General features: G+C 41.6%; 4 protein-coding genes across 9 annotated transcripts in view; 3 read left to right on the top strand and 1 right to left on the bottom strand.

Moving 5' to 3' along the window:
• Window positions 1-7,828, top strand: part of LOC111956754 (high affinity 3',5'-cyclic-AMP phosphodiesterase 7A) — a 78,897-nt gene extending 71,069 nt beyond the window's left edge. For all 6 annotated transcript variants that reach the window (XM_023977328.2, XM_023977329.2, XM_023977330.2 and 3 more), the window contains exons 10-13: window positions 6,169-6,313; window positions 6,545-6,641; window positions 6,771-6,851; window positions 7,164-7,828. In XM_023977328.2, the coding sequence (XP_023833096.1) occupies window positions 6,169-6,313; window positions 6,545-6,641; window positions 6,771-6,851; window positions 7,164-7,390 (550 nt within the window). In that variant the 3' untranslated portion in view covers window positions 7,391-7,828. The remainder of the gene's footprint in view (window positions 1-6,168; window positions 6,314-6,544; window positions 6,642-6,770; window positions 6,852-7,163) is intronic.
• Window positions 7,829-9,558: 1,730 nt separating this feature from the next.
• Window positions 9,559-13,824, top strand: LOC111956755 (armadillo repeat-containing protein 1). The gene is made up of 7 exons (XM_023977334.2): window positions 9,559-9,754; window positions 10,322-10,509; window positions 10,746-10,837; window positions 11,422-11,611; window positions 11,836-11,952; window positions 13,176-13,250; window positions 13,541-13,824. Exons 2-7 carry the CDS (start codon window positions 10,348-10,350, stop codon window positions 13,730-13,732), a joined length of 828 nt encoding a protein of 275 aa, XP_023833102.1. The 5' UTR covers window positions 9,559-9,754; window positions 10,322-10,347; the 3' UTR covers window positions 13,733-13,824.
• Window positions 13,825-30,811: 16,987 nt separating this feature from the next.
• Window positions 30,812-42,874, top strand: cyp7b1 (cytochrome P450, family 7, subfamily B, polypeptide 1). Its single transcript, XM_023977327.2, has 6 exons — window positions 30,812-31,030; window positions 37,105-37,241; window positions 37,463-38,062; window positions 40,042-40,248; window positions 41,306-41,484; window positions 42,121-42,874. The coding sequence occupies exons 1-6, from the start codon at window positions 30,954-30,956 to the stop codon at window positions 42,448-42,450; spliced, it is 1,530 nt and encodes a 509-aa protein (XP_023833095.1). The 5' UTR covers window positions 30,812-30,953; the 3' UTR covers window positions 42,451-42,874.
• Window positions 42,875-43,539: 665 nt separating this feature from the next.
• On the bottom strand, window positions 43,540-44,630 carry LOC111956985 (class E basic helix-loop-helix protein 22-like). Its single transcript, XM_024134777.2, has one exon. It carries the CDS (start codon window positions 44,532-44,534, stop codon window positions 43,896-43,898), a length of 639 nt encoding a protein of 212 aa, XP_023990545.2. The 5' UTR covers window positions 44,535-44,630; the 3' UTR covers window positions 43,540-43,895.
• Between the last annotated feature and the right edge of the window lie 22,801 nt (window positions 44,631-67,431).

A 67,431-nucleotide genomic window follows, 5' to 3' on the forward strand; every position in this document is an offset into this window, starting at 1 on the left:
ATTGATGAAAATACAGTTGAAGTCAAAAGTTTACATATACCTTAGCCAAATACATTTAAAAACTCAGTTTTTCACAATTCCTGATATTTAATCCAAGTAAAAAGTGTTTAGGATCACCACTTCATTTTAAGAATGTGAAATTTCAAAATAATAGTTTAGAGAATGATTTATTTCAGCTTTTATTTCTTCATCACATTCCCAGTGGGTCAGAAGTTTACATACACTCAATTAGTGATTTGGTAGCATTGCCTTTAAATTGTTTAACTTGGGTCAAACGTTTTGGGTAGCCTTCCACAAGCTTCCTACAATAAGTTGGGTGAATTTTGGCCCATTCCTCCTGACAGAGCTGGTGTAATGAGTCAGGTTTGTAGCCTCCTTGCTCGCACAAGCTTTTTTCAGTTCTGCCCACAAATTTTCTATAGGATTGAGTCAGGGCTTGTGATGGCCACTCCAATACCTTGACTTTGTTGTCCTTAAGCCATTTTGCCACAACTTGTGAAGTATGCTTGGGTCATTGTCCATTTGGAAGACCCATTGCGACCAAGCATTAACTTCCTGACTGATATCTTGAGATGTTGCTTTCAATATAATAATTTTGCATCCTCACGATACCATCTATTTTGTGTAGTGCACCAGACCCTCCTGCAGCAAAGCACCCCACAACATGATGCTGCACCCCCGTGCTTCACGGTTGGGATGGTGTTCTTCGACTTGCAAGCCGCCCCCTTTATCTCTCCAAACATAATGATGGTCACTATGGCCAAACAGCTCTATTTTTGTTTCATCACACCAGAGGACATTTCTCCAAAAAGTACAATCTTTGTCCCCATGGGCAGTGCAAACCGTAGTCTGGCTTTTATGGCAGTTTTGGAGCAGTGGCTTCTTCCTTGCTGAGCGGCCTCTCAGGTTATGTCGATATAGGACTCGTTTTACTGTGGATATAGATACTTTGTACCTGTTTCCTCCAGCATCTTCACAAGGTCCTTTGCTGTTGTTCTGGGATTGATTTGCACTTTTTCACCAAATACGTTCATCTCTAGGAGATAGAACGCATCTCCTTCCTTAGCGGAATGACGGCTGCATGGTCCCATGGTGTTTATACTTGCGTACTATTGTTCTTCACAGATGAACGTGGTACCTTCATGCATTTGGAAATTGCTCCCAAGGATGAACCAGACTGTGGAGGTCTTGGCTGATTTCCTTTAGATTTTTCCATGATGTCAAGCAAAGAGGCACTGACTTTGAAGGTAGGCCTTGAAATACATCCACAGGTACACCTCCAATTGACTCAAATTATGTCAATTAGCCTTATCAGAAGCTTCTACAGCCATGAAATGTTCTGGATTTTCCAAGCTGTTAAAAACACAGTCAACTTAGTGTATGTAAACTTCTGACCCACTGGAATTGTGATACAGTGAATTATAAGTGAAATAATCTGTCTGTAAAGAATTGCTGGAAAAATTACTTGTGTCATGCACAAAGTAGATGTCCTAACCGACTTGTCAAAACTATAGTTTGTTAACAAGACATTTGTGGAGTGGTTTTAACCTTTCTTGCGCAGGCGTTCCACAGCGACCCACCTCGACAACATCCGGTGAAATTGCAGAGCGCGAAATTCAAACTACAGAAATATAAATATTTAACATTCATGACAATACATGTCATACATGATGCATTGATACATTGATGTCATACATCAAATAAATCTTAACTTCTTGTTAATCCAGCGCTGTGTCAGATCTAAAAGGCTTTTCGGCGAAAGCACACCATGCGATTATCTGAGGACAGCGCCCGCATACAAAAGCATGAAAAACATTTTTCAACCAGGAAGGTGCCCACGAAAGTCAGAAATAGAGATATAATAAATGCCTTACCTTTGAAGATCTTCTTCTGTTGGCACTCCAAAAGGTCCCAGCTACATCACAAATGGTCCTTTTGTTCGATAAAGTTCTCTTTATATCCCAGAAACCCAGTTTAGCTCACGCGCTTCATTCAATAATCCACCAGTTTCCCTCCTTCAAAATGCATACAAAATGAATCCCAAACGACCAATAAACTTTCTCAAACAAGTCAAACAACGTTTATAATCAAACCTCAGTACCCTAAATGTAAATAAACGGTCCAATTAAGACGGAGAATCGTTAGTCTTTACCGGAGATAAACAACAAAGAACGCGCTTCATCCACGCGCATGAAAACACACAGCCAAAATGGAAGCCACTTAGAAAAACTAAAATTCTAGCTAATTTTTCCAAAAACAAGCCTGAAACTCTTTCTAAAGACTGTTGACATCTAGTGGGTACTCTAGGAACTGCAATCTGGGAGGATTTCGCCTCATAATAAACATGCCAGCCATTGGAAACAGTGGTAGGCTGATTATGTTTTTTGGATGTTTTTCCTCGGGATTTCGCCTGCCATATCAGTTCTGTTTTACTCACAGATATTATTTTAACAGTTTTAGAAACGTTAGAATGTTTTCTATCCAAATCTACCAATTATATGCATATCCTAGCTTCTGGGCCTGAGTAACAGGCAGTTTACTTTGGGCACGCTTTTCATCCGGACGTCAAAATACTGCCCCCTAGCCCAAAGAGTATTTATTAATGACTCCAACCTAAGTGTATGTAAACTTCCGACTTCAACTGTATTTACACCCAGTGTGTCGTCGTAATCTCTTTTGGAATCGTCAGTCCTTCTGTTGGAGAGTTCATCCGAGCGTCTCTCTCTCTGCTTCCCTGAAGTCTTCAGTACCATTCAGAAATGTTCTCATAGAATAGATGTTTCGGCGGTTGTCGGTCTTTGCATCCCAGGTTGACATCATTTCTAGCTGCAGAATAGTAATTAGTATCTAAGACAATTTATCACTGCTGAAGTGAAAGCCATCCTCTCTTGGGGAATGCTGCTTTTTAGTTAGCTTTGCGACAGTATCAAAAATACATTTAGGATTGTTCTTATTTTTCTCAATTAAGCTGGAAAAATAGGATGATCGAGCAGCAGTGAGGGCTCTTCGATACTGGACGGTACTGTCTTTCCAAGCTAGTYGGAAGACTTCCAGTTTGGTGTCGCTCCATTTCCGTTCCAATTTTCTGGAACCTTGCTTCAGGGCTCGGGTATTTTCTGTATACCATGGAGCTAGTTTCWTATGACAAATGTTTTTAGGGGTGAGACTGCATCTAGGGTATTATGCAAGGTTAAACGTCCTTGGGTAGGTGGAGGGAGTCTAGAAGGGGCATCTAGGAATCTTTTGGGTTGTCCGAGAATTTATAGCACGGCTTTTGATTGGTTGGGGTCTGAGCAGATTATTTGTTGCGATTGCAAACGTAATAAAATGGTGGTCCGATAGTCCAGGATTATGAGGAAAAACATTAAGATCCACAATATTTATTCAACGGGACAAAACTAGGTATGGCTGTGGCAGTGAGTAGGTTGGAGACATGTTGGACAAAACCCACTGAGTCGTTGATGGGTCTGTGGACTTTTCCATGTGAATATTAAAGTCAACATAAATGTGAATATTATCTGCCATGACTACAAGATCCGATAGGAATTCAGGGAACTCGGTGAGGAACGCTGTATACGACCCAGGAGGCCTGTAAACAGTAGCTATAAAAAGTGATTGAGTAGGCTGCATAGATTTCATGACTAGAAGTTCAAAAGACGAAAATGCAGTCGTTTTTTTTTGGTAAATTGAAATTTGCTATCGTAAATGTTAGCAACACCTCCGCCTTTGCGGGATGTAAGGGGGATATGGTCACTAGTATAACCAGGAGGAGAGGCCCCATTTAACACAGTAAACTCATCAGGCTTAAGCCATGTTTCAGTCAGGCCAATCACATCAAGATTATGATCAGTGATTAGTTCATTGACTATAACTGCCTTGGAAGTGAAGGATCTAACATTAAGTAGCCCTAATTTGAGATGTGAGATATCACAATCTCTTTCAATAATGACAGGAATGGAGGGGGTCTTTATTCCAGTGAGATTGCTAAGGCGAACACCACCATGTTTAGTTTTGCCCCACCTAAATAGAGGCACAGCCACGGTCTCAATGGGGATAGCTGAGCTGACTACACTGACTGTGCYAGTGGCAGACTCCACTAAGCTGACAGGCTGGCTAACAGCCTGCTGCCTGGCATGCACCCTATCTCATTAATTCAAGTAAMAGACACATCTCAACATCAACTGTTCAGMGGAGGCCGCTTGAATCAGGCCTTCATGGTCGAMTTTCTGCAAAGAAACCACTACTAAAGGACACCAATAAAAAGACTTGCTTGTGCCAAGAAACACGAGCAATGGACATTGAACCTGTCATCCAGGCAAAGGGAGGCTACTTTGAAGAGTTTAAAATATAAAATATATTTTTATTTGTTGAATAATTTTTGTGTTATTTCATAGTTTTGATGTCTTCACTATTATTCTACAATGTAGAAAACAGTAAAAATAAAGAAAAATCATTGAATGAGTAGGTGTGTCCAAACTTTTGACTGGTACTGTATGTGTACGTGACCAATAAAATTGCATTTGATTTATTTGGGAATTTGTCCCATTCTTCTCTGGAGATCCTCTCAATGTTTGTCAGGTTAAATGGGGAACGTTGCTCCACAGCWATTTYCAGGTCTCTCCAGAGATGTTCGGTCGTGTTCAAGTCCGGGCTCTGGCTGGGCAACTCAAGGACATTCCGAGACTTGTCCCGAAGCCACTCCTGCAATGTCTTGGCTGTGTGCTTAGGGTTGTTGTCCTGTTGGAAGGTGGACCTTTGCTCCAATCTGAGGACCTGAGCTCTTTGGAGCAGGTTTTCATCAATGATCTCTCTGTACTTTGCTCCGTTCATCTTTCCCTCGATCCTGACTAGTCTCCCAGTCCCTGCYGCTGAAAAACATCCCCACAGCATGATGCTGACACCACCATGCTTCACCATAGGGATGGTGCCAGGTTTCCTCCAGACGTGACGCTTGGTAATTCAAGCCAAAGAGCTCAATCTTGGTTTCATCAGACCAGAGAATATTGTTTATCATGGTCTGAGAGTCTTTAGGTGCCTTTTGGCAAACTCCAAGCGGGCTGTCATGTGCTTTTTACTGAGGAGTGGCTTCCATCTGGTCACTCTACCATAAAGGCCTGATTGGTGGAGTGCTGCAGAGATGGTTGTCCTTCTGGAAGATTCTCCCATCTCCACAGAGGAACTCTAGAGCTCTGTCAGAGTGACCATCAGGTTCTTGGTCACCTCCCTGACCAAGGCCCTTCTCCCCCGATTGCTCAGTTTGGCTGTGCGGCCAGCTCTAGGAAGRGTCTTGGTGTTTCYGAACTTCTTCCATTTAAGAAKGATGGAAGCCACTTCGTTCTTGGGGACCCACAGTCCTGTATCTGAGGTCTACGGACAATTCTTTCGACCTCATGGCTTGGTTTTTCCTCTGACATGCACTGTCAACTGTGGGACCTTATCTAGACAGCTGTGTGCCTTYCCAAAGTATTTATAATCRAATGAATTAACCACAGGTGGACTCCAATCAAGTTGTAGAAACATCTCAAGGATGATCATTGGAAACAGGATAYATCTGAGCTCAATTTTGAGTGTCATAGCAAAGGGTCTCAATACTTATRTAAAAGGTATTTCTGTTTTTATTTTTAATACATTTGGAAATATTTCTAAAAATCTGTTTTCGCTTTGTCATTATGGGGTATTGTKTGTAGGTTTCTGAGGATTYTTATTTCATTTAATACATTTTAGAATAAGGCTGTAACGTAACAAAATGTGTAAAAAGTCCAATGGCGTCTGAATAACTTTTCTGCAAAAGCACTGTATATATTGTTTTTCATAATGTTTTCTTTAACTTGATTAAATGTATTTTATCTAGTGAGCTATATTAGTGAAGAGCTAGGGTTCTTTCCAAAGTATAATTTTATCCATTCATTAGGCATAACCCTTGTTGGCAGTCAGATCTAGTCTATATTTAACTACATCTACATCCACTAAGACATTTAGTTTATGAAATACTAACTGTGGAGTCCCCCGATTTAGCTAATTTAAATGTATCTTCAGACTTCAGTGTAATCACCCATTGCCATTGGAAAATTGCAGTAAAAAAAAAGGCTTTACCTTTATGTTTATGAAAATGACTCTGCTTCATTAGTATGTGCTAATGAATATTGATTGGATGCTGTTGTCATTTAGATTGAACATGGAGGAGCGGCTTGGATCCCTGATTCTGGCCACGGACATCAGCAGGCAGAATAACTATCTGTCAGAGTTCAGGACACACTTGGACAAGAGAGATCTCTGCCTCACTAATGGAGGACATCGGCACTTTATCCTTCAGGTGAGCAATGTGTACCAAATAACAAAAAGAGCATTAATAACTGTATTATCCATCGCCCTTTTCCACTGTTGTGGCATTAAGAGATCATCTCAGAGGCRATGAAGTGTTGCTAAAAGTGAATCGTCCATGCGGTTGAGGCTGATGGAGGAAAGGGAGAGAGCGAGACAGACTGAGCGATATGTTGTCCTTTTCCTGAGTCTCCGCTCTGTTTTCCCCATTGACCCTGTAAAGATAGCTCTGAAGTGTGCGGACATCTGCAACCCCTGCCGACCGTGGAAACTCAGCAAACTGTGGAGCGAGAAAGTGACAGAGGAGTTCTTCCACCAAGGTACTATATCATGAAACCCTGTACTGGGCTAATCCCCTTTAATATTAATCCAGGTGTTTATTAAGATTGCACCCATGTGTGACAGTATGGTTTATATAATGAGTATTAACCAATCCTTCTTTTCATCAGGTGACATTGAGAGGAAACATCATCTTGAAGTAACCCCACTCTGTGACAGGCAATCCAACTCAGTTGCCAATATACAGATTGGTAAAGTTACCCCTCTTAATCTAAGTCCGCTATAAGCATATGATTAATTTAGATTTTATTGTGATTTGGTGTCCTGTCCAGGGTGTGTACGTCAAGCTGCCTCACGCTACAGAAACAATAGATCCTCCTGCCCTCTGGGCCATTCTGGCTCGGACAAGGCTATTTACTGTACTTGTAATGATTTAAAATGTGTCCTACTTAATATTTGTACATTTGCTTGTGGTTGGGGTTTTCTTATCCTGACTTTAGMAGCATTGTGTGATTTATTAGTCAGAACTTGCTCTGAATGAGAGATGTCTCCTTCCCCTGCAGGTTTTATGACGTACGTGGTGGAGCCTCTGTTTGTGGAATGGTCACGCTTCTCCGACACACGGCTGTCCCAGACCATGATGGGCCACCTGAGCCTGAACAAGCAAGGCTGGAAGGAGGGTAGGGACAAGCAGGAGGCTAGCACTAGTAGGGCCTCAGAGGAACAGAGKACTTCTGCTGTCAAGGACTCAAACTCCAAAGAATTACCTCAGGGAAGTAAACGGTCATGACTCGCCAAGAGAGTGAAGTGTCAGGAAGCGAAGAGAATCTCCTCACCGGACAAAAACTACATTACCCATCACTCCCTGCACCACAGCACCTCAGCCACATGCTCCCCATCTAGGTTAACCACTGTTTTTGTTTTTCACATAATTTAACTTAATTTATTGCATTTTGACCCTTTACTTTAACAACATAGAGCAATACATAGATACCTCATGTTGCTTCTGCTGTATTTCGTTTTTTATTTCATATTTTATTTATTTTTACTGTAGTTCTGCTCTGACATCACTAATTTGACATGCCACCCTTTGAATAGAGACCTGAAGGGAATTATTTTAAAAAGACCCTTCTGATTAAAGTGCCATCTGCAAACAATTTGTTTTAATGTTTTTAAAGTGAGGAAACCTTGTATTCAGAGAGAGGTTCATGTTGAGTGATTGAGACAAGCTTCTGTGGGTTTCTCTATTTCAGACTTAGTAATACTTCCTCGTACAATAAATAAKGTGAAGAGCCCACTTCACTGCTGCCTCTTTACAAGCATCTACTTTGTGTTGTATTTTACAAATTAAACATTGGTTCTGTAAAAAAAATAGTACATACTGTATGTGAATAACCACTCACATGAAATAGTTGTCCTGTACATACTGAACAAACATCTGATTGCAGATCAACACACCAAATGCCCTGAAACGACTGTTTTGGTCCGTTTGTTGCTACTTGCACTGTGAACTATAACATGTCTTATGACCCAAGACTCAGTCAGCTCAGAAACTAATTGTGTGAAAAAAAGTATATTGGATGTGGTATGAAATCAATTTCTTTACCTGTATGGTGTTGGGGATTTAACCATAGTCTGATGTTTTGTTAGGGGGGAAAGGGGGCATACGTGTGGCCTTAACCATAGAAATAGAATATAGATTCTATTTCTATGACCTTAACATTCTTTCAACACTTGAATAACCACTCTTCCATATTAGTAACGGATGACCAGAGTTAAGTGTGTTGAAGGTATAAACAGCATGACTACTTATTAAGAGAAATTGGGAGGTCTGCCTCTGGTAGAGCTGCGCCATGACATACAATGTTATTTTAGAGAGTTGAAGCCCTTTCTAGAATGCAAACAGGCAACATTTAAGACTGGCAACGGATGCCTTTAAGCTATGCACAAAACTAAGTGACCAAACCAGTTGTTTTTTAATAAGGTGGATCATGTATTCTCAATGCATTGTTCGACTGTTTGCCTCTGATGTGGAAGGAAATTACTAGGCATTAGTAGATTGGTCAGTGACTCAGTCAACATAAAACATTCCATATTTWATTTATTTTTGGTATTGTTTTTTGATTCTATACACAAGGCACGATCGTGTCTCTGGTTGGACGTTCAGTACATTGAATAAAAACCGGTGCTTTTCATTATGGCAAAACAAATGTATTTTCTGGTAACTGAAAGACTGTTTGATATAACTGTTTACCATTTTAATGTAAGTCGTTTTTGGCTAGAAACTTGCGTGGCAAACTATTTTGTGAAAAGCTTTGCCAAATTGATATTTTGATACTTGCCAGTTGCAGTTACATTTTCATTAAAACAACTTGTCACACGTGCTTGCTTTCTTTTCCTCTCTTTTAAGCAGTCTGTCGTTCTTTACAGTTCTACAAATAATGTTCTATTCTCTGTGGTGTTTTGCAAATTCGAGAAAATATTTATTTAATGTTTTATTAAAGATGCTGGGGCGTATTCATTAGGCCAATTATGTTACAAAACGTTTCTTAAACTAAATCAAACGAAACGAAACGGAGGGACCAAGACAGAATTAAATGTTAGTAATTTAACAGGATATCTATGGGACCTACCTGARTTTGTCCAAAAAGAAACTCGTTATAGTTGAGAACGTTTTGCAACTATTTGGACTAATGATTACATCACAGATAACTAAGCTTTCTCTTTGATCTGTGTTTTGTTTAAAAATATTACTTTGTAGAGGTCTGACATTAATACAGATCTAGGATCAGTGCATTGAGGATCCGTGTTAMAATATAAACCGTAAAACTGATCTTAAATCAGCATGCCGGGGCATCATCTGACATCACGCACCAATATATGGTGCGTGAAGAACAATGCAGCTGAATGGCTTGTGAAGTGGGCATGTCGCCCCCAACGTCCAATCGGAGACGTTTATATTGCAGAGTGGCCGCTTGGAACAGTCCTGTCCAGTTTGTCGGTAACTGAATACCACATTTTGTAATGTAATAATAACAGAAAATAAAAGCGTCTGGCTACATTTGTGTTATTTTACCCGTTGGATTTTGTYCATGCTGTCTTTCTTGGACGCTGTGTGCACATTGTGCAGGTCCGAAGAGGCATTTATTTGAAGGTAAACGGCTGTGTTGCTAGCTTATGTCAGTTAACTAGCATACGCTAACTAGCGAGGTTGTGTCAAATGTGTCATGAGTTGAGCCATTGTTTTGCTAAATACTTTTGTATTTGCCCGCCAAACATAATTGTGTATCTATATTTCAAGCTTTGCAGCTAACATAAAAAGTATTCAGTTAGCAACATTAACTAGAGCGAACACATTCACCCAATCCCACCAGTATAGAGTTTGCTTATTTACTACGTTAGCTAGTTAACTATCATCCACCTTGGCTCGAGTATAAAAACGAACTCACATATTCTCCTACTGACAAACACGTCAGCTAGCTAKCTAGATAGGTAACTAAGTAAAAACCTAGTTATCTATATCTACTAAACACATGTTATATTGGAGCACAGAATGTTGCCCTGCGGGATGTAATTTAACTATCTAACGTTAGCTACATACTGTGTTTACAGTATAATATTGAACTTACTATTGAGCTAGCTAATACATTTAATAGCAAAAGTTTATGACTTGTTTCTGAATGTCAGCCCCTCCATATCTTCTCTCTCTTTGTCGATTCAGACTTGTATGGGTCTGTAAGAGGCATCATGAGTAGGGAGCCAGACGCTTTGGCTGTGGTGAACCAGTTGAGGGATCTTGCTGCAGATCCTATGAACAGAAGAGCTATTGTTCAAGACCAAGGTTGCTTACCCGGACTCATCCTTTTTCTGGACCATCCCAATCCCCAGGTTGTCTACTCAGCACTCCTGGTAAGCCCCCCTGTAGTGGATGCATTGCATTCTAAAAGTCAATGCACCTGGTTACTGAAGTGACTGGGCTGCTTTGAAGTCTGTGTACTAGCTACTTACACCCAACAACAAATAAATGGTTGTTGGGTGTCTAATTGTAATCTTAATTCAAATACCATGCTCCTTAACCTTGTAAGTGGGAATGTCATTTTGCTGTGGGTGAATGTATTCTCTTGTGTTTCTTGTGTCCCCTTCAGGCTGTGCGCTACCTCGCAGAATGTCGTCAAAACAGGGAGAAAATGAAGGGAGAGCTGGGGATGATGTTAAGTCTTCAGAATGTCATGCAAAAGTGAGTATTTCAACCTTGCGAAAGCCCAGATCATGATTGTGTAGTCTCACGCATCTTGTCTGTTGATATCTTTGTCAAATAGAAAATATTTGGTATTCTTTGCAACTGTTCTTTTTCCCTGTGAGACCCAAGGTTGCAAAAATCCAACTAGTCCTAAACTCATGTCAAACACTACATAGCTCATCTTCTTAGACCCAGTTGGGTTGCTACCATGCTGTGTTGTCATGTGTTGCTGCCACGCTATGTTGTCATCTTAGGTCTCYCTTTATGTAGTGTTGTGGTGTCACTCTTGTCGTGATGTGTTTTGTCCTATATATATWTTTTTAATCCCGACCCCGCAGGAGGCCTTTTGCTTTTTGGTAGGCYGTCATTATAAATAAGAATTTGTTCTTAACTGAATTGCCTAGTTAAATAAAGGTTAAATAAATMATAATTAGAGAAACAAACATTCTGAGCCACAGCTAGAAGTGCTRCAAAACTGTATTTGTAATTTTACTTGGGTCTCACAATTCAGAGCCTGTACATTAATACTGTTGAAACTAAAGATTTTAGTCATCTAAAATCTATCTTTTTCCCCCCCTTAGGACAACCACCCCAGGAGAGACTAAGCTGCTGGCCTCAGAAATCTATGAACTCCTCCAGGCTTCTAACGGTGAGGATGCAGACAAGCCTGAGGAGGGCCCCTCTTGCAGACGTAAGGCCCAGTTCTTCCTGGGCTCCACCAACAAGCGGGCCAAAACAGTGGTCCTCCACATACATGGCTTGGATGACTCTGTGAGTGCCCCCATACTGACCAATAAGTGTATCAATAAGGACACTGTCATGTTAGCTCCAGTAACATCTTTACTAAGATAAAACCGGATATGTTACACAGAGCATTATGGGTTCTGTAATACATCATGCGTCAATAAATAGCTATTAGCTCAGGTGACAGTTCTTGTAGTCCACTATAAGAGGTAAAGTGAGTTTATACAGTTATTCCCATTAATCTCCTCCAGAGCCGGAGGAGCCTTTGTGAAGAGTCCTTGTTGAAGATCCGAGGCGTCATCAGCTTTACATTCCAGATGGGCGTTAAGAGGTGCATCGTCAGAATCCGCTCAGACCTGAAGGCAGAGGTGAGTCGCATCCTGTCTGTCCTATTAGCCAACAGCATGTTCTAGGGAGGCAATGGAGGCCAGAGGCGAGTCTGTCTAATCTCGGCAACCCAGAACCAAAATCTCGCAGCTACTCTATTAGGTTCTGGGGGGAGAGGTACGAAGGCACATCACTGCATTCTGTATCAGAAAGTAGGCTCACCCTCCTTGAAGTCACGTAGATCGATGCATTGTACTCTTTTTGTTTATAAAGCCCTTCGGCATRAACTTCCGCCGTACCTTACTTCATTGTTAACTTATAGACGTACGAGATACCAGAACCAGTCTCAGGGATGGCTAACTCTGGAGATCCCTTCGAACTCCACTGAGTTAGGTAAATCTGCTTTTAGATTTTTTGCACCTTACTTATGGAAAAATCTTTAAGGCTCTCTAAAATTGGATGAGTTGGTGCTTCTAGKGCAATTCAACAAGACTGATGGAGGACCTTTTTACTGAAGAATGTTTGTTTTCTATGATTGTGTTTTGCTTTTAGTCTATTAATGTATATATTGATGTGCACAGGGTATATAGATGTTTTGATGTGTATACAGAGCTCATCTGAGAAAGAGACCTTGGTCTCAGCATGACTCCCTGTCGAAATAAATGTTCAATAAAAAATACATAAACCTAGAGTGAGTGGCAGAACCAGAATGGATCCCCTTTGGTAGGTCAACCCAACTCTCTCTGCAAGTCTTGAGCAGGTGTCTGGGCCAAAAGTCCCCTTCTGGAAGATGCCAGGTGTAGGTTCACACCCGCAAAGTCTTGATTTGTCCAAATTATATATCCAGCAGTTGCTCCTCGTAAAACGCCTGTCCACGAGCACCCTCAGCGTGCTCGGAAACCTGACACATCCGGTTTTCAGGGGAAATGAAAGAGAGCCTGTGATGTGYCTTCTGCTTTTGGACATTAACCAGTATTTCTGCGTTAATAAGGCGACACTYCATCTTAACTCCTCCACATTTACTGGATTGTTGAACAGTGCAGAAGAGAACCTCCCCCGACAGTTATTTTTCTCTCGCCAGGACCAGTAATAAGTCAACTTTGCTGATGCGTTTCTTTTACGCCTGCTTCGTTAGATTAGTCCACGAGAGATTAAGGTGGCAGACAACCTGCTGTCCTGGTAGAACATTCTGGAGAGGGGATGGAGGAGGGAATAATGGCTGATGTGTTGTTGGTATTCATTTAAACCTCTGCKTCCTCTGTAGGTTCTGGGTTCTGCCATCGCCTCAACTGAAGTAATGAAAGCTCAACAGGTGGTCAGGGGAGAGGATGGAGAAGAGGTTTGTGTTTATGAATGAACTCCCAGTGTTTTGTTTYTGTTGTCTTAACAACAGCCTTGGTTGAATCAATGTTTTATATACTTTCTGTTGCAATTGATTTCCCCGAGATGTCTATTTTGGTCTACAAATATTATCAAGGAATTATCTTATCTCAAGGATAAAGCTGACAGAACGGAGTTGGGTATCTAATTCGAATCTAAATTCAAATACAATGCTMCTTGACCTTGTATGCAGGAATGTCATCTACCTTATGCTGCACATTGAATTTAACACTTCCTTTTGCTGTTCAGGTAATCATCCCATTCCCGGAGGATGGTTCGGTAGCGKTGGAGCAGAATGTGGCTCTTCCAGACTACCTTCCAGAGGAGGAGAGCCCGTCCCAGGAGCCAGACAAGGCTGTGACCTGCGTGGGCACAGGGCAGGATGGAGCAGGCTGGCTAGGCACTGCAGCTAACTTCCTGTCCCGCTCGTTCTACTGGTGACACTCCCAGACCACCCACACCTYTTCAGATACTACAGATACAGAATCAGGCTCCCAGCTGCCAAAGAGCTGGACTGCCAAAGGCAATGTGTAACAACAAACTATTCCAATGCGTACAGTACACACATGCACCCACAATCTCACACCCACCTTGCACCATACAGAATCACCAAGCCATTAAGGGARAGGACTGGCTTCCGGAATTGATTCTTATTTCTTATCTTTAGGGTTCTGATTGAGAGCTAGACTATTCTTTCTGCACATGTAAATGTTTTGAAAACCAAATTGTCTTGTTGTGAGGAGCATTATTGTGGCAGCATTAGGACTTGATCCATCAGAAAGGGTCGAAACTTTACCACAAAATTAATTTCCTGTAGTTAGAGCACTTTTTTTTAAGCATCTGAAAGCGTGTTTGCATTAAGGGTCTTTTTCTCCCTACCTTTTTATCTGACTTTTTAGACCAAGAACTGACCCATCCTCCTCTTTTTTTGGCAATGGGTGTTCCAGAATATGCAGTAATCAAAATGTGTTTAGTTATCGTGTCTTTCATTTCATTCTGTTTTCATGGAGACCCTTGTGACTGACTGTCAGCTTTAGTTCTGAAATGTATTCTGCCTGTAAGGCTCTCCTTTGATATATTCCAAAGGTTACTGATGTAGACACTGGATAAACTCCAATCTAGTTACTCTTCAATTCCAATACCTACTGAAATCATTAATGGAATCCGTCGTGAGTTATGAGAAATGTTTACAGGACTGGGTGGCTGGTTGAGACTGTTTTCTCTCCAGAAACAGCATGGAGATTTTACAGTCTGACCACTGGTATTCTCTAACAACGTGGTGTCATGCATTATTAGCTTGTTTTATGTTAAGTATTACTCATTCGAAGGACGATATTAGAATATCTTTCCTAAGGAAGAGCATTGTTCCTCTTTCAGGGACAGCCTCTGCCATTTCCCCAATGTCTTGCATGATTTAACACCGTTAAAAATAATACAAGGTAAACGTAAATCTCTCGTGGACAGACTACATAAACATAAATGGTTAAGCATCTGACCAAATTACGTGAGATTTGAGTTCTGGTTTAACCAAGATTAGGCTAAGCCTAACATGAATAATCTCTGAATATATGTTGATGGAAACAAACATTGTTAGATTTCATTGGAGATGGATTGGCCAGCCGTGTCCTTAACCTGTGGTTAAAGGGAGCTCAAGTGGGTGCTGCCTTAGTTTCGGGTTATCTGTAAGTATAGAATTCTGAATATTTTGTCTGGTTCAGTCAATATAGTGGATCAATTGCCCAGCCTCTGAAATAGCTATGCTATCAGTGCATGTTAGTGTATGAATGGGAAATGTTTGTGCTGAGTTTATTACTGTTCAAAGTAAATCTCAGCATAAGAAGTATTCAGTTTGTACCACCTATTTTACAGGTAACAACCTCTGTGGGAGAACTTTCAAAAGAGGTTATCTTTTGAAAGTGTGTCTTGAAAGTCAATATCTGTCTGGAGGGGGAAAAATCCTTGTATAGAATTGTCAAGCAATGTCCTGTTGTCCACTCATGTATTTGTTTTTCATCCTGTAAAGACTCCCATCTCGTACAATCACACCTGACTAGATTGTGTTTATCATGCCAGGGCAGCATGCATCTTATTTGCGAATACTGTATAGTTCACACTCATCAATACTGTGCATTGGTTGCCAATGAAGTCATTCACAAAGAAATATGTAAATATCTTTGTCTTGTCATTGACATGCTTTTTGTTCAGAAACCATTATTAGGTCAACTATCATGATTTAAGTCAGCCTTTTGTTTGTCATCTTTATTTGACTCAGGTGACATTTCTATCACATAATCCACATACAAATCACTCATGTATTTTAAATTAACCCCCAAACATTAAATATTTCCTTTCCCTCCTGACTATTAAGGKGCAATTCCACTACTTTTCAACCYCATTTTCAYTATCTCCAGCACAATACCAGTGTCTACCGGCAATAAAATACCCTCMCTCTGGCTAGAAACTCATTGCAGATTTTGAAAATCACTTTTTTTTGTTACTTTTTACCCTACACTGTGATGTCACAAAGAAGCATTTTAAAGGACCTTATCTTTTTAACCATAGATAATAGAAACACTGTTTTCAGATATGTAGACACTGGTTTGGTGCTGGAGATAATGAATGAGGTTGAAAAGTGAATTGCTCTTTTAACATTACAACCTATTTATGCTTGAGTTGTGTTTCTTTCCACCAATACAGAATGAACACCTATCGCACAGGAATGTTATGTACAGTATAGTATGTATGTGCATCACAGRTATATTTGCTGCCTGTCAGTTTGTCTGTAGTGTTGTGGGCCATTGTGTTTTTGATGTGAGTTATGATTCCTAAGAGTTACATAAAATAATATTAAAAGCCAATGTTATTCTATGAAATATGAAATTGTTCATTTTATTGACACTGATGGGATAGGGTACTGCCTSAAATGGAGGACATGACAGTTTATTCAACATAATAAACGATGAAAGATGTTGACCATGTTTGGTTTCAATGAATGAAATGTCCCTTTTACTGACAACTGGTGTCCTTCTCTGAGAGGTGTCTATCACTTTCATTTAGTTTCAATGTTCTGTATAGTAGATAACTAATGCCCTTATCAGTATCGAAAGAGAGTCAAACCAACTGACTTGGCTTCCCTCTAATGTASTGTACAGTATAATTCACTTGTGATTGCATTCCCATAAAAGTGGGGMGAAACAGAATGTTGGTCCCCTGGGACATTACAAAAGGGCCTTGTCTTAGAGCTCCTTCCCATAATGCATGTTCTTCTTGCTATTACTTTGGACCCAATAGGCTTGGCAAATGTCCAACCTCCCACATCTGAAACTAGTGGGGCCCTGGAGAGGAGAACAGAACTGAGGATTATGCTATTGTCTATCTTAGCCAAGGGCCTCATTTATAGGTTTAGACTACAGCTCTCGCCACTGACTTGCTGCAACAGCGCTCATGGAAGCTGCTCAACTGCMACCTGCTCAACTGGAAGACAAACGTGTTTCAACTTGCACTTTCAGACAGCTATGTCCACACAACAAGTTTAGATTTTGTTGGGTTGGTAGTTAATTGAAGTAGATGTGAAACAGTTGCAAGACAGACAGAAAAGAGCAATGCCATCGTCGTCTTGGCAGACTGTAACTGACTGACAATCCCAATGAAAATGCAGAGGAAGCAAAGCCCCATGTGACATCATCAATGGGATTCCCTTTGGGAATCTGCCTGCTGTCGTCCCCATAGCGACCCTTTTATTCACATTGCAACAATGGGCAAACTATTCAGCAGCACACTCCATGCATACTGTAAGAACAATCAAAAAGGAAGCCTCTGCTTTTTACCCTTGTATTCAGGACCTTACCTCTTCGTCTGAAATACAATGAAGTAGACATAAGGTGTCAGTGTTGCATCACCACTGCAGTTTGCCACCAAGCCGCTTGAGGTGATGAACTGAGAAATGCTTGATCATATAGACTGTGCCTATATATATTCTCTTCTTTTGTAATGTTAATTGGTTTTGTTTTAAAAGTCATACAAAAKTATCAATCAATTACAGTAGAATATAATACTTCAGTTAATATTGTGATATTACAGTAAAAATTGCAGAAAGAAACATGCAGAGCCATGATATGTTAAAAAAGGTGGTAATKTACCCCCTGACAATAGCTATTMCCATACAATACAATATGTTGTGTGCATGAATGCTGTTATGTATTAGGCTTCCTCTTAGTACCCTCTATTCGTAGTTACTAGAGGAGAAGACTTTTGTCGTCAGAGGGGTATAAGAGACCTGTGCCAAGACCTACTGAAAGCTGTTACCTAGCAACACAGAAACTACGACAGGGGGGTTTTAGGGACAAGAGGGAGGTGGCATGAGAGAGGCCACAGGACGTTGATATAGCTATGCTAAATAGAATAGTACTTACCGTGCATGCAACATTATTTTGAATGAGAACCACTAACACCATTATTGGTATTAACTCTCAGAGCCTGTCTGAACTTGCTGTGGGTGGAACAAGCAAATGATAATGGCCATACTGAAATCTCAATAGAGGTTGTAGATGATTTGTTGCTGTCACAGCAAGTGTGTCCTTCAAGAGGGGCTAGAGTATGGGGAGCACATAGCTCAGAGTATTTAAATAATATATCACCATGCAAATATGAGAGGGGGTGGAGTAGCCTAAAATTTGAAATATTTATGTTTTAACAATGCTATGAATGCCATCATAGCCCTGACCTGCACTTYCTTAAATTACCTTGTTTATCCCCTTTCCCTGTTTGGTGGTATGCAATCAATCAAGATCAATTAACCAAAATGTTGAATCATTAAAGTCATTATCATTAGTTGAGGTAATTAGGTAATTATCGCTATTTGGAAAATGAATGGCTCATTAGCTTTGCTGTATATTTAATGTCCTGCGCTCCAGATTTGTTGTGATAAACCGTTTTTCAGAGTATTACATCTTTCCCCCTGAAGTTGATTTTTTACATCAACCATTTAGATCTGAGTGATAAGATCAACATGTGATCCTGTATCTGAACGTCAAGAGAGACAAAATGTCCAAATACTGAACACCGGCCTCTATTATGTTGGTCAAATTAATCCAAATTTACATACATGTCTTTTTTTGTAGCTTGTCTGTTGGACGCTAATGTTGTAAACTGAGGATCATGACACATTGAAGGTCATTCATGCCTGGTTTCATCTTGAGGGGAGTCTATGTAGAAGAAGCAGAGAGAACAGACCAATGAAGTCCCAACCCATATGGCACTCCTCCCACAACCAGCTGGGCTCGCCATGTGTGGCGGCAACACACTGCAACATGCATGGAACACACACACACACACACACACACACACACACACACACACACACACACACACACACACACACACACACACACACACACACACCACACACACACACACACACACACACACACACACACACACACACACACACACACACACACGATTACCATTCAGGTCTTGCAGAGTGTGTTTATTTAGTCATTACTGTGTCTGAACCAAAGACAGTCAATAGGCTGTAGAGAGAGTGTGGACTCTGCTGAGGTGACTACAGTAAGTGTGTGTTAATGGACTATAGTACCATGCCATCATCCAGGTAGTTCATAGTTAACAGATTGGTATTGGCTTACTTAGAATAGCCTTAGTGAAGCTGATGCTTCATTTCCCCCAGAGTGCAATGGAATGCAAATATTTGCAGATGGTACTGTAAAACTGTGCATTACATTGTATCACTTGAATAAATTTACATTTTGTTCCAAGAGCTAGCCACCCCCCATGGCCATTTTACTAGAGGCCAGAATCTTTATACCTCTCAACCTCATCAATTTGGCCATAAGTGTCATTGGACCTGAGCCAAGCCAAGATGTAGTTTTGGGTGGGAGTCATTCGAAAGCAGGTTATTGTCAGTGATGACCAGCTGTTTTCTAACAGCCCGTGACTGACTAATAGAGGTGTAAAGGGATTTTTGACACTTTTCCAGGGTTTTTGTATCTTTCCTTGGCCATTGTCAACATGATTCACATTCCAGAAAATAACTTTTATTTATACAGGGTGGGTCACCATTGAGACCATGGTCTAACTTACAACATTACACAATAACATGTAATACAACAAAATGTAAAACAACAATATCAATACAACAAGATGAATCAAAACAAACACAACTCTCACATATCAACTCCCTTAAAAGCTAAACTGTCCAATATGGTTTGTATTTGTATTTATTAAGGATCCCTATTATGTGTATTTATTATTTACTTTTATTTAWCTAGGCAAGTCAGTTAAGAACCAATTCTTATTTACATTGACAGGCAGCAGCTACTCTTCCTGGGGTACAGCAACATTAAGGTAGTTGACTGACTTAACTCATAAAATCTCAAATTAATTAAGAACCAAAAATTCTAATCACACAAAAAGGCTAGGACTGTAATAAAAAAGGCGGACGTTAAATATGAATATCTTGGTCTTTTCACTCCCGAACACATTCCAACAGTGTAGGACATGATGAGCGGAGCGTTCTCCTATTGTGAAGGTATACACTGAGTGTACAAAACATTAAGAACACCTTCCTAACATCAAGAACACCTTCCTTCAAAATGTTAAGAACACCCTCCCTCCACAGGGATGCTGGCCCATGTTGACTCCAATGCTTCCCACAGTTGTGTCAAGTTGGCTGGATGTCCTTTGGGTGGTGGGCCATTCTTGATACACAAGGGAAACTGTTGAGTGTGAAAAACCCAGCAGTGTTGCAGTTCTTGACACAAACCTACTACCATACCCCGTTCAAAGGCACTTAAATCTTTTGTCTTGCACATTCACCCTCTGAATGGCACACATGCACAATCCATGTATCAAATGTCTCAAGGCTTAAAAATTAATCTTTAACCCRTCTCCTCCCCTTCATCTACACTGATTGAAGTGGATTTAACAAGGGATCAATAAGGGATCATAGCTTTCACCTGGATTCACCTGGTCAGTCTATGTCATGGAAAGAGTAGGTGTTCATAATGTTTTGTACACTCAGTGTACATCTGTAGGTAGTAGTAAACAAGTCACAATCATTTACAATTATTTGAAACTCACATTAAATAAACAACAGATTAAATATTCAGTACATCCAGGCCTTGGGAGAAATGCAAAGCAAACAACAACGTTGATTATAGAGATGTGTGAATCATCTTTCATGGCAGAACCCATGCCAGCTAGGAGGCCTGTCTGTCTGTGTATGTAGGAGGAGGAACAGCTTGGGTGTACGGAGGAGTGAGGCTCCTACGGGGTATGGTTGTACACTCTAAAGAYTCAAAATAAGCGAGTGTGTGTGCGTGTGTGTGCCCACCACCATCTGGCTCCGTGCATGTGGTCCGACTGGAGGCCAGAGCCCAATCTGTACCATCATGACTCTCCAGAGATGCCGGCTGCCATGCAATTATGGTGACAGATGGCAACGCTACTGCTTGCGGCCTCACCAAGGAGACCAAATTCACCTTCATTAAACTCTGACTGGCATCATGGGTCCTTGGCCCCCTWCAAAAGATGACTTTTTTTCTTCTTGTAGAAAATCGTGGGTGAGATGTGTGATCTACGGAAGCCCGTTCCTGCCAACCCCCCCCCCCAAAATAAAAATCTGAAAACGAGTTATGAGTACGGTGGTGTATTGCTTCCACTCAGATTATTATTTTATTACAAGATAAGATCACATTATTACAAAACAATTCATTAACTTGGTATAACAAAATAATCCATTACCTCGTTATTATGAGAAAGATCACGTTCATAACGAGAAAGTTATTATTATTACTAAATAATCCGTTATGATGAGAAATATCCTTTATTATGATGAAACGTTAGCAAAGGCTGCTTGGCTTCCTCTCATGCACAGGTTGACATTATGGCCAGTSTGCTTGAGTTGATCAAATTTAATTTTCTCCTCGGTTTAATAAGGCATTGGGAGATATTAGTGTCATTGAGCAATATAAATGGTGTTGTCATTAGTTTACATACATTGCAGAGAATTCTGTGTTCTTCAAGGCTCTACGAATCAGACCTCCTTGACATAGTGTTATTCCTTATTGATCAATTGGGCTGACATGGGAAGCTTCATGGATACAAACTAATGCATCTTAAATGCATCCAAGCAGGATTTTTGGTGACCCATAATACAGTCAGGCGTTTACTTCATAAAATTCTAGACCCCCATGGAGTGGGATCGAGATTAGCTAGCTAGCTACCTTACCTTCACAACCAATAGGACTTGTAATTTTGACTTGTAATTTCACCTTTGGAAGGTCCATTGAAACAATTAACTAGCATGGTTATACAATTTCTTTTTTTGTCCTTTTACCCCTTTTTCTTGGTATCCAATTGGTAGTCACAGTCTTGTCCCATGGCTGCAACTCCCCTATGGACTCGGGAGAGGCGAAGGTCGAGAGCCACGCGTCCTCCGAAACACAACCCTGCCAAGCCGCACTGCTTCTTGACACACTGCTCGCTTAACCCAGAAGTCAGCCGCACCAATGTGTCGGAGGAAACACCGTCCAGCTGGCGACCGGCCAATTTTCACCGCTTGGTGGGGGGGGGGGACCCCTCCTCCTCCTCCAACCAAATCTCGCTTTGGGTCCCCAAAAAGCTAGAGCTGGCCCTTTGTATGTGTCTGTCTGCCAGCCTGTCTTTCTTGGAGTTCCAGATGTGGCTGGAGGAATAGTGGTGGCCACTGGATGGCAACTTTAATACTGGAGCGCATGTAGGAGCTCATGGTCATGACATGAATCTATAACAGTTAATACAAGTATCCTATATTAGGTACTACTACAATGCTAGCTAGCTAGTACATGTACATATGGATTTACAGTACTAATAATATTTTATTAATATACAGGGTCCACTTTGACCCAAGAGAACAATCCAGACTAAGAATTTGCAAAAGGTAAAAGGTATTCATAATGAATACTACAATACTATTATATAGACATAGTGGACCTGATCCTAGATCAGCACTCCTACTCTGATGGCAAATTATCTCTCCCCCTCATCCTTTCTATAACTTCAGATTGACCCACTGGTCTATGATTAGTAGATGTGGGTGATTGGACATACATATTTGGGACTAGCCTAGCAACATAAGCTCTTCTCAACTATTGGCAAGGATTTATTTGACATCCAATCACCATGAAAGATGCTTTATTCTGTATTCAACACTTCTATTGTAGGATGGGTGAGCACCTATCAGATCCCTCTGCTCTCCTTCACCTCTTGGGGCAACCATTGCTGAGGCCAGAAAGAAGTCTGCCAGCCAAAGTAGAAGCCAAGTTAATCGCAATGCAATGCTCGACTGACCAAGGTAGACTATGCTTTAAAGGGATACTTTAAACTACGTTAACTACTTCCCCAGAGTCAGATGAAGTTGTGGATGCATTTTTATGTCTCAGTGWTAAGTATGAAGAAAGTTAGAGGTAGTTTCGCTAGCCAATGCTAACTAACGTTAGCTTCCAGTCATTGCGCTAACKTTAGTTAGCAATTGCACTAGCTAGCAACTTCCTTCAAACTGCAGGCAAAGACATAAAAGTGGTATCCATGAGTTCATCTGACTCTGGGGAAGTTGATAAAGGGCCCCATTGCCAAAATCCCAAAGTATCCCTTTAAGTAGCAACTGGGTGCAACGTGGTCTCCCATCTCCTTCATTGTAAAACTGTGCATTACATTGCATCACAGTGGCCTCAGCTGGACCCCATCGCATAACCTCTTGGTCTAGCCAGGTGAATCAAGAGCTTCACCAGAGACGGAAGATGAAGCGAGACATACCACTCCCTCATTTTGTCTGTTTCAGTGGATGTCAATGAACTAAGTAGACCAGACCCAGCTGATATCACATTGGATGTCTATGGGAGATCCACCCTCTTAAGTAGACAATGGTAAACGGCCTGAGTGAACTATCCTTGTCTTCACCTCGACCTAGTCGGAGACTCTGAAATTCCACCCTCAGTGTTTCMCTTAAAGATGGAGGAAGCTCACCTGCTTGCTCTACCCATCCAGTACTGTTACATCATATTTGCTTGAGTCAATACTTTTAAAGATACATCTTACTACACAATRGTGAAAATCCTACATTCAATGCATATGAAATGTTTGTGTGAAGTATAATGTAAATAGGTTATTGATTTGTCATGCCCAATCTGAACATTTAAACCATCACAAGTTATGTTGACAAGTTATGTTGATGGAGATATTGTCCTAAAGGTTACAGTAATTATTGTCCTAGAAAAAGCACCTGTGGTCAAGAAACAGGTTATAATTTGTATGTTTCATAAAATATATACCCTGAGAACACATTTCTAATATTGAGTTGCAACCCACCGTTKTGCTTTCAGAACAACATCAATTCCTCTTTGCATGGACACTACATGGGACGCTGGCTCATGTAGACACCAATGCCTCCCGTAGTTGTGTCAAGTTGGCTGGATATCCTTTGGGTGGTGGACCATTCTTGATACACACGGGAAACTGTTGAGCATGAAAAACAGTACACAATCAGTACACAATCCAAGAAATTGTCTCAAGGCTTAAAAATCCTTCTTTAACCTGTGTCCTCCCCTTCATCTACACTGATTGAAGTGGATTTAACAAGTGACATCAATAAGTGATSACAGCTTTCACCTGGATTCACCTGGTCAGTCTATGTCATGGAAAGAGCAGGTGTCCTTAATGTTTTGTATACTCAGTGTAAGTTTCTCTTTAGGATACAAGATTAAAATCACTGTCACTTTGTGTTTGTTTGTGAGCCAGTACCAAGAGTTATCAATCAATAATACATACCCGGATGGTAGTCTCTAGAACAGCGAACCAAACTTAATCCCGGGGACTCCAATGAGTGCACATTTAGTTTTTTGCTACAGCACTACACAGCTGATTCAAATGATCAACTCATCATTAAGCTTSAATTAATTGAATCAGCTGTGTAGTGCTAGGGCAAAAACTAAAACAAGCACCTTCTGGGATCCCCAGGACCGACTTTGGGAAAGGCTGCTCTAGACAGACAGGTTGCCTCCCACAATGTAYCAATATTTCGGCTTACATGTCTGAACGTAAAGAACGTCAGTTTGGGACATCCGACCTTCCTACGTCACTGCCTTATCCAATTGTCCTAGCAAAGCGTTTCCCAACTCCAATCCTCGATTACCCCCAACAGTACACTTTTGAATTGTAGCCCAAACTGATTCCACTTGTAAACTAATCATCAAGCCCTTGATTGAATGAGTTGAATGAGGTGTGTTTGTCCAGGGCTACAACGTACATTAGTATGGTTGGGGGTACTGGAGGACCGGAGTTTAGAAACACTCTCCCAGCACAATGAGGGAGTACTATTAACCTGAGCTGCGGTGCCCGGGTCTATGGCCCGTGACGTTAACAGGCAAACATGGTGAGGGAGGAGTGCCCTTCTCAGATCAAACAATAATCTGCGCTGCTCTGTCATGTTGTCAACAAGGCAGCATGGTGCATCATCCAGAAACATACATATAGTACCGGTCAAAAGTTTGGACACACCTACTCATTCAACGTTTTTTCTTAATTTGTACACTTTTCTACATTGTAGAATAATAGTGAAGACATCAAAACTATGAAATAACACATGGAATCATGTAGTAACCAAAAAAGTGTTAAACAAATACAAATATATTGTATATATTTAGAGTGTGCCAAGCTGTCATCAAGGCAAAGGGTGGCTACTTTGAAGAATCTCAAATATAAAATAAATTAAAAAAAATTGGTTACTACATGATTTCATATATGTCATTTCATAGTTTTGATGTCTTCAATATTATTCTACAATGTAGTAAAACTAAAGAAAAACCCTTGAATGAGTAGGTGTGTCCAAACTTTTGACTGGTGCTGTATATTAAATAACATATATGTTCAAATGTTCMAACTAATACTCATTGGGAAGGCAGCTAAAGCGTTTTTATCTAAAGCAATCACTTTAGCATGTGAAAACACAGAATCCTACTCAATACTCCACATGCTTAATTTAGCCTAGGCTAAGTCACTTGTGTTTTGAGCCAACTTTGCAATGGGCTTTGAATGGGGCACCTGGCTCACGTCCAAGAGCCAATTCCAAAAGAAATGCAATCACTTTTCACCCGGTGCAAACTCTCCCCATCGGGGTAACCCGGGCCAGATAATCAAATCCCCTCAATTCCTGACTGCATTTTAAGCCCCGCCCACCCAAACATGTGATTTGTTAGGAGAGTTGTCTGTCTGAGGAGGACCCTCCCCGGAACAATTTTTTGAAGTTACCAAAAGAGTCCGTCATTAATTCCAAACCTAATCACTGCTGTTGCCTTGGTCTGGTTTTCTAAGACTACCCAGATGGTGGCTTGCGCTCCACTCAATCAATACTTTAAATAGCTTAGACTACAAAGCATTAAGTAGTTTTTTTCAACTCTTCTATTGAATCTGACAATTAATCTTGATGGTTGTAAAGTCGTCTCAAATAAAACTGTGAAGGACCTCGGCGTTACTCTGGACCCTGATCTCTCTTTTGACGAACATATCAAGACTGTTTCAAGGACAGCTTTTTTCCATCTACACAACTCCCACTACTGCTGCACGTAAACACATAATTCTGTGAGCCTTTTAAATTATATATATATTTTTATTAACAACAAATCAATATAGGAAGTACATGTGGGAACACAAGTATATATAAATAATATACAAAAGACAATTGAGCTAGGGGGTACAATATCACATTACACAAGGACCTTAAGGTACACTTATTATACACTTATTATTCTAACAGCTTTTTTGTTAGTAGAGTATTTAATTGTCTTAAAATACAGTTCAATTTCCCTTTGTAAGGTAAGAAAATGTGGTGTTTGTAAATTTACATTTGTGAATATGAAATTTGGCCAAAAGAATAATGAAATKAATTACATAAAAATGTTTCAGCTTATTTCTATCGTAGGTAAAGAATCCAAGCAGTACATCTCTCCACAATAGTGTAAGATCTTCATAAATGTGTTCAATTATAAATCTACTGATGTCTTGCCACAGTTTTCTTACATGAATACAATGCCAAAAAAGATGCAACACTGTTTCTGGGTGGTCATTACAAAAGGAGCAATTAGAGTTGATGTTTTCCTTAAACTTCTTTATATAGTGGTTGGCGGGATAATATTTATGAATAATTTTAAAGGAAACTTCCTTAATTTTGTTAACAAGTAGGTATGTGTGTGGCAACATCAAAACTTTTTTCCAACAGATATTATCAATAAATCCAATCCAATAAGGCATGACATAGATACAACATCCTGCTGAAACAAGGTTCGTATCGCTCTGTTGTTGAATGGACCAAAAGAGAAACAAATCTTTCCCTGATGAGTCAGCAGGGTCAACGGAAGGTAGGCTCTGAGGGTCAGGTCTTGACCCGTTCCTGAATAATAAAGCAACACCYGAGGGAATTGCATCTAAAACAATTGCAAAATCTTTCGGTGTTACAGGGACCTTGTAAAGTGATAAGAATTCCTGAGTATATAACTGAGTAAAAGACCCTCTGCATTTACCAGTTGGCTCACCAATAGGATATTATTTCGGAACCAATATTCTAAAAACAAAGAAGTATTTTTATACAATATATCCCGATTATTCCATATATAATATCTGTGTGGAGAAAAAWTATTCTTATAAATTAAGGACCATGATAAGAAAACCTGCCAATGAAAAGCAGAAAGTTTCACTGGATCTTTGTCAATATTATAATTGCAAACAAACATGACGTTAAGGCCACCAAAAGTAGAGAAGACATGATGAGGAATAAAATTCCACATAGAAGTGGGTCTTCTTAGGAATTGTTTTATCCAATTGATCTTAAAAGTATTATTTAAGGTAGTAAAGTCCAGAAAATGTAGCCCACCATTCTCATAAGTGTTCATTACAACAGTTTTCCTAATGTAATGGGTACGGTTTCTCCACAGAAAGTTGAAAAGCATCTGGTATATCTCCTTGCTTATTTTACTGTCAAGATATAAAGATAGAGCGCCACATGTTAGTCTAGAGATACCTTCAGCCTTGGTTATTAGGACTCTTCCTTTTAAAGATAAGTCCCTCTGTAGCCATTGATTTAGCTTCTTCTGGGATTTTGTAAATAAGAGGGTTAAAATTTAGTAAGCCTCTAGATTTCTGATCCTTTGTAATGGTTATGCCTAAATATGCAAGTTCTTCTTTTACTGGAATACCATAATATGAAGGTGTCACACAATCTTTGACAGCCATGAGTTCACATTTATTAATGTTAAGATATAGACCAGATGCTTTGGAAAAGGATTGTATCACATTTATCGATATGGGAATTTGGTTAGCATCTTTCAGAAAAAGTGTAGTATCGTCAGCCAGCTGACTTATAATAATTTCTTTACCAGCTATGGAAATACCTTGTACTATTATTTATTTAAAGAATTTATCTATTATTTAAAGAATTTGTAAGAAGTTGGGTGATTAATAAAAACAGGTACGGAGAGATAGGACAACCTTGCCTAATTCCTCTCTTTAACTCAAATCTTGGTGAGGTGCCATATTTCAATTTGATAGAGCTGTTACCATTTGTATAGAGAGTCTTAATAGCCTTACAGAAAAAATCCCCAAAGCCAAGTCTCTCGAGGGAGTGGAAGAGGAACTGATGCTCTACTGTGTCAAATGCTTTATAAAAATCTAAAAATAATATGAAGTTATCCTCGGTTATTAGGTAGTCAAGTATGTCTAATACTAGTCTGATATTGTTAGAAATATGTTTGTTCCTCATAAAGCCAGACTGTGTTTCATCAATGATTGCATCCAGGACTTCTTTAATTATTATCTTATAATAATTAAATKATCTTATAGTCATTATTAAGAAGAAAAATTGGATGCCAGTTATCGATAAGCAGCACTTCTTTTTTAGGCTTAGGTATCAGTGTGTTATTAACACCTGACTCATTTTAGGAGGGAGAACATTGTGTTTAATACTATCTAAAAAGACTTCAAATTCTATGTGAGCCTTGACAGACTGGGACATACTCTTTTCACGCCAMTTCGATACARCTACGTCCGGAAGTGATTTTCGTAGCAGATTTGGAGAGCATTTTCGCTAACCCTAATAACACCGTACCCAAACCGGYYGCACGCGTGCGCCATCGTGCGCAAATAGATTTTGTCCCCCAACACCAAACTCGATCATGACACGCAGGTTGAAATATCAAAACAAACTCTGAACCAATTATATTAATTTGGGGACAGGTCAAAAAGCATTAAACATTTATGGCAATTTAGCTAGCTTGCTTGCAGTTGSTAGCTAATTTGTCTTGGGATATAAACGTTGAGTTGTTATTTTACCAGAAACGCACAAGGTCCTCTACTTGACAATTAATCCACACATAAAACGGTCAACCGAATCGTTTCTAGTCATCTCTCCTCCTTCCAGGCTTTTTCTTCTTTGGACTTTATATGGTGATTGGCATCTAACTTTCATAGTTACCATGACAAGTGACCRAACTCAGTTCATCTTTCAATCACCCACGTGGGTATAACCAATGAGGAGATGGCACGTGGGTATCTGCTTCTATAAACCAATGAGGAGATGGGAGAGGCAGGACTTGCACCGCATTCAGTGTCACAAATAGAACTGACTTCTATTTTAGCGCTTGGCAACGCAAAGCTCGTTGGCACGACGCGAGCAGTGTGGTCAGCATGTTAACTCTTTTCCTAACCTTAACCTAATTCTCCTAACCTGCCATGATAAAGTAACTTTGTCATAGCAGTATTGAAGTTGTGTRAAAATAGTGTTTTTCTTGACGGATTCTTGCCATTTCACTGGCAACGAGAATTTGTTCACGAGACGAGAGATTACTACTCACTAACAACATGAACAGTGTTTGAATGTGTTCTGATTTGTCATGTTGTTTGCCAGGACATGTTCCCTGCTATTCTTGTATTAACTTAATCTACTGTACAAATGGCAAACAGAGAGAGATATCAATTGAATCTGCACAATTTTGTACGTTTTTACAGGACTATTATTGGAGAATTTATATTTAGAGAGACGAGATCACTGCAGATTGTAATGAGGAGAAATGTATTCTTATAAGAAATAAACCATCAACACTGCTCCTCACCACTCTCAGCACAGAGGACACTTTCCTGGAAACTAGAAACAGCATGATAAGAGGGACACAAAGTGCAGAGCCCTAGTCAAAAGTAGTGAACTACAAAGGGAATAGGTTGCCATTTGGGACACAAGCARTGTTAACTCTAATAAGACTATATAAATGCACATGGTCTGAAATCGATGCTCTTCATTATAATGCTAATAGAGAGCCTGTAGGGCAGACTGGGTATCTGGATTAGGGTTGCAATTTGTTTTTCAATAAATTCCCTGGATTTCCAGAATTAGGACGGAATAAACTGGAAATCCTGAATCTTTCAACCATGATTTCTTGGAAACCAGTGAATTTCTTTATTGCAAAATATTTKCAACCTTAATCTGAATTATATTAATCATATGAGGTGTGCTGATGACATACTTCCTGCCCTGATTAGTTGCAGTAGTTAGTAGGCCATATTAGTAGGCCTAATAATCCTAATAATCTGTATCTAGGTGTTTGTTTGAGACAATGGAGAACAGGCTCTTTTGATATGTGTACATTTCCGGCACTGAAAGCATTCTTTCTCAGGTTTTCAAGGATGTTTGTCTAGACATGGTGTTACAGAGAAGCATTTCAGGAAGGTGTGGACTTTGTTAAAATTAACAGTATATGCCCTTACAGTTTACCATGGCCTTTAGTCAGTTGGAGCTTCATCATACATTGAACTGTATGATGTTGGCATCACTTCTGTATTCTCTGTAATTCTTTCTTCATAGAGAAATGGATATTACAATTTTACATGCAGCACAACACAACATACTTAGACATCAATGATGAGATACTGCACAGTATGTGGTGAATCAATGGTAGTTGTTGAAGGGTTGAAGCCTGTATAATCTCTTGTGGACAGATCTGACCAAACTAGGCAATATTTTAGTTCTGGGTTAATCGAGAGTAAAGCCTATATAAAGTTAAGATTCATCTGAGTCAAACGGAAGGGACATTTTCATCAGATAGCAAGCCTCCAGTAACTGTGCATTGATGGTGACATGTCTATTATGTCTCATTTTTGTATTTGTTTACATTAGTAGGCAAGGCAGGTAGGCTAGGGGCCCTAAGCAACAATTATTTAGACATTGTTTGAGCATATGCAGCAACAAGATAGAAGGGTGTGTGTGCATGGAATGAATGCTACCATTTAGAGACTGCAAAAAACTATCCATCTGGAACATGTCTTGAACTGCGCTTTGAATGCCACGTTTGATTTATTTTCTCACACTGTTGCTCAACAGCATTGCTTCATTACTCAACTCTTTGAACGATTGTACTTCCTGTAATAAAAGCTACATCGTCCGGCATAACACAGGTCTGGTTAGCAATAGATAGTGGTCATGTCATAAACAGCGCGCCCACGTGACCATACCCGAACTGTGGCAATATGAAGGAGAGCAGTTAACTTCGACTATCGATTACAACTATTGATTTACAACTTTCCGAAGTTTTCCCTATTGTGGAACGTCTTATCATCTCCCAAGGAAATGTTAGAGTTTGTTTTACCTTTGTTGTTTGGCTTTTTGGCACTCTACTTAATCAGCGTGCGGTTCAGCAGAACAAGGCAAGTGGTGGATGAATTCCGAGTTTATTTGAAGTTTGTGGTGTTCGCGTTAYTGTTTAGGAATATAACTTTCGCCTAAACACTTTGAGCTGATAGTTGTTCAAGGTCCTTAAAACCACAACAATTATTTGTATAGCGTTCATGCAGGAGATTATTTGCACAAAGGTTACCAAACTGTTGTGTAAGAACATGAAGAAGATTGCCTCAATTAAATAGATACGACTGTCTTTCGTACAGCTTATCCTAGATGGTTGTTTCTTGAGTTTTAGCTACATTGTTACAACTTTTTTTTATATAACTAAYAACTAGTGTAACTATAGCCAACAATTTATAACGTGCAACTTCATGTGAAAAGTTGTGACAATGTTGTAACAATGTAGCAACCATAAATGTGACGTGTACAAATTTGCTGAAATGAAATGCGTTATTTTAGGAATTATAAAACCTGCATTGGCCAACGGCCAGATAGGTGAGAGATGTTTTCCCAATTAGACCGAAGATTTACATTGTTAAAAATACTATGACAGTGTAGCCTATGTATGCCACTGAGTGTAGCTATATCCAAACAAACAGTCCTTTACCTTTTCTTCAGTGTTGTTTGCTCTTAGAACATAGTTTTCATAATCTTAAATACCTTTATTACTTCCCCTTGATAAGATAGTAGGATGCAGTTAATGAATGTCTTGTTAAGTTCCATTTGCTGCTGTTACTGCGAGTTCATGGGACTGCAAACCCTGTGTTCGTCCCAAATGGCACCCTAGCCCCTATAGTGCACTATTTTTGACCAGAGCCGTGCAATAGCCGTGTCAAAAGTATTGCACTATAAACGGAATAGGGTGCCATTTTGGGCTGCAAACCTACTGTGTTCTCTGTGAGAAGTAGGTCAGCCACAAACACAGTCTCTAAAGGAATTTCCTTCAGCATTGTTTGCAATGGCTGGTGAACTCCCAGAGAGGCAGTCACTGAGGTTCAGACCTGGTGGGTTCAAATACTATTTGAAATCTTTTGAATTCTTTGAGCTTTTGCTCTAGAGTCTAGACTGCCTGTAGTGCCAGATGGTGGGGTTTACMGTTTTGGAACTATTCTATTGGTTAAATTGTGCCAGACAAGCTCAATCAAGCGCAGATAAAGTATTTMAAATTATTTCAAATAGTATTTGAACCCAGGTCTGCTGAGTATAGTCATCATCCCCAGTGTTCCCCACCCCACCACGCTCTTCTTATCTATGCAAAAGGGAAGTACCTTGCTGTTGATGATCTTGTGTAAGAGGAACATTGTCACGTTCCTGACCTTATTTYCTYTGTTCAGTATTGTTTAGTTGGTCAGGACGTGAGCTGGGTGGGCATTCTATGTTATGTGTTTCTATGTTGGGTTCATTTGTTTGGCCTAATATGGTTCTCAATCAGGGGCAGGTGTTTGTCATTGTCTCTGATTGGGAACCATATTAAGGTTGACTGTTTTCACTGTTTGTTTGTGGGTGATTGTTGCCGTGTCTGTGTTTGTTCGCCACACGGTACTGTTTCGTTCGTTTGTTCCTGTTCGTGCGTTCATGTTTTATGTGTTCTCAAGTTCAGGTCTGTTCACGTCGTTTTGGTTGTTTTGTATTTTGTCAGTGTTCTGTTTTGTTGGATCATCATTAAAATTCAGCATCATGAACATTTACCACGCTGCGCCTTGGTCCTCCTCTCTTCCACCTAACGACGAGCGTTACAAACATGTTATGGATTGCATTTTGTTGCCCCTGCAAGCTGATTGCAACATTACTTAGTAACGGGTTGCAACTTCCTAGCAAATGGGGCCTCAACAGTAAAGGTAAATGGGATTCCATATTCTACATACAGTATCATCTTATTTTGTTTAATGTGAAGTATAACAAATGACAGGTCTAATTGATAAACACTCATTGCTGCAGTGTGGGCATCTGTTGTTATATTGTTACTGACGCATGGGGCCCTTATTCTGATGCTGTCCTCTCCAAATGTGCTCACTGCTGGCAGACACTATCAGCCTCCCTGATTGCTTCTGACAAGTGGCTGGCAGGCAGGCGGCAGTGTGGACTAGGTGGGGGCACAAGCACAACAACAAGCAAGCCTGGGCTGAGACTTGTCAGTTTGAGGCCTCACAAATAGCAGATAGTCTCTCATGACCAGCTCTCTCCACACACTAGCAGGAGAAATGGAATATTATCCCTTGGATGGATAAGCACACACATGAGTTAGTTTAGCACTGACATTGCACAGATTAGTATTGTTTTGTTGATTCTCATGCATTATTTTGTGACACAGGACACTGTGCTCTGTGCTGCACCACGTCAGCTCTAGATACAGTATTTTCCTGCATAAGACGTTATGTGTTTTGTGTTTCCAAAAACAAATACAGGACAGGAATGATGTTGAAATCTATGGTAACAGTTAGCCTATGTATTCGTTTTCAATGACACAATACTTTGTAGTATACTGCACCATACAGTGCTGCCTCTATTTTATCAGTATAATGACCCACTGACATTGTGTGTCTATAGGGCAAATATGGGAGAAGATGAGGGGTAACATTGTGCCCCTAACTCAGCTACTGTATGCTAAAAGTCTTGTGTACACACCCTGTGGCTTTAGACTATAGAAGCAAATGTCTCGCCAGCTCAACCTCGAACTGGTCAAATAAACCCTGATTGGTAACCATATCCTTAAGCTTCAAAAATCATTGAACAAATATTTGATAATAGCTTTCTGAATCTGCTCAGTTTGTATTACAGTTTTCTGTCCACTACTGCAAGATTATCCACAAAAAAGGAGAGAGGATGTTCTTTGCTTAGCGTTTGAGTGGRGTTAATATAATTTAAGGGGTGTCCAGTGTGTGTCTGTCATGTAATGTAACGCACATACACACCAACACACACTCACAGCCCACTCTGCTGTCCCATGTTGTAAAGGCATTGAACCACTGGTCACTTCCCATTTCACACTGTGTATTGTTGTGGAAATTCAGTACTGAGAGAGACTTGGTCATTTCTTCAAACAATCATTTTTATTTAATATCGATTTATTATTGCAATAATGAAACCGTCGACCCCACACTCTGAAGTGCGTTGCCGAGTGCTTAACTGATAAGGAAAAAGCAGATGTTATATAGGACCTAAACATGCTTAGTCAGACTGGTTTCAACTCCCATAAGCCACCTTGGTTATCTATACAGGATGGTGTTTTACCCACAACCYGGCTTAGTTTGTCTATGGAWTGCCAGCTTTTAGGTTTTTATCAATCAAGTCATTGTCAGGTCATGCTATCTCTAGCAAAACCCATTTTCCTTGACTCTACGCCCAGACTAACTGCAGGAAGCTAGAGTGGAAACCATCTCTTTAACAGTTGCCAGATCAAGCTTCAAAAGACTCCTCTCAGTTAACTCAGAAAGGGAGCGAGAGAGTCCTAAGAACCTTATTCTATTTCATAAAACAACCATTTGGTGCCCTTTCCCACCTGAACAAAAGGACCACCTATGTGAGAATACTATTCATTGATAGCATTCAACACCATAGTGCCCTCAAAGCYCATCAATAAGCTAAGGACCCTGKGACTAAAYACCTCCCTCTGCAACTGGATCCTGGACTGATCCTGATGGGCTGCCCCCAGGTGGTAAGGGTAGTTAACAACACATCCGCCACGCTGATCCTCAACACAGGGCCCCTCATGATTGTGGACTACAGGAAAAGGAGGACCGAGCACGCCCCCATTCTCATCGACAGGGCTGTAGTGGAGCAGGTTGAAAGCTTCAAGTTCCTTGGTGTCCACATCACCAACAAACTACCATGGTCCAAGCAAGAGGGCACGGTAAAACCTATTCCCCCTCAGGAGACTGAAAAGATTTGGCATGGGTCYTCAGATCCTCAAAAGGTTCTACAGCTGCACCATCGAGAGCATCCTGACTGGTTGTATSACTGCCTGTTACGGCAACTGCTCGGTCTCTGACCGCAAGGCACTACAAAGGGTAGTGCRTAYGGCCCAGTACATCACTGGGGCCAAGCTTCCTGTCATCCAGGACCTCTATACCAGGCGGTGTCAGAGGAAGGCCCTAAAAATTGTCAAAGACTCCAGCCACCCTAGTCATAGACTTTCTCTCTTCTACTGCATGGCAAGCAGTACCGGAGCACTAAGTCTAGGTCCAAGAGGCTTCTAAACAGCTTCTACCCCCAAGCCACAAGACTCCTGAACATCTAATCAAATGGCTACCCAGACTATTTGCACCCCCCCCCCCCTTTTTTTTTGAATGCCGCTGCTACTCTCTGTTATTATCTATGCATAGTCACTTTAATAACTCTACCTAGATGTACATATTACCTCAATTACATTGACTCTGTACCGGTACCCCTTGTATATAGTCTCGTTATTGTTATTTTGTTGCTCTTTAACTACTTGTTACTTTTATTTCTTATTCATATTTTTTAAACTGCATTGTTGGTTAGGGGCTTGTAAGYAAGCATTTCACTGTAAGGTCTACTGCTGTTGTATTCGGCACATGTGACTAATACAATTTGATTTGATAAATATAACATAATCTTGTAATCCTGCTACACAGTATTTAAATACTCTATCCCTGACATAGCTTATTCTAATATATCTACTACTGTACATTKTATTTTAKTTACACTGTTTATTCACACTTCATATTTATTTATATACTGGATTCTTGACATAGCTCAAACTAATATATGTACTGCTGTACATGTCATTCTTAGTTCATCTTGTGTAAATTCCCCCGGTGTACATATGTATAGATTGCATTTTGATACTGCTAGAGTGCTATTGGGGTTGTTCATTGGATTTGCCCGCCGTTCTTGATTTCTTGCCATTTTTTCTGTGTGTTTTTTTGTACATTTGACATTTGACATTTGACTGCATTGTTAGGAGCTAGTAACATAAACATTGCCCTGCACCGCTATAACACCTGCTAACTGTGTATGTGACCAATTAAACTTTGATTTGATGTGTTCTGAAGGACCTGTGTGTTGTGTGATAGTGTGTGGTGTGGTGTGTGTGTGTGGTGTGTGTGTGTGTGTGTGTGTGTGTGTGTGTGTGTGTGTGTGTGTGTGTGTGTGTGTGTGTGTGTTGTGTGTGTGGTGTGTTGTGAGAACAGAGCAGTAGTTATGTACAGTGTTACATTTCCCTGGGAAAATAACAAGTCCTACTCTTCCTGTAATCACTAAGCGATTATATTGCTATGCAGGACTCCCATGTTGCCTTCTTTGTAATTGTCTTCCATCTGTATTCACTTAAGGGTTAGGGTTGCAAAATTGCGGGAACCTTAAAAAAAATCACTGGTTTTCCCGAAATCCCAGTTGGAGGTTTCCTGGAATCAGGGGGGAATAAGCAGGRAATCTGGCATCATCCAACCAGGATTTYTGGAAAACCACAGAATTTGTAATAATTTCGCAACCCTACAGCTATTTATAGCTGTTTGAGTTGGATACAATTTGTAAGGGAGTGATTCATGCTCTGTCATCAAATTTTGTCTGAGATGATGCTCTGTGTTATAATCTCAACTCGGCACAGCCAGAAGAGGACTGGCCACCCCTCAGAGCCTGGTTCCTCTCTAGGTTTCTTCCTAGGTTCCTGCCTTTCTAGGGAGTTTTTCCTAGCCACCGTGCTTCTACATCTGTATTGCTTGCTGTTTGTTGTTTTAGGCTGGGTTTCTGTATAGCACTTTGTGACATCGGCTGATGTAAAAAGGGCTTTATAAATACATTTGATTGATTGTGTCGTGTCTTTGTGCTCAATTCTCGGTCTTTAAATTCTTCCTTTAAGCCTTGCCACCCAGCATCTGCTGTATTTGTCTGTTACACTGTATATGTGTTAAAAGAGAATAGATGTTGGGGATAGCTGATACGAGTCCAGCTTGAAGGTTTGGGAGACGCTCAATCACATGCCTACGCCTTGTTTCTGTTGCCAGTTCCTTTGTCCATAAGATCTCATTTATATTGTATCTGAAACCAATAGATCAATGCTTTATCTCTTATTTCGCCTGAAAGATTTTGGATGCATATATTTGTTGATGATATGACATGTTGTTTATATCTTTTATAGGAGAGATGGGGAGCCTCCACTTGTAAATGGTTGGATTCCATTCCTTGGGAAGGCTTTGGAGTTTCGAAAGAATGCACATGGATTTCTTGCAGAACATAAGGAGCAACATGGAGATGTATTTACTGTGCTGATTGCTGGTGAGGGATACTAATGAYTTATTATAGATTTTAAAATATTGTAGTTCTAAAAAAAAGCAAATTTATGTTACTGAAATGGTTGACAAAATCTATCTTTTCTATTGCGCTTATTACTAATGCTTATTACTTATGGCATAATGCTCTTTTAAAACAGTAAAGTTTTACACAGTACACGTGTTTCTTGTCTATTGAAATACAATCCTGTCCTCGTATTTCCACAGGTAAATACATGACGTTTATAATGAACCCGTTGCTGTATCCGTATGTCATCAAACATGGCAAACAGCTGGACTTCCATGAGTTTTCTGACCAAGTGGCCCCCGTGACGTTCGGCTACCCCCCTGTCAGGAGCGGCAAGTTCCCCGGAATGGACGAGCACATCCAGAGGTCCTTCCGCCTTCTGCAGGGCGACAACCTCGATAACCTGACAGAGAGCATGATGGGAAATCTCATGCTTGTGTTCCATAAAGACTACCTGGATGGGGAGAGCGAGTGGAGGACTGAAAGTATGTACCAGTTCTGCAATTCGGTCATGTTTGAGGCTACATTCCTGACCATGTATGGCAAGCCTGCCCACACCAAYAGACACAGCGGAATGGTGACGCTCCGACAGGACTTTGTCAAGTTCGACAACATGTTCCCCCTCCTCATCGCCAGGATCCCCATCTCTTTGCTGGGAGGAACCAAGACCATCCGGGATAAACTCATCAACTACTTCCACCCTCAGAGGATGTCTACATGGTCCAACACGTCTGGGTTCATAAAGGAAAGAGCAGCACTGTTTGAACAGTATGACTGCATGGGAGACGTAGATAAAGCAGGTATACACAGCCRATATACTGTAGTACCTAGGCTTATTTATATGTTTCTGTGATGTACTTTACCTTACTTCCTACATTTGAATATGTTAATCCATCTCGGTAATATGCCTTGCCACCGTGATATATAGGCCTAAGGCCGAGACAATAAGAAGACATAATGGCAGAACAAATTTAACCACAACTTTGTTTCATCACAAAACCGGAGAGCAACATCTATCCGGTGAAGTCCACAAAACATATTACATGTAACAAACAGTTACATGACCTACAGCATRGTCCAGCAAGTTAATGTTTCCGACATTTTCAGACTACTAAACAACTATTGATTTAGAACCAGGGAGAGTTACCGCAAGTTTCAAAGAAACAGGCGCTGTCTTCACTATTCCAGAAGCATTTCGACTACAACATTTCAACATCATCTATTCACGTATAATTAGTCTAATACAGTGACTACTAAAAGTTGGTAAAAAAAAATGTTTTAGTCCAATCGACGTAAGCTTAATATCATATGGCTGTCCGTGGCACTAATTTCGGATGTGGCTGTCCCATGGCACTGATTTCTCTGTGTGTGTGTGTGTGTGTGTGTTCAGTTATCCCCCTTTCCCTTTCCCTTTCAAGTAGAAAAAACATGTTGACTTACCCTACTGGTAGAAAAACGCCAATACCATCCTCGTCTTTCATGTTGTTTAAACGGTCTATGACTCGTACAGTATACGCTCTTAGTTTTTGTTGTACTAGGCTGCCTGGCTAAAATGCTTGTTCGCTAGCCTAACATCMTTTCATAGGCAACGAGGCGCCAGGCCAGCTTGTTAACATTAAGCTACTATATCTAGCTACATGTTGAACTTCCATCCTCTCAGACCAGGGGCACAATGTATGAATTTACTGTTGGTTCAGAATCGCCGTTATAATCATTGGCCAGTACGGAGAATTAAGTAAAACCACAAGTCCAAATTCCTATCTATATCCATGGCTAATTTAGGGAAGGGACAATGACATTTTTCTTTTGATGTGATGTGATTGGTGTGAAGAGAAATCCAAACTGGCTTCCCTTTACACTTTTTTTTTGGTACATCAGGACCATTCACAGTTGAGCTCACTCAGTTTACCTCAACGCTGATTGGCTATAATTGTTTTCTTTTTTTATCAAAGGAGGCCAAATGCTTGTTGGCTTCCCTTGCATTCAATGCTAYGGGCGGCAACAATGTCATACTCTTTTTGACCAGAAMGCATCAGATAGATGAGCTACGCATACTGAGACAGAGGGGTGCTGTTTTGATGTTAATTCCAGTGAGATACATTCAGCCTCTTGGGAATTGAAGTAAATTTATGAAACACAGAGAGATGAAAGATACATGATTTTGTATGTTTCTTTGTTTGTTTTTTTGGTAAATGTTTTGGTGAAGCCTGGCATCCCTTGTCATCCATGAATACACAACACTGGTTAAGCTACACTAAAGCTACCCTTAAGAAACATATATTTTACTTAACTGAAATTACTTTGAAAAAGTAGTTCACTTACATCCAAACTTCTTTGTGAAAAATTATCATATGTAAATCTGAAATGTCGTAGACCGCAAATTGCAAGACAGAGCACTTTGGTGGTCATATGTTAACAGAATGTGTAGTTTAGCCTATTAAACACAAAAAAGATGTTCAAGTATGAATTAGGCAGGTCTGCCCAAAATAAAGGAAATTATTGCTGACGTACTGATCCTAGCCCAAGTTCATAGGATTTCACCCCGATCATGAAAATATGTCTGGGAYGGAAAGATCGTGGCGAAATTGTGTAGTGTATACCCGACATTACCCTTAACTTTACCATATACACTTATACCTACACAGTAATAACTGTAGGAACAATATGGTATTACCATGTAGCGGCATCTCTATACACCTACAACATAACGTGCTACTTTGACTTCAACCAGAACCTCCCAAACCTAACTAATAGACTCTCTTCTCTGTACCTGCCACAGCTCATCATTTTGCCATTCTATGGGCATCGGTGGGAAACACAGTTCCAGCCACCTTCTGGGCCATGTATTACCTGTTGACACACCCAGAGGCCCTTGCAGTAGTGCGTGAGGAGATCCATTGTGTCCTGAAGGTCTCAGGACTAGAAGCAGACCACAACCGAGACATCACCTTCACCCGAGAACAGCTGGACAGCCTACTGTATCTTGGTAAGGTTTCATTGTATTCTGCTATATCTGGCTTATCATTCTTGCCTACTTTATCTGGGTAGGTTATAATTGTGGTGTATCGTTGTTAGGTCTGTCTGCGTAGTGTCCAATTTGTCCTCAGCATTTTATGACTGATAGAATGTATAATTGTATTCCTCCTTGATTTGAATAAGTGGTCTTTTTGGCTCAGCCCCAACTAGTACAGACAGATTTCAGTTGTCTATGGTAGAGGCCCTCCAATCCTCTGTATAGCTGACTATGCATACATATATACCCATAGGTCTTCTTATCACACTGCTACTGTATAGTGGCAGGTGTTCTATGTGTGGCTCTGTGTACAATTTAGGGCAAATCGTCCTGTCCCACCCCCAACAAACCAGTGTCTGTGATTGTAGTAATGAAGCCAGTTCAAAAGGATCCCTCCAGACTTTGTACCTGTCACATTAGATCACACTGCTGCACCCACCATGCTGACTGTAGCCTCATCTCTTCTGACAACTGCATGCTCAGGGACAAATGCCACTAGTCTAGGCTGGCTGTGGCTCTCTCTCTCTCTCGCTCTCTCTCTCACACACGCACACACTACTGACAATTTCATCTCCTCAGGGGAAGACAGTCAAATATCCGTTTCACATCTGTTTGTTCTTATAAGTGATAGGGGGTTGGATGAGTCCTTAGTTACATTTTGGAATCTTCTCTCTTTTTTGACCTATATGTCTTGTCTCGGTTAAGATTGTAATGGTTTTAATGAAACACTGCTAGTCAGGATTCCTTGATGGATACATGTGGAAACAAAGCTATGTATGACTTGGTTACTCAGCTTGTGCTTTAGCCATTTTGCTAGAGCAGTTCATATTGCTAACTAATAGCCTTCAAGTCTCCAAGCTTTCTCTTCTGTGTGAGTACATGTATGTAGTGAGTCAGTACTATTGTGGCCACTCAAGGTAAAAAAACCCAAAAAGAACAGATTGGCCAGAATAAAACCCATGGCAATGTTGGTAGCTATAAAACATAAACCCATGGTGTCTAACTGAACTGTTCTGTGTTCTGTTTTCAGAGAGCTCCATAAACGAGAGTCTGCGGCTGTCTTCAGCCTCCATGAACATCCGTGTGGCCCAGGAGGACTTCAGCTTGCGGCTGGAGGGAGAGCGCTCCATCGGAGTGAGGAAAGGAGATATCATCTCCCTGTATCCCCAGAGCATGCACATGGACCCCGAGATCTACGAGAATCCAGAGGTAAAGAAGACCTCAGATTTCTGTGGGCGTTCTAGAGAAGCTGTAGGCTTTCTTCACTGTGTCTAGTCTGGTCTGGGAGTTGTGTATGTTCTACTGTAGTGCCTCCCTCCACCACCCACACCACCTGCTATTTGTGTGTGTGTGTGCATGTGTGTGTGTGTGCATGTGTGTGTGCGTGCATGTGTGTGTGTGTTTGTCCCCAGGTTAGATTAATGAGAAGCATGCATGGACTGTGAGTGATTGAATCCACACACTGGCCTTCAGAAGGTCACAACATGCATGCTAATGTAATCAGGGTGTGATGGGTGATAATCTTGCCATGATCTGTGACTGAACAAAATGGAATCTTTCCTGGAATATGCAATAAACATAAAATATGACCCTTTGTTATATCACCCCTTTGGGGTGAAGGAGYTTTAAAATATAGGAGGTCGAAAATAATAATAGCCTGAGTGCCAGTCTGTGCTATCATGCCAACTCCTTGTCACTCCTTGTCATGCCAAACATGAACTTGGTTTGGCTTGACAATGACATCAATGGAGTTGGCAAGAGCATAAAAAGATCTGGGATCAGGCAAATAATAATAATCCCGAAAATAATGAACTAGAAACATATTATTTATTACCCGTCCAACAGATGTACAAGTTTGACCGATACGTTGAAGACGGAAAAGAAAAGACRGAYTTCTATAAGGACGGCCAGAAGCTGAAGTACTACCGGATGCCATTTGGCTCGGGCTCCACTAAGTGCCCAGGAAGGTACCTTGCTGTGAATGAGATAAAGCAGTTCCTATCTCTGCTGCTGCTTCATTTTGACATGGAGGTTGTGGAGGGGCAGGAGCCGTGTTCCCTGGACTCTAGCCGTGCTGGCCTGGGTATCCTGCTCCCTGCCACAGACGTCCAGATCTACTACAGACCACGTCAGGCCAGAGAGGAAGAGGGGGACCTCTGTATAAAGGAAGAATAAGGGCTAAGCCCCATGCAGCTCATATGCATTTTTACTATTTTCTCATAGGATGCATCCCAAACGGTACCCTATTTATTCCCCACCTAGTGCACTATTTTAGACCAGGGCCCATAGGGTCATAAGTACTGCTCTATATTGGGAATAGGGTGCCATTTGAGACGCACCCATGTATTTGACTATTTTCTCATAGACTGATGTTAACTCTATGGTTATTCACACGAGAAGTTATTGACTTGCTAATTTGTCAATTTGTTATATAGGCAAGCTCCATCTGTGGGTAAGGCTAGTGAATCTGCCAGCTAGGAACCTTTTGTTGTTTTATTCCATAGGACATAATGAGCCAATAATTAGATATAGTTAGCCGTTTTTGCTGTTAAAAACGATTACCATATCTTGTATTAAAATAAAATACAAATGTTTATTATTATGCCTTGCTTATATTATTACATAAGCTGTATCCTACAGTACAGTAGTTGAATACAATAGTTTAACTATTTTACAGGGTAAAGCACAATGTGATCATAGCTTTATGTATTAGATGGTGGGGTCCCTAAACATTTCTGATGACATATTTATTCGTATAATGTTTCAATAACAATAACTGACCATTTAAAGTTATACATTCAAATGTCTTTCCTATTTCAAGACACTAACAGGATACTTACTATTTACTATTCATGAAATCAAATACATTAAAACCTAACCAACCAGTCCTGCACATGGCTGTAATTGTATTCATACATTTTTACCTAAAAGTGACCTATATTCTTTTAATGGGGTCATTGGAGTCTGCAAGGTTATCAACTATGATCAAAGACTAATTGTTTTGTTTGACAACCTCACTGTGGCTTTGACTTGCCGATCCTTGTTTGAGCATATTGTTTTCCTTGCTACTGAAAAAAAACCATTTATGTTTGTTAGGCTATATGGCTCAGTTTTTACATTGTATTTTGGGGAAATTTAAACAAGACAATTAATAACAATCTTAAATTAATGGAAATAAATTGTTGATAAATTGTGACTTTCAGATGTTAAGTGTGGTTGTACATACACGATTTAGAATATAATGCAGAAATATAGACCATAACATCTCTATTATATCACCAATACAATTTATTCATCGAACATCATCGATTCAAACTGAATAAAATTAATAAAGGCCTACATAATGGTCAAATAAATAGACTGGACTTGCATTATAATTTGTTAAAGACAAATTAGCCTCACCATTTYGACCATGTTATGGAGCTGTCATTTCGTTTGGTGTTGCAAAAACAACAGCTATTTCGATACATAATCACCATGAAATATATAACATCATCATATACAGTAAGAATCCATATTTTGGTAATGTGGTTACTTCTCAGTCAGTCACGCTGGTCCCATCAATTCAGTTGTGTGCACGAAGCTTGAAGTCCCCTGTTAGTGTCGTCAGCCACAACTGTTCAAGGTTTATGGTTGAAGTGTTTATTAAAGAGATTTGCATTGCTATGGAAAGGGTCTGGAGTCCCAGCAGAGAACGGGTATCCTGTCTGCTGGTCATAGAGCCCCAATCGGGGTGCACCAGATGTATTCGCCGCGGTAACGCCGGGTCCATGGTTAAGATAAGTGACAAGTCTTCTCATCTCTTCAAGTGCTTGCGCTTGCATGAGGATGTAGTTTTTGGCGAGGAGCAAAGTGGCTATTTTGGATAACTTCCGTACGGACGGGCTGTGCGCGTAGGGGATCACCGACCTCAGTTCATCGAGCGCGTCGTTCAGGTCATGCATCCTCCTCCTCTCACGGGCGTTAATGTTCAGCCGCAGCACTTTCTGCTCTTTGTGTTTCTTACCTGCGTCACATTTGGCCATTGATGCCATGAGCCTTTCCTCGGGAAAAAGCACCATGTCACTCCTGCCAATGCCATCACTGTCATCATCCTGACTCTGCTCCCCACCACTGCTCTCAGCGGCTGCTGCGGCGGCAGCGGTGTGTTTTAAAAATTCCCCGTACTTTACGCACAACGATTCAGATGGGAAGCCAAGTGTTCCCGCCTGAACGCCGGCCATTGTCCCCGGTTGTGAGTGCTCCTGATCAAAACTCATGGATGATTGTCGATCTCTGGGAGAGGGAGACAGTCCTATGCTAGAGCCCGAWCTGAAAGAATCCACCCTTTTGCGCCCAAACGCTGGACCTTTGTGAAGAACTTCTCTCCTACAGAGTTCTGGTGTGCGCAGTCCTGTTAAGTCAGTGGTCCCACCCCCCACTCTTTCTCGACCACTTGTGATTGCCCTGGATTCTGCGCGACACTTTTTTGATGTTACACTTGTCCAGTGACGGTTTAATATGATACAGTACAGTGCGCCCTCGGAGGTTCACCTTCAGGAGATAATAAAACACATTAGGAGAAGCAGGATTATGCTGCAGGCAGTTTTCTACTTGATTAACTCCAGGSAGGAATGAGAGGTTTATTTTATGGACCAAATGGAGAGACAACAACCCATGTGTAATAGGATACATGGTGATGCCATTGACCATCATTAATGTTAATGTGCGGTGAAATGACAGGGATGAAGATAATGATTGCATCCCCTGTCAATCTTTGGTTTCAATCATAAAACCGATCATCAGTTGACTTGTCTACTGTTTTAAATGCATCTTAAAGTTAACTCATTATGGTATTGGGCAGCATAGCACAGGTCTATAGTGGACTGGTCCATAGCAGGCTACTGTGATCTGTGGCCTTCTTCCTGATTTTGTTGCAAATCCTCAAATGAGTGGATATATGATTTCATTATATTTGTCAGATGAGCTCAATTTTGCCCTAACATATTTTTTTTCCCTCCAAGGCCCAAAACAACAGAAAATGTGAACTTTCAAATGACATGGAGAAAATAACATTAAGAAAATAGATATTTCATGCTTCTAATCATGCTTCCAAGTAATATTTGGAAGCATGACGTATATATATTTTTTAGAATGTGATCTTATAATGATATATTATATCAAACTAAATCAACCGGAGAAAGGCAGCATTTAACAAGGAATCCCTCAAGCAGTTCAACTAAACAATTGAATATACAATAAGCTCCTCCCATACTGCAGAGCCCCACAATTATGARACTTCTCAGCTACAGTGGATGGAACATAAAGTCTATAAGAGTCTATTCTTCCTCTATACATGAATCATAATGGCATATTGGTTTAGGAATACTTTACTTATCCTGGCTGCATGCTATTTTGGTACAGTATAGTGCTTGTCATTTCTACATTGTCATTCTCTGAACCTTAGCCTATTATGTATTATAAAACCCCAAAATATAAATTTTTCAGATTGTAAAGGTGAAGAGTCTGTTGACCAGCAGAGTGGACATGTTACTGCCCTTGAAGGAGGACTGGTAACACTCAGCTGTAACTACACTACTAGTAGTACATCTTCTGATCTCTTCTGGTCCATCCAGTTAACTAGGGACTCTCCTTGTACAATACTTCTACTATTAATTTCATAATTTTTTATTTCCTCAATCATATTGCGTGATTATTTTCCTCCTAATACAAATGTGTATTACATTATTTTCCAGAATGCAGAGGAGAAGACTCAGTCATTCAGCCACCAGGAGATGTGATTGTTACTGAGGGAGAACAGGTCACACTGGACTGTCAATTTGATACTGTGGATACAAATGCATACCTGTTCTGGTACAAGCAGGGAGCTAATGACTTCCCAAAGTATATGCTGAAACGGGCGACTTTCGGATCAGATAATGCCATTGAATTCCTGGGGAGATTCGATGCCCATCTCAATTTAATTACATTTAAATCAGTATTAAAATCAGTCCCCTTGGCGATCCAGAGATTGCAGCTGTCTGACTCTGCTGTGTACTAATGTGCTCTGAGGTCCACTGTGACAACAGGATATACAACCTCCTATTGTGGTAACAACTGTATTTAGAGTAAGTAAAAACACATTTAGCATAATAGGGGAAATTCTATACACATCAGAGAATATTATCAATATGGAAACCAAATCATTTGAAAATGCATTTTTATTCCTGTTATTCATTCACCTCAGATGATCCTCTGAAAAATAAGTTGTGTTGTGTTTAGAGGAGGAGCTAGTATGAGAATGAAAATGAGACTCTCAAAATGGCATGAAGGTCTTTCCTAAGCTTGTTATATACATATATATTTTGTGTTTTACCCCCTTTTGCAACACAATTTCAATCTTGTCTCATCGCTGCAGCTCCCCAACTGGCTCGGGAGGCGACGGCCGAGTCATGCGTCCTCCGAAACACAACCCACCAAACTGTGCTTCTTAACACCCGCCTGCTTAACCCAGAAGCCAGCTGCACCAATGTGTGTGAGGAAACACTGTTCAACTGATGCCCGAAGTCAGCCTGCAGGCGCCCGGCCCTCCAAAAGGAGTCACTAGAGCGCGATAAGCCATGTAAAGCACCCCCGGACAAACCCTCCCCTAACCCGGATGACGCTGAGCCAATTGTGCGCCGCCCTACGGGACTCCTGATCACGGCCGGTTGTGACATAGCCTAGCATCGACCCCGGGTCCGTAGTCACACCTCAAGCACTGCGATCCACTCGGGAGGCCCCACCTTGTTCTTTTTTTTACATTTGTGGGTAAGTCAAATTAATTTAACAGTAAGGATAATGTGTAGTTACAGTATTGATAATGTGTAATTACTTCCTTACAAACTTGGAAAAATGACACACAAGCTTTGACCGTTAACGTTGACAAAGTGGCCGAACGTGTGTATCTGGAGGTCTCCTCTGTTGAAGTGACAGACTGCTCTGTACTACTGTGCTCTGAAGCCCCCAGTGACAGGAAACCCAGAAACACTACAAAAACCTGACTGTAATAAATTCCTACTAGTAACACCATGTAATAGGCAAGAATCTGAATACAAATAATCAGAGATCATGTTCATGGTTATCCATCAATTAAGTCATATTTGTTCATCACAGATTATAATGTTGCTGTAATGTGGGTMCAATTACTGACTAGAAGCTAAAATGAGAGGTAGAGAGATGATTCTCCTCTAACTGACTGGAAAAGTGGGATGTCTTCAGTTCTGCCTCCTGATAACACACTGTTACACCCATCACCATGTTTCTCTACCCAGTGTTTCTCCTCTCTGCACTTGTTGGTGAGTATTAGTCTTACATTACATACTTTTTGTTTATTGTCAAGTGTCATTTGTAAATAGAACTTCCTAGAAGAAATGTAAATGACTGATTATCTTTTCACTTGTATTGAATATGACACATAGTATGTAATAATTTCCCACCAACTGAAAATGTTAATTTAATCTTAACTTTATTACAGGTGGCAGTTATGAAAATGACATAAAACCAACTTCAGAGACAGAACATGGCATGGAGGGAAGCAGTGTTAGACTGTCTTGTAACTACTCTGACTCAGTAGACTATCTTCAATGGTATCGTCAATATCCCAGATCAGCACCCCAATTCCTCCTCTACACTACAGTCACCTCAAAGCCCTCTGTAATAAGAGCTAAACCTGATGACCCTTGACTGCCTGTTAATCTGAATAAAGAGAGAACCAGTGTGGATCTGGAGATCTCCTCTGCTGAAGTGACAGACTCTGCTCTGTAATACTGTGCTCTGAGGCCCACAGTGACAGGAAACCCAGACACACTGTACAAAAACCTGACCGCTCATGATAAACTCCTCTAATGCATATTGTAGCGCAGGGGTGGGGCGTCCTACTGTAGGTTCATGAAAATAAATTATCCTTTAAAAAACTGTTGGACTTCACTCCAGTATATAACCTCAACTACAATATGATGGTTCTCTACACAGTTATTTTACTTTCTGCTCTGACAAGTTAGTAAATGACTGTATTCCTGTCATTCTCTTGACTACATTTTTTAGGCTAATGTATAGTTTATCTGTATTTTTGGGGGATTTTAGAGTAAATACCAAGATCTTTCCTAATTTCGAATACATCTACCTTGTGATTTATCCATCACCTCCTCACATTAGCGGGTGACAGTTTTCTTCAGACCATACAGCCAAACCAAGTGTATGGAGAGGAGTGTAGTAATGTTCAGCTTTCCTGCAACTCCTCACTATACAGTGTACTGTGGTATAAACAGTATCCAGGATTCCCAAATCTACCTCTTCATCCTCCATGCCTCTAGGACTGTAGTGAGAGCTAAACCTCCCTACCTTCTCCTCCCTGTTAAACTGAACAAAGAGAAGGTGTGTGCGGATCTGGAGATCTCCTCTGCTGAAGTGAGATACTCTGCTCTGTACTGCTGTGCTGTGATGTCCACAGTGACACTTAACTCACTGACTCAGCACTCAGCAGAACACAGACCTGTCACCTGTCAGTTATAGATTTACATGCATCTGATGTATTTTGCTTGACCACAGCACCATCAAGTGGAGTATTCAGTGCATAAATAATTTTTAAACTGCTATTAAATGTACATATAAAATACATTTGTTTCAACATAGTCAGTAGGAGGAGCTAGAGTATAAAACTCAGGATCAGATTATGAATAATGCCACTTTAATAATGTTTTCATATCTTGCATTACTCATCTCATATGTATATACTGTATTCTATACTATCTATTGATTTGATTARATTATGAATCCTCAAGATAAGACATGCTACTACCATGTAGATTATAGCCAGTTGATGCTGTGCTTTTCATCAGCAGCTGGTGCTTCTTCTACACATCCTGCCATCTACAATGTTGTTCTGTTCACTTTTACTCTTCTTTGACTTGATAGGTAAGTAACTACATTTTCATTCAAACTGAATGTGATTATGTTTAGGTGTATTTCTTTTTCAAATCCAAGAATTWAAATTTTTTACCTTTACACTGCATTTGGAATTAATTACATTTTCCATGTGGGTTTAAAGTATTAACATAATATATGTGTTATAATCATAATCATACAGGTCTCAGTTCTGAACAGGTAATAACACCCTACACTGATATAGAAGTGGCTTCAGAAAGGGACAGAGTTACTCTGGCTTGCAACTACACCATCTAAGTTAAAACTCTTCTATGGTATCGACAGACAATTACAGACTACAAAAATAAAACCAGCCACGTCTCGGACACCGACGTCTTGCTTCCAGACAAACTAAACACCTTCTTTGCCCGCTTTGAGGATAATACAGTGCCACCAACGCGGCCTGCTATCAAGGACTGTGGGCTCTCCTTCTCCGTTGCCGACGTGAGTAAGACATTAAACGTTTTAATCCTCGCAAGGCTGCCGGCCCAGGCGGCATCCCTAGCYGCGTCCTCAGAGCATGAGCAGATCAGCTGGGTGGTGTGTTTACGGACATATTCAATCTCTCCCTATCCCAGTCTGCTGTCCCCACATTCTTCAAGATGGCCACCATTGTTCCTGTACCCAAGAAGGCAAAGGTAACTGAACTAAATTACTATCACCCCATTGCACTCACTTCTGTCATCATGAAGTGCTTTGAGATGCTAGTCAAGGATCATATCACCTCCACCTTACCTGTCACCCTAGACCGACTTCAATTTGCTTACCGCCCCAATAAATCCACAGACGATGCCATCGCTATAACACTGCACTCTGCCCTGGGCAATAGGAATACCTATGTAAGAATGTTGTTCATTGACTATAGCATTCAGCATTCAACACCATAGTACCCTCCAAGCTCATCATTAAGCTAGAGGCCCTGGGTCTCAACCCCGCCGTGTGCAATTGGGTCCTGGACTTCCTGACGGGCCGCCCCCAGGTGGTGAATGTAGGAAACAACATCTTTACTTCGCTGATCCTCAATAATGGGGCCCCACAAGGGTGCGTGTACAGTCCCTTCCTGTACTCCCTGTTCACCCATGACTGCGTGGCCATGCACGCCTCCAACTCAATCATCAAGTCTGCAGACGACACAACAGTGGTAGACTTGATTACCAACAATGTTGAGACAGCCTACAGGGGAGGTGAGGGCACTCGGAGTGTGGTGTCAGCAAAACAACCTCTCATTCAACGTCAASAAAACAAAGGAGATGATCGTGGACTTCAGGAACCAGCAGAGCGAGCACCCCGCTATCCACATCGACAGGACAGCAGTGGAGAAGGTGGAAAGTTTTAAGTTCCTCGGCGTACACATCACTGACAAACTGAAATGTTCCACCCACGCAGACAGTGTGGTGAAGAAGGCCCCCCCTCTAGGGATGCCACCTTGCGTCCTACCTGGGCGCATACCTGGTTGAGCGGGTTGCCGGCATTGGAAATCCGCGATGAGGCCTGCGTCCAGGATGTCCCTAGTGGGGACCCAACACCTCTCTTCCGGGCCATAACCCTCCCAGTCAACCAGGTACTGGAACCCCCTGCCCCGAGGTCGAAACTTCAGTAGATGCCTCACCGTGTACGCCGGTTGGCCATCGATGASATGGGCGAGAGGGGTGGGCATGGAAACAGGAGACAAAGGGCTGTGAGACATGGGTTTAATTCTGGAAACATGAAAAGTGGGATGTATACGGAGGGTACAGGCCAACAGAAGACGAACAGCAGAGGGGCTAATGACCTTGGAGATGGGGAAAGGATAAACCGGGGGGAGAGTTTGAGGAATTCCACCCAGAGAAGCAGATCACGGATGGACAGCCATACCTTCTGCCCGAGACAATACCGGGGAGCCGGGGTCCGGAGGCGATCCCCTTGTCGTCGATACCTAAAGGTGGTCTTGAGAGGGGCCGACCGGGCTCTCTTCCAGGTACGACGACAGCGGCAGAMAAACATCTGGGCCGAAGGTAGGTCACCAAAAGCGTTGTCGCACAAAGGCCAGGGTCCGCCGGGAGCCTGGGTGGCAGGCAAGCCTGGAGGAATGGGCCCACTCCAGGACCGAGGACCGGACCGCTTCAGGGACTAACATCCGGTACTCAGCAGAATACAGACCTGTCAGTTTGTGGTTTTTCAAACACCTGCTATCTTTTGTTTGACTACAGCGAATCATGTGGAACATGTGGATCTGGAGATCTCCTTTGCTGAAGTGACAGGCTCTGCTCTGTACTACTGTGTTCTGAAGCCCACAGTGACAGGAAACCCAGAAATACTGTACAAAAACCTAGAACATCTGAATGCGGGGGAAAAGTTATCAACAGGCACATGAATGAATGTGTCCAGAACACTATTTTAGCCAAACCCTGACCCTGACCCTGACCCTAAACCTAAACCTAACCCTTTCTTAATATCCCCATCCCATCCCAGATCAATCCTAACCCTAGTCATAACTCTAACCCTAACTCTAGCTTCGTTTCTACATTCATTATTAATTTCTAACTTTTTCTTGATAATGAATGTATAATATGAATGGCCTGGATTCGTTCAAAATAAATGCATCAATGCTACTACGTACATTAAACAAGGATTTCATGGCACACACAGAAACAAAGTTGGTTGTTCACCACCCCCTGTCTTTGGCAGTAGGTGGAGCTACAACATTTTCTCCAATCAGCAAGACTGAAAGATTGCAGTAGAGAGAGATATTCAACTCTGCCTGTAAGTCCTTGTTTGTGAGTTTTGTATTCAATTTGACCATTTTAATTGGAACACTAGAATGCATTTTATAGTTGTCAAAAAAGCTATCAAAAATAGCTACATGTTTTTCCTTTTCTGACAGATGGTAGTTTTGAAGATGACATTAATTCCACTAGGTCTATGGTAGGTGGTGTGGAGGGTGATACCATCACACTATCCTGCAGCTACACTGGCTGTGTAAACAATCTACAGTGGTATAGTCAGTATCCTAGGTCTAAACCAGAGTTTCATCACCATGTCAGGGTATGTCCAGAAAACTGTCCCTTCTCACATGTCAGCTTAGGTTCATACCGACCGAATGGATCTGGAGATCTCCTCTGCTGAAGTGACAGACTCTGCTCGTCCTCGCTCTACTTCTTTCATTCAACTTTTTCAACCCCGGAAGGTTTATCTGGACATGGTTCTCTAGGACCTCCACCAGACAAAAAAGCTAAGTAGTAACATTAACTTTATGCCCTCTAAAAACAGTYGCTGTACTCATAAAATGCAGGAGAACAATCGTCTTATGGTGAAGATAGCCGAGTCGCAATCCTAACTTCAGACGCAATCATTAGGCAAGAGCAGTTTAAGTGTAGGAAAGTATGAAACAGCATCTGTGCCACCAGTAAGTACAGATAGCGGTATTAATCCCCCAACACAGTCCCAACAATTTTCTCAAGGCTTCTGGAAAGAAATGCTGTCGGCATGCTCAAACGGTGTCACTCATTCAGCCGACAGAAACTTTCAATCGGTTTTCCCCATTAAGCAACGAGTCGGTGTCAAAGGCCGTGCCTTCTCAGGTCCCTCCTCCACCTGTTAAGGAGGCTGAGCCGCCGAAGCCTCTCACTATTAGCTCAGAAAAATTGAAAACCCTAGTCATTGGCGTCTCCATTACCCGCAAGATTAGATTGAAAAAGAATCATCCAGCGATCATACACAGTTTACCAGGGGGCAGGGCTACTGAGATAGAGGCTCATCTGAAGATGGTGCTGGCTGGGGCTAAAACTGGCGAGTGTAGACTGTATAGGGATATTGTTATCCACATCGGCACCAACGATGTTAGGATGAAACAGTTAGAGGTCACCAAGCACARCATAGTTTCAGTGTGTGAATTAGCCAGAAAAATTWGTCAGCATCAAGTAATTGTCCCAGTTAGGGGGAGTGATGAGCTCCACAGCAGAGTCTCAATTGCTGCTTGAAAACTGTTTTCTGCCCCTCCCAAAAGATGGAATTTGAAGATAATTGGCACTCTTTCTGGGTCTCACCCACAAACAGGACCAAGCCTGGCCTGCTGAGGAGAGACATGCTAGCTGGAGGGGTGCTCTCATCTTATTTATCAACATAGACAGGGCTAACTCCTCTAGTTCCACAATGAGATTGGGTGTAGGCCAGGCAGCAGGCTGCTAGCCAGCCTGCCAGCATAGTGGAGTCTTGTTGCAAGCACAGTCAGACCGTAGCACAGTTTCCCCATTCAGACCGTGGCTGTGCCTCAATCTATGTCTGGAAAATATAAACATAGCGGTGTTCGCCTTAGCAATCTCACAGGAATAAAGACCTCCTCCATCTCTGTCATTTTTTAAGAGACTGTGGTAATACCTAGGACTTCTTAATGTTAGATCCCTCCCTTCCAAGGCAGTCATAGTCAATGAACTAATCACTGATCATAAACTTGATGCGATTGTCACGCTCGTCTGAAAGGTGGAAATGACCGGACCAAGGTGCAGCGTGGTGAGTGTTCATTTTCCTTTATTTATGTAAATGTCGCCAACAAAACAAGAAACAAAGAAACGGCCGTGAAGCTTACTAGGGCTATGGTGCCACTAACAAAGATAACTACCCACAAAATACAAAGGAAAAAAGGCGGCCTAAGTATGATTCCCAATCAGAGACAACGATAGACAGCTGTCCCTGATTGAGAACCATACCCAGCCAAAACATGCAGCTACACTGGCTGTGTAACACGGGTTGGTCGGCGAAGCCAAGGGCCGAGTTTGAGAGCAAAGAGGAGTATTGGGAGATAGTTGAGGGGAGTGATGAGGTAGAGTGGATGGTTTGGTGTCTGGAGCAAGACAGTCGCCGTGAGGAGCGTGGGACCAGTCAGGCACCATCTTTTGCGGAGATACGCAATGTGTCTCCAGTGCGCATCCACAGCCCGGTACGTTCTGTGCCAGCTCCTCGCACTTGCCGTCCGAAAGTGAGCACCCAGCCAGGACGGGTTGTGCCGGCTCAGCGCTCCTGGTCTCCAGTACGCCTCCTCGGTCCAGAATATCCTACGCCGGTTCTTCGCACTGTGTCGCCAGTGCGCCTTCACAGCCCAGTGCGTCCTGTGCCAGCGCCCCGCACTTGCCGGGCTAAAGTGAGCATCCAGCCAGGACACGTTGTGCCAGCTCTACGCTCCAGACCTCCAATGCGTCTCCCCTGTCCAGTATATCCTGCACCGGCTCTACGCACTGCGTCGCCAGTGCGCCTTCACAGCCCAGTGCGTCCTGTGCCAGCGTCCTGCACTTGCCGGGCTAAAGTGAGCATCCAGCCAGGACGCGTTGTGCCAGCTCTACGCTCCAGAACCTCTGGTACGCCTCCACGGCCCAGTATATCCTGCGCCGGCCATACGTACTGTGTCTCCAGTGCGCCTCCACAGTCCAGTACGTCCTGTGCCTCCTCCCCGCACTCGCCCTGAGGTGCGTGTCATCAGCCCGGTGCCACCGTACCGGTCCCACGCATCAGATCTCCATTGCACCTCCACAGTCTAGTACGTCCTGTGCCTCCTCCTCGCACTCGCCCTGAGGTGCGTGTCATCAGCCCGGTGCCACCTGTACCGGTCCCACGCTTCAGGCCTCCAGTGCGCCTCCACAGTCCAGAGCTTCCGGCGACAGTATCCAGTCCAGAGCTTCCGGCGACAGTCCCAGTCCAAGCTTCCGGCGACATTCCCAGTCCAGAGCTTCCGGCGAGTTCCCAGTCCAGAGCTTCCGGCGACAGTTTCCAGTCCAGAGTTCCGGCGACGTTTCACAGTCCGAACCTCCTGAGACAGATGGCAGTCCGTAGCCTCCAGCGACGGTCGGCAATCCAGAGCCTCCAGCGACAGTCTGCGGTTCACAGCCTCCAGCGAGGGATCCCAGTCCGGAACATCCAGTGACAGTTCCCAGTCCGGAGCCTCCGGCGACGATCCACGGTCCGGAGCCTCCGGCGACGATCCACGGTCCGAAGTCCCAGGCGACGATCCACGGTCCGGAGTCCCCGGCGACGATCCACGGTCCGGAGTCCCCGGCGACGATCCACGGTCTGGTTCCCCGCCGACGATCTATGTTCCGGAGCCACCGGCGACGATCCACGGTCCGGTCCACGGAGGCGGAACGATCAGCGAGCGGAGCGGGGTCTACGCCCTGAACCGGAGCCGCCACCGAGGCTAGATGCCCACCTGGACCCTCCCTCATAGAGTCAGGTTTTGCGGCCGGAGTCCGCACCTTTGGGGGGGGGGGGGGGGGTACTGTCAAGGGTGTGTTTGGGTGGGCAATCTAGTTTTCCTATTTCTTTGTTTGACCTGTATGGTTCCCAATCAGAGGCAGCTGTCTATCGTTGTCTCTCATTGGGGATCATACTTAGGCAGCCTTTTTTCCCACCTTATTTTGTGGGATCTTGATTTTGTTAGTTGCTGTATTAGCCTGCAGAACGTTACGTTCGTTTTGTATTTTGTTGGGTTTTGGTGTTAATTTTAAAATAAAGTAAGATGTTCGCCTACCACGCTGCACCTTGATCTCATTCCAACAATGGACGTAACACAGGAAGTGGGAAATCTGAGGTTTGTAGTTTTTCAAATTATATCCAATATACAGTGTAAAGTTTGGTCCGATTGCACTTCCTACGGCTTCCACTAGATGTCACCAGTCKTTAGAACTTYGTTTCAGGCTTCTACTGTGAAGGGGGAGCGAATAAGAGCTGTTTGAACCAGGGGTCTGGCAGAAAGCCATTAGTTTAGTCATGTGCACGGCCGTGAGCACGAGCTCTGTTCCTTTTCATTTCTAAAGACAAAGGAATTGTCCGGTTGAAACATTATTGAAGATTTATGATAAAAAATATCCTAAAGATTGATTCAATACATCGTTTGACATGTTTCTACGAACTGTAATATAACTTTTTTGAAGTATATCTTTAATTCTATGCATAACGCTTGTATTTTTTWATCAAAGTTTATGATGAGTATTTCTGTAAATTGATGTGGCAATTTCTGTAAATTGATGGAGGCAAAACATTACTGAACATAACGCGGTTTTTGGATATAAATATGAACTTTATCAACAAAACATACATGTATTGTGTAACATGAAGTCCTATGAGTGYCATCTGATGAAGATCATCAAAGGTTAGTGATTAATTTTATCTCTATTTCTGCTTTTTGTGACTCCTCTCTTTGGCTGGAAAATGACTGTGTTTTTCTGTGACTAGGCGCTGACCTAACATAATCGCATGGTATGCTTTTGTCGTAAAGCCTTTTTGAAATCGGACACTGGGGTGGGATTAACAGCACGTTTATCTTTAAAATGTATAATACTTGTATGTTTGAAGAATTTTAATTATGAGATTTCTGTTGTTTGAATTTGGCGCCCTGCACTTTCACTGGCTGTTGTCAAATCAATCCCGTTGACGGGATTTCAGCCGTAAGAAGTTAAAGAAAAAAATTAGCAAAGAATGTTTGGTGTTCGCTAAAAGGCATGTGGGAGACCCCAAATATATGGAAGAAGGTACTCTGGTCAGATGAGACTAAAATTGAGCTTTTTGGCCATCAAGGAAAACGCTATGTCTGGCGTAAACCCAACACATCTCAACACCCCGAGAACACCATCCCCACAGTGAAGCAAGGTGGTGGCAGCATCATACTGTGGGGATGATTTTAATCGGCAAGGACTGGGAAACTGATCAGAATTGAAGGAATGATGGATGGCGCTAAATACAAGGAAATTCTTGAGGGAAACCTGTTTCAGTCTTCCAGAGATTTGAGACTGGGATGGAGGTTCACCTTCCAGCAGGACAATGACCATAAGCATACTGCTAAAGCAAGACTTGAGTGGTTTAAGGGGAAACATTTAAATGTCTTGGAATGGCCTAGTCAAAGCCCAGACCTCAATCCAATTGAGAATCTGTGGTATAACTTAAAGATTGCTGTACACCAGCGGAACCCATCCAGCTTGAAGGAGCTGGAGCAGTTTTGCCATGAAGAATGTGCAAAAATCCCAGTGGCTAGATGTGCCAAGCTTATAGAGACATACCACAAGAGACTTGCAGCTGTAATTGCTGCAAAAGGTGGCTCTACAAAGTATTGACTTTGGGGGGTGAATAGTTATGCACGCTCAAGTTCAGTTTTTAGTCTTTTTCCTGTTTGTTTCACAATACAAAATATTTTGCATCTTCAATGTGGTAGGCATGTTGTGTAAATCAAATGACACAAACCCCCCAAAATACAAAATACTTTCGCAAGCCACTGTGCTGTTTGCAGGCATCCTGGGCCGTATACAGCGTTCCTCACTGAGTTCCCTGAATTCCTATTGGACCTTGTAGTCATGGCAGATAATATTTACATTTTTGGTGACTTCAATACTCACATGGAGAAGTCCACAGACCCACTCCAAACGGCTTTCGGACCATCATCAACTCAGTGGATTTTATCTAACATGTCTCGGGACTTATGCATCATACCCTGGATCTAGTTTTGTCCTGTGGAATAGATATTGTGGATCTAAATGTCTTTCCTCATAATTTTGGACTATCAGACCACCATCTTATTACATTTGCAATCGCAACAAATAATGAAATGCTTAGACCACAACCAAGGATTATCAAAAGCTGCGCAATAAATTCCCAGACATGCCAAAGATTCCTTGATGCACTTCCAGACTCCCTCCACCTACCCAAGGACGTTGGGGTAAAATAATCAGTTAACCACCTAGCCAGGGCTCTAAATATAACCTTGCGTAAACCCTAGATGCAGTCTYACCGCTAAAAACAAAACAAAAATGTCACAAGAAACTAGCTCCCTGGTATACAGAAAATACCTGAGCCCTGAAGCAAGCTTCCAGAAAATTGGAACGGAAATGGCGCTCCACCAAATTGGAAGTCTTCCGACTAGCTTGGAAAGACATTACCGTGTAATATCGAAAAGCCCTAACTGCTGCCCGATCAGCCTGTTTTTCCAACCTGAATGAGAATAAAAATATTCCCAAATGTATTTTTTATACTGTAGCAAAGTTAACTAAAAAGCAGCATTCCCCAAGCATTCCCCGAGGTTGGCTTTCACTTCAGCAGTGATKAATTCAAACTTCTTTGATGAAAAGATCATGATCATTAGAAAACAAATTACGGAATTTWGCTATTTCTCCAAAACTCAGTTGCCAGACCCTCGGATCAATGGAAACACTCAAGTCTTTTAATCCTGTATCTCTCAAATCCTTCACAAAAATAGTCATGGCCTTTAAACCTGCCAGCTGTCTACTGGACTGTATTCCAACTAAACTACTGAAAGAGCAACTTCCTGTGCTTGGTTCTCCTATGTTGAACATAATAAACAGTTCCCTATCCTCCGGATGTGTACCAAACTCACTAAAAGTGGCAGTAATAAAGCCTYTCCTGAAAAAGCCAAACGTTGACCCAGAAAATTTAAAAAACGAATGGCCTATATCAAATCTCCCATTCCTCTCAAAYATTTTTGAAAAGCTGTTGGTCAGCAACTCACTGCCTTCCTGAAGACAAATAAGGTATGTGAAATGCTCCAGTCTGGTTTTAGACCCCATCACAGTACTGAGAATGGACTCGTGAAAGTGGTAAATTATATTTTAATGGCATCAGACCAAGGCTCAGCGTCTTTCAACGTGCTCCTAGACCTTATCACCACATTTTTTTGGAAAGATTCGAAACCGTAATTGGTCTACGCAGACAAGTTCTTGCCTTGTTTAGATCCTATCTGTCGGAATGGTATCAGTTTGTCTGTGGATGGTTTGTCCTCTGACAAATTAATGGTACTTTTCGGTGTTCCTCAAAGTTTCACTCTAGGACCACTATTGCTTTCACTGTATATGCTACCTCTCGGTGATGTCATTCGGGAACTCTCTGTCAACTTTCACTGCTATGCAGACAACACACAGCTGTACATTTCGATGAAACATGGTGAAACAAAATGTCCAAAATGTCCTATCCTGGAAGCCTGTGTTTCAGACATAAGGAAGTGGATGGCGGAATATGTTTTACTTATAAACTCAGACAAAACAGTGATGCTAGTTCGAGGTCCCAAGAAACAAAGAGATCTGCTCTCAGATCTGAAATTGAATCTCGACGGCTGTACAGTCTTCTCAAATAAAACTGTGAAGGACCTCAGCGTTACTCTGGACCCTGATCTCTCCTTCGACGAACTTATAAAAAATATTTCAAGAGCAGCCTTTTTTCATTTTCATAACGTTGCATAAATCTGAAATGTTTTGTCCAAATTTGATGCAGAAAAGCTATTCCATGCTTTTGTCACTTCAAGATTAGACTACTGTAATGCTCTACACTCCGGCTACCCGGATAAGGTACTAAATAAACTTCAGCTAAGTGCTAAATACGGCTTCTAGAATCTTGACTAGAACCCCAACATTTGATCATATTACTCCAGTGCTAGTCTCCCTACACTGGCTTCCTGTTAAGTCTAGGGCTGATTTCAATGTTTTACTGCTAACTTAAAAAGCATACATGGACTTGGTCCTACCAATCTCACCGATTTGCTTCCGCCTTACATACCTATACGTATGCTATGGTCAGAAGACGCAGGACTCGTTATTGTTACTAGAATTTCTAAGCAAACAGCTATAGACAGGGCTTTCTCCTAGCGAGCTCCATTTTTATGGAATGGTCTGCCGATCCATCTGAGACACAAACTTGATCTCAACCTTTAAGTCTTTACTGACTACTAATTTCTTCAGTAGGTCCTATGATTGAATGTAGTCTGGCCCAGGGGTGAGAAGAGGAACAGCAAGGCACTGGAGTGACAACCCACCCTTGCTCTGCCCAGCCGGCTGCCCTATCTCCACTGGGATTATCTGCCTCTGACTCTATTAGGGGGGGCTGAGTCACTGGCTTTCTCGCGCTCTTCCATCCGTCCTGTTCTCTGGCTTGTGCGGTGGGGAGATCTTCRTGGGCTATACTTGGCCTTGTCTCAGGGTAGTAAGTTAGTGGCCTGTTGATATGCCTTGGTGGTGTGGGGACTGACCCTAGCACCATGCCTCAGGACTACATGGCCTGAAGACTCCTGGTTCTCGTCATCCCTAGTCCACCTGGTTGTGCCGCTGACCCAGTTTCTGCTGTTTTCCCTGCGGCTATGGAACCCTGACCTGTTCAGAGTCTGGTTCTTCTGGATTTTTCCCTAATTTCCTGCCTTTCTATAGAGTTTTTCCTAACAACTGTGACTCTACATCTGCATTGCTCGCTCTCTGGGGTTTTAGGCTCGGTTTCTGTATAAGCACTTTGTGACAACTGTTGTTGTAAAAAGGTCTCTATAAATATATGTGATTGATTGATTGATACTCCTGTGCCCTGGAGCCCACAGTGACAGGAAACACAACTTCGTCACACAAAAAGAAGCCAGTCTGACACACAAATTAACTTAATCCTTATCAAGAGTGATCAAATATTATAACATTTATATTATACGTTTTATTTGCAGATAGTACATATGGTATAGCATGGTATAGTATTGTGGATCTAAAAAATAGAAAATTAAACAATAGCATTCCCTAGATATTTCCAGATAGAAATTACGTCTAAAATAAACTGAGGAGGAGACAAACAGGAACTAAAAACCCTTAACCACAAACCACAGAAGAAGAGCTACATATCCAGTTATCAGAGGAGGGGCCTAAAGCTACGTAACTGTCTGTTTTAGGCCAGGCAAACATAAAAAGGCTCTTACACTGTTTTGGTCTCGCTCAATAGATATGAAAAGGAATTAAAGTTTGCACGTATTGTCGTGTAACATGGGATGGATGTAACTTATCTCCTTCCTCTGCTGGCTGCGACGTCTCTCAGCTCTCTCCCTCCTATTCCTCTTCCCGTCCCGTCCCGTCGACTCTCCGTCTTCTTGGCCTCCTGCTCTCTCCATCACAGAACCTGTTGTATCTCGGCGGGGGTGAGAGTTACATCCACCCTATGCTTCACAATAGTATACTAATTCATTATTCAGGTGAGGATTTAGTGTCTTTATTCTCAGAACTTCCTCAACATTTAAATGCGGTCAGCAAAGTGAAAGTAGAGTATAAAGGGTTTTCTTTATATTTACTCACAAACAGCTATTTCTGCAGCTCCTGGCTGGTCTTCAAATGAGGAACCTTCTTATCCTGCATGTGCCTCCAATTACACCTCCTGAAGGACGGGTTGATCAGGCCCAAGTGAGCCAGGTGGATCGTCCACTGCTTCTCACTCTTCAGCCACAACCACAGAGATGTTCTCTGTCTCTTTTTTTATTTTATTTTATTATTACTTTATTTAACCAGGTAGGCCAGTTGAGAACAAGTTCTCATTTACAACTGCGACYTGGCCAAGATAAAGCAAAGCAAAAGAAAAACAACAACACAGAGTTACACATAAAAAAACGTACAGTCAATAACACAATAGAAAAATCTATGTACAGTGTGTGCAAATGTAGAAGAATAGGGAGGTAAGCCAATAAATAGGCCAYAGAGGCAGATGACAATGTGCAGATGTTTAGATGATGATGTGCAAGTAGAGATACTGGGGTGCAAAATAACAAGAGGATAAATAACAATATGGGGATGAGGTAGTTGGGTGTGCTATTTACAGATTGGCTGTGTACAGGTACAGTGATCGGTAAGCTGCTCTAACAGCTGATGCTTAAAGTTAGAGAGGGAGATATAAGACTCCAGCTTCAGGGATTTTTGCAATTTGTTCCAGTCACTGGCAGCAGAGAACTGGAARAAAAGGCGGCCAAAGGAAGTGTTGGCTTTGSGGATGACCAGTGAAATATACCTGCTGGAGCGCGTCCTATGGGTGGGTGTTGCTATGGTGACCAGTGAGCTGAGATAAGGCGGGGCTTTACCTAGCAAAGACTTATAGATGACCTGGAGCCAGTGGGTTTGGAAACAAATATGTAGTGAGGGCCAGCCAACGAGAGCATACAGGTCGCAGTGGTGGGTAGTATATGGGACTTTGGTGACAAACGGATGGCACTGTGATAGACTACATCCAGTTTGCCAAGTAGAGTGTTGGAGGCTATTTTGTAAATGACATCGTCGAAGTCAAGGATCGGTAGGATTGTCAGTTTTACGAGGGTATGTTTGGCAGCATGAGTGAAGGAGGCTTTGTTGCGAAGTAGAAAGCTGATTCTAGATTTAATTTTGGATTGGAGATGCTTAATGTAAGATGCTTAATATTCTAAGTCAGAACCGTCCAGAGTAGTGATGCTAGTCGGGTGGCAGCAATTGGTGAAGAGCATGCATTTATTTAACTAGCATTTAAAAGCAGTTGGAGGCCACGGAAGGATGTTGTATGGCACTGAAGCCTGTTTGGAGGTTTGTTAACACGTGTCCAAAAAGGGCCAGATGTATACAGAATGGTGGGATTCGAAATGGTCGGTGATCTGTTAGTTAACTTGCTATCGAAGATTTTAGAAAGCAGGCGGATGATATAGGTTTATAAACAGTTTGGCCTAGAGTGTGCCCCATTTGAAGAAGGGGATGATCGCGGCAGCTTTCCAATCTTGTGGGATCTCAGGCGATACGAAAAGAGAGGTTGAACAGGCTGGCAAAATAGTGCAACAATTTCGGCTGATAATTTTAGAAAGAGAGATCCAGATGTACCCAGTGATTTAGGTTCCAGATTTTGCAGCTCTTCGAAATCAGCTGTCTGATTTTTGGGTGAAGGAGATGCGGGGGGGCTTGCGCAGTGTGCTGCAGGGGGTGCTGAGCTGTTGGCCAGGGTAGGGGTAGCAGGTGGAAAGCAATCAGCGTAGAAAAATCTTATTGAATGATCTATATTATCCTAGATTTATTGTGGGTGACAGTGTTCCTATCCTCAGTGCAGTGGGCCAGCTGGAGGAGGTGCTTCTTATTCTCCATGGACTTTACAGTGTCCCAATCAGTTATATGACATCTCTTTGTCTGTGCTCCTCCTATAGACTGCCCTCCCAGTTATGAAGTCCATGGCAAGGTTTTTCTATGTATAATAATGATACATAGTTCCATCTAGTGTTCAACATTCTGCCCAACAAGGTGAAACCTTGACATTGCTTGTATTTTCAAGGGTAAGTTACAAGTGAGAGTCAATAGTGCAGTGGAGTCTCATCTAATTGCTCTATTCCTTTAAATGATCATGCGCCATGCCAACACTTTACAGGTGTCTGTGATGTATGTTAATTCCCAACCAAACAGAAATACATTCATTATGTTTAACCCTTCTTGTCACAATTGCATATTCTGTTTGGCTTCTTGTATTAACAATTTGCATTTATTTTATATGAACAGACTGTGGTTTTCCAAAGTGCATGCGCAGAGTCAACTGTATTATATACTAAATTGTGTAGAACATATATAATATAGGCTAATATACAATTCCATATGTTCCTTGAGGCATTTACTTAAAGGCTGAAGCAGTGCATCAGACACATACAACAACACAGACACTTTAATAAAATCAACACTAGAAATGTAATTAACTGTAAGAGTGGCATTTAATAACTATAAATATAAAAACAGTGCCAAGGTGTTGGTCAACTTTAAGGTCGGCTCTAGCTCAATTCTAACCCTAGCTTCATGTCATTACTGAATTGACCATACCCTAGAATTAACCCTAACCCTAGCTTCAGTTGGCACAAATAATGAAAAACACATTAGGAGAAGCAGATTATGCTGGGCGGTCTACTTGATTAACTCCAGGCAGGATGAGAGGTTTATTTTATGGACCAAATGAGAGACAAACAACCCATGTGTAATAGGCATGGTGATGCATTGAACCCATGTCAATCATTTGGTATCATCATAAAACCAATCATCAGTTGACTTGACTACTTTTTGCTACTTTAAATGCATAGAAAAGATAGCTCCATGTGGCATTGGCAGCATAACCCAGGTCTATATTGGACTGGTTCATAGGCTACTGTCATCTGTGCCTTTCTTCTGATTCGTTACAAACTTTACTGGATAAATTATTTTGTTTTGTCATATGAGTTCAATTTGGCCTGAACATCAAATATATTCTCCAAGGCCATAACAACTGACAAATTAGAATTTTCAAAATACTTGGAGAAGAAGATAACATCCTTTAAAGGAGCCACTTCATGGTACCAAATATATCACATTTTAAAGGAATCCCTCAAGCAGTTCAACTAAACAATTGAATATACAATAAGCTCCTCCCATACTGCAAAGCCCCACAATTATGAGACTTCTCAGCTATAGTGGATGGAACATAAAGTCTATAACAGTCTAATCTTCCTCTATCATGAATCATAATGGCATATTGTAGTGAAACTTTACTTATCCTGGCTGCATGCTATTTTGGTATGGTATAGTGCTTCTCCTTTCTACATTCTCATTCTCTGAAACGTAGCTTATTATTATTATAAAATCAAAAAATATTTATTTTTCAGATTGCCGAGGTGAAGAGGCTGTTGACCAGCAGAGTGGACATGTTWCTGCCCTTGAAGGAGGACTGGTAACACTCARCTGTAACTACACTACTAGTAGTMCATCTCCTGATCTCTTCTGGTACATCCAGTTAAYTAGGGATTCTCCTCAGTATGTMCTGAGAAGAGATCGTTATTCAGAGGGGAGCAATAGTGATGAGTTCAAGAAGAGGTTTGATTCCAGGCTGAATWTCACATCTAGCTCTGTCCCCTTGACGATCCAGAGGTTGCAGCTGTCTGACTCTGCTGTGTACTACTGTGCTCTGAGGCCCACTGTGACAACAGGAGATTCAGTAACTGTACAAAAACTCAGGGTAGAGTGTTGTTCAGACAATGTCAAAAGCTTCTCTGAGGGATCACCAGTGTCTCTGAGCTGTACATATGAAACAAGCAGCAGTAACATCTACCATTACTGGTACCAACAATACCCTAACCAGGCACCTCAGTACCTACTGTATAAAGGTGTCAGAGAAAATTGTGTTGACCATATCTCTAATCATCTACCTGTATATGACTAGGGTGGCTGGAGTCTTTGACAATTTTTAKGGCCTCCCTCTAACACCGCCTGGTATAGAGGTCCTGGATGGCAGGAAGCTTGGCCCCAAYGATGTACTGGGCCGTACGCACTACGCACTCTTGATAGAAATTTGGTTTAATTTTTTGCAAATTTCCTTTGTTAAAATCCTCAGCTACAATAAATGAGGCCTCAGGATATGTGGTTTCTAGTTTGCATAAAGTCCATTGTAGTTCTTTGAGGGCCGTCATGGTATCGGCTTGAGGGGGAATATACACGGCCGTAGAGAATTCTCTTYGGAGGTAATATGGTCAGCATTTGATTGTGAGGTATTCTATGTTGGGTGTACAAAAGTACTTGAGTTCCTGTATGTTATCACAATCACACTATGAGTAGTTAATCATGAAACATACACACCCGTCCTTATTTATTCCTGTCTGCGCGATGAACTGAGAACCCAACTGGCTGTACTGACTCAGACAGTATATCCCGAGAGAGCCATGTTTCYGTGAAACAGAGTATGTTACAATCCCYGATGTCTCTCTGGAAGGAAAACCTTGCCCTGAGCTCGTCAACTTTATTATCCAGAGACTGAACATTAGCGAGTAATATACTCGGAAGCGGTGGGTGGTGTGCGCGCCTCCTGAGTCTCACTAGAAGTCCACTCCAAGTACCTCTTCTCCACCGGCGTTGTTTTTGATCAGCCTCTGGAATCAGTTCAATAGCCCTGGGGGGTATGAACAAATAATCTGATTCGGAAAAGTCGTATTCCTGGTCGTAATGATGGTATTGCTGGGGAGTTAGCGACACTCAGATATCCAAATAAATTTCCCGGCTGTATGTAATGACACAAAAACAATTCTTGGCTAATAATGTAAGAAATAACATATAAAATAGTTTYCTAAGAGCTAGATGCACGGCAGCCTTATCTGTCGGCGCCATCTTGTCTGGGAGGATCTACAGGAATTATCCTTTTCAAACTGTACATATGATTACAGGAGTCATATTTATGTGAGTTAGTTGGTCCAGCATATAGTCGATGAATTAGGATGTTACCTGTTTTGATCTGGATGTTCTCTACATTTTGTACAGGTGAACCTTACACCATTTTGTAAGTGAGGATGTTTTGTTGATGTTAATTACTTTTTTAACTTATTTTAATTGCTTTTGTTTCTATATTCTCTTTACAGGACAGATTGCTGGGGATCACATTACTCCTCGAAAGCACAAAGTTATCAGTACAGAGGGAATACCTATGATTCTGAGCTGCTAATTTGATATAAGCAGAAATTATGTTGATTTTTACTGGTACCGGCATTATTCTAACCAGGCTCCTCAGTTTCTACTGTATAACAACCTGGTCTCAGAGAAATGTATATTATTCTGTATGTAAATCCGAGATACCCAATATTGTATGATATGTTAAGAAATACAATTTGTATTAYATGTTACCAATTTGCCAAACGTATGATATGTAACAAATTCGCAAAACGTATAATATGTTGGAAACTCTAGTTAGGTGGCTAGCWAGGTTAGARTTAGGGGTTAGGGTTAGGGTTAAGTTTAGGAGTTTGTTATAGGGTTAAGGTAAGTGTTAGGGGAAAAACATTTCCATTAAATCGATTTTAATCCGAACTAAAGTTTTGTTGCTAAGGATTCCACGAYGCGGTTAGCCTTTTTACAAGTTTGTGTTCCTTTTTATTGCGTGGATTCCGCAAGTGCTGGCTGGCTGTACTACAGACACCTGTCGTCATCGTGGGAAAGACTCATTGTTATCTTTTCGTTAAAACACCGTTAACGGGATCGATATGACAACAGCCAGTGAAAGTGCAGGGCGCCAAATTCAAAACAACAGAAATCCCATAATTATAATTCCTCAAACAGAAATAGCATTATAAATATTCACTTACCTTTGATGATCTTCATCAGAATGCACTCCCAGGTTATCCCAGTTCCACAATAAATGTTTGTTTTGTTTGATAATGATCCATCATCTATGTCCAAATACCTCCTTTTGTTTGCGCGTTTAGCCCAGTAATCAAAATTCATGAGGCGCGATCACTAGGTGCAGAAGAAAAGTCAAAAAGTTCCGTTACAGTCCGTAGAAACATGTCAAACGATGTATAGAATCAATCTTTAGGATATTTTTAACATAAATCTTCAATAATGTTCCAACCGGAGAATTCCTTTGTCTTCAGAATGCAATGGAACGCAAGCTAACTATCACGTGAACGCGCGTGGTCAGCTCATGCCTCTCTGGCGACCTCTGACTCAATCCCCTCTC

This window comes from Salvelinus sp. IW2-2015, linkage group LG32 (assembly GCF_002910315.2).
Source record: "Salvelinus sp. IW2-2015 linkage group LG32, ASM291031v2, whole genome shotgun sequence".
NCBI lineage: Eukaryota > Metazoa > Chordata > Actinopteri > Salmoniformes > Salmonidae > Salvelinus > Salvelinus sp. IW2-2015.

What these genes read in the sequence shown, in the direction of transcription:
- LOC111956985 (XM_024134777.2), bottom strand. Translation starts at nt 44,534, where the DNA reads ATGAGTTTTGATCAGGAGCACTCACAACCGGGGACAATGGCCGGCGTT.